General features: G+C 40.8%; 1 long non-coding RNA gene and 2 pseudogenes across 1 annotated transcript; 2 read left to right on the forward strand and 1 right to left on the reverse strand.

The window, feature by feature from the left end:
* Window positions 1–4,917: 4,917 nt before the first annotated feature.
* LOC142426501 (uncharacterized) lies at window positions 4,918–9,603 on the reverse strand. The gene is made up of 3 exons (XR_012779751.1): window positions 9,477–9,603; window positions 7,425–7,534; window positions 4,918–5,452 (listed from the first exon to the last, which is right to left on the reverse strand). It is a non-coding gene; the product is annotated as an uncharacterized LOC142426501 (long non-coding RNA).
* A 9,701-nt stretch (window positions 9,604–19,304) lies between these two features.
* LOC142426760 (elongation factor 1-beta pseudogene) lies at window positions 19,305–19,990 on the forward strand (annotated as a pseudogene).
* A 38,558-nt stretch (window positions 19,991–58,548) lies between these two features.
* LOC142426829 (fatty acid-binding protein 5 pseudogene) lies at window positions 58,549–58,960 on the forward strand (annotated as a pseudogene).
* The last annotated feature ends 13,129 nt before the right edge of the window (window positions 58,961–72,089 follow it).

A 72,089-nucleotide genomic window follows, 5' to 3' on the forward strand; every position in this document is an offset into this window, starting at 1 on the left:
ACTCATGCATCACTCCCACCCTGCTCCCTTCCCCTGTCCAGCCCTACGCAAGCACCAATACACTATTTTCATAGTTTGCTTATTGTGTATATTTATATGAATGAAATAATATTAAATAATGACTAGCTTTATTCCACTTAGCATACTCTTTCCAAAATTAATCAATGTTGCAGCATGTGTCAGTGATTGCTGAATAATATTCCATTATATGGTTATTTTAAAAAACAAAAACCTCGTTGCCATTGAGTCAAGGTCAACTCATAGTGACCCTTCAAACTGTACTTCTTGATGGATGTAGAATGTCTCATCTTTCTCCCAAGGAGTGGATGGTGATTTTGAACTACTGACCTTGCAGGTAGCAACCCAGGGCATAACCCATGAAATCAGCACATTTTTTTCATTCATTGATTAATTTCTGACCATTTAAGCTCTTTCTACTTTGGGCCATTATCACTTCCATTTTCTAGCTCAGTACTAAAATGTGAAGTCACTAAAAGTCAGGCAAGAAGAAAAGAAGTATTGAATTCTGGATACATTTTCAGTTAGGCAAAAGACCACTGGATATCTGAGTTATCAGAACACAATATTCTATCTGGTCATGAGTCCTAATAATTTCAATAGCCACAGCTAATAAAATAATGCCTTTTAAGATCTCTCTATTGGAAGCGTTTGTGCCTGCCAGCGTATGTTTATGGGGTAAGAAATTGAAATGACTGTCTTGGCAGCACCATACCAGTTGCATAAGCCAAAGGATTAAGAGTACTTTTGAGAAGGAGTAACAATGAGTTCTTGTTGGCACTGGAAAATGATCCTAAATTTTATACATAATGTATGGCTAGTTATACCATATGATGAAGATGTCAATCAAAATGGCATCTCTGTCAAGAAATAGTTTCCAATTCAGAGTGTATTTTTTATTTTTCATTACAATACTTGCTGGGCTCAGATCAAATTGAAACATTTCTCTGTCACCTATTTTTGTAAAAACCCATTTATAAAAATGCAATGAATGAATAATTCTGAATTTGAGCAGCATCTCTCCACATTAGCCTTCTACCAAGAAGTTCAAGTTCAATTCTCACACCGCTCTTCATATAACAGAAGCACTTAAGATCATGAAAATCACAAGGTGTACCCTTTGTAATTATCCTTAAACTCGTCAGGGTGACCAGTATTGCTTCATAGATATAAATAGAATAGTAACTCAGTGCCCACAGAGCAGAGGTATGCTCTAGAAAAAAACAGTGCAATCAACTGAACTTAGTGCGAAATGCAGGGCTTCAAAATTACTTAAAATAAGGAAGGAAAGCTGGTATACCTGCACTTTGTGTTTTGTGTTTTTGTTTTTGTGTTACCACTTTCTCATTAGGAAGTGCTTGTCTACTAAACTTTAGGCGTGGTTTGCCTATGAATATGCTTCCATCTAATAATGTGAGTTGCCATTTGATTAGTATAAATCCACCTCCATCTAATTGTTTAGTAGATAATGTTTATCTTGGATTTTACTTAATTTTTGTTTACTTTGTTTCCCTTTCCAGTATCTCTGCTCTAAAATATAGTACTTTTAAAAGATGTGAGCTATACAAAGATGTAAATGACAACTTTCAAAGAAATGTAAGCATTTTAAAAGAGGCCATGGCAACACATAAGATTAAATGGTACTAGTGAAATTCCAAATAGTTAGCATAAATCTCCCTTTCCATAATGGAGAGGGTCCTGTGTAAGGCTCATTGCCATGAAATATTGATAAAATCTTCATAATGTGTTTAGCTGAACAAAGAGGAGTTCTTGGATCATAACCTTAATATCAATCAGGAACACCTGAAACTTGTGGGGAAATTTGGGCGATAGAAAATAAATGGATAGTTCTGATCCTATATTCAAGATAGGATGATGTTGTAGACAACATACACAGTTAGGAAAATACCAGTTCAGGCCTCCTTCCTGTTGTGTCCTCTGGTCATAATCTGCTTGATTATAATTATCAGCTGGTTCTTCTAGGATTGAACCCCCCACAACATTCCCCTAAAAACAACAACCGAACAAATTCTCTGCTATGGGATCGATTCTGATGTACAGCAACCCAATGGGACAGGGTAGAACTGCCCCCCTGTGGGTTTCCAAGACTGTATCTGTTACCAAGCAGAAGCCTCACCTTTCTCCACTGAGAGACTGGTGGATTAGAACTACTGGCCTGTGGTTAGCAGTCCAATGCATAACCCACTACACCACCAGGGCTCCTACAACATTCCCTAAAGGAGTTCTTTAACTTGGAGGTTTGTGCAAACAACACATGTGAGAAGTGCTTAGCCAAAACTATGGAAGAGGCAATAGATGTGTGTTTCCAGTTTGAAAATGGTGAAGTGAAATTAGCATTTCCTCTTTCTCTAGGAAATCACCCAAAAGCTATCAGAAGAATGAGAAATAGAAATGCAAGCTAGGATATATCTGAAACCCAAGCCACAAATAGGTAGAAGTAGTGAAGATCAGCAAGACGGAGGAGGAAGTAGAGGGGGGGGATGCTTATGAAGGCAAAGCCCTCAGAGAGCTGGCGCCACTCCAAGATAAGGAGCGTACTCAAGATGCCAAGTTCAAGTCTTCATGTGCCCTACAGGGAGCAGGTGTGTGGGCTACTGATGGAATGTCCATGAACTAGCTTGATTCCGAGTAGCAGAAGTAGCAGCACTGAACAAGGGCTCATGGGACAAACAATGTTTAACAGTTTGTTGGCGAGGCAGAGGATTGGGGGAAGCCTGTATAGTGTGAATCTTCTTGTGAACCATCTTCTGTCATCAATCCTTACACTGGGGTAAGGAAGAATACTCCTATCCCTGGACACATTTCCAATATGTGGTAGCTGATCAAGGAAAAATTCTTTCATCTAAAATGTAGATTTAATAATATACAATCCAAGATACACTTAAAAGAGCTAAAACAGAGGAAAAGAAGTGTTCCCAATATAGCAGACGAAAAATGTTGGTCAATGTTTTGCCATGGGTATTGAACGTTAATGAAGCAATCTATCTATAAAACAAGAGAACAAAGCAAGCAGAGCTACAAGACTCTGGAATCAGATGACAGGACAACAAAAGGAATAAAGCATGATCTGATAGATTTCTCATGGGAAAAGTGACTTAAAATATAGCTGAAGAGGAGCCAGCATTTAAAGTAACACAGGGAAGATTAGTTAGATACAGATGTTGAAAATTCAGAAAAGAATACAGAGGGTAGATGTATGAAAGCAAACACACCAAATGAAAAGAAATACAATTTATAATGAATGGGGATAAATTTATATCTAGGGGAGATGGATAAAGGATAGCTAACATACAAAATTACCTAAATCCTCAAATAAAAATCAGAACAAATATTTGAAATATGATTGAAGAAAATGCTTATTTTAAAAGGGCATGTTGGTCAAGAATAGATCTTTATAGGAAAAGAAACATTCCTTCCTTGATAGTGATGAAGGGCAGGAGTAACAGAGATGGAGGGGGGAGCCATAGAGTGGAATGCAGACAAGTATTTACTTGGGTTAAGAGGAAAGCAAAAAAAGAGGGGGCGCGTTAGGTCTTCGGAAATATCAACACAGAACAGTCAAACACTGAGACATAGCCTAATGTAATTCGGGTTCAAGAAAGAATGCTTTGGATAATCAGGCATAAAGAATGAATCAACTATGAAGGGTAAAAACAAAACAGACTGGTATCAGACTTCTCCACATCAATCAATGTTTAATGCCAAAAGACAGAAAAGAAATGCCTATAAAATCCCCAATGAAAGAAAATGTGATTCAGTAATTTTGTATTGTCTGAATTTTCATTCAACATAAAGGTAATTGACCATTTTTAATATTCAAGAACACACAATTCATATAATAGTGCCCATTTTACTTTTAATTCCATACAGGATCTTATAAAATTGCCATAAATAAACCAATAAGCCCGAATATAAATTATCAAAATACATGGAAAGTTTATATAAAAGAAAATATACCACCCCCCACTATCATGATCCCAATTCTACCTTACAAATCTGGCTACACCAGAAGATGTTCACTGGTACAGATAAGAACTGGAAACATAGGGAATCCAGGGCGGATGATCCCTTCAGGACCAGTGGTGAGAGTGGTGATACCGGGAGGCTGAAGCTAAGGTGGGGTGGAAAGGGGGAGCTGATTACCAGGATCTACATATAGCCTCCTCCCTGAGAGACAGACAACAGAAAAGTGGGTGAAGGGAGATGTCGGACAGGGCAAGATATGACAAAATAATAACTTATAAATTATCAAGGGTTCATTACGGAGGGGGGAGTGAGGAGTGAGGGGAAAATGAGGAGCTGATGCCAGGGACTTAAGTGGAGAGCAAATGTTTTGAGAATGATGGGGGCAATGAATGTACAGATGTGCTTTACACAACTGATGTACGTATGGATTGTGATAAGAGTTGTGTGATCCCCTAATAAAATGATTTTTTAAAAGAAAATATAGTGACTCTTAAATATGAAAATACATTCAACCTTATTCATCATAAGAAATGAAGATTAAAATTAAACTGCATTGATAAGCATATGTGAAAGGCACTTTAAGTATTACTGATAAGAACATACATTGGTACAAGCTTTATATAATTTGGCAAATTCATTAAAATTATAAACATGTTATTTGAATCAGTAATTCTACATCTAGGAATGTATTCAACAGATATATTTACACATATGTAAAAAGACAAACTTACATATGTGCAAAAAGACATATATACAACATGTCATTGAGCATTGACTAGAAAGAAAGAAATGATCATAAAACCCTTAAATAGAATATTATGTTGCTGAAGAAAAAGCAATTAATTTATTACTGATGTGGGATGATTTCCAAGATATGGTTTTAAATGTGAAAAAAAATCAGAGTATCTAAACTATGTTACCACTTGTGTAAAAGGAAGGGTTTGTACCTATCTGGTCAAATTGACTTGATTCTGCCTCCGAATGATCATATGTATTAAAGAATATGTAAAATATTGGTAAGATTTGTGTCTGATGAGAGGAACGATGATTAATTAATTATTAATTAAGCAAGCATGGTGCAAATCTCTTTTCATTGGGCAATTTGTGAAACTACTTAGTGGCTAAGAGAAATGCCCTTGCTCTGGGTACAGCCTTTAAAATGAAAAAATATCCAACTTTCTTAAAATGAAAAAAGTCTACACATCTTCTGATTTTTCACTTACATTCCCATGAGCGCCTGAGTCAGCTGGTACTTCCATGCAGAAAGGTTGTTAAGACTATTTTCACATAGCTGTCAGGTCCTCATACTTTAACCAGAGGTCTCCATAAAGCTTGATTAGATCGATTTTTAGTTGAGTTGAGTGTAGAAGTTCCTCTCTTTGTTGTAGGGTTTGCCGAATGAAGAATGCTTCCCCAATTGGGAATAAGCCACCTTTTGATTCTTTTACTACAATGAGACAGAAATTTGAGAAACAGAAAAACAAACTGATCAAAGGGGGTTAAAAGGGTCTTTTATTTGCTAGCAAATCCAGGACTCAAACACAAATTATATTTAGCCATAGCCTTTTCAGCTGTTTACTTGAAGGTGTAAAATATTAATTTTCCAAGCTATCCCTGGCCCTCAATTTATGTGGCTGTTCACAAGAAACTGGTAGTGAAGTGGCATGAGAGAACAACAGGCAAGTCTTACAGAATATTTCTAGGGTATTGCTGCTCCAGAAAATTGCAGGGTTATCCTGACCTCCTGCTTTTGTTTATTTATTTTTAATAAACTTTTCTGAAGTATAGATTGTAGCCTCCTCGTGAAATTTACTCATAATCTCTTCTTGTCCTATGAAGACTCACCAATGGCAAAGTCCCATCAGATCTGTCTGTGCTAAAGCCTATTTGATATTAAAACAAATGGAAAAGTCTCTCCCTAAGTAGATTAAAGAGGCATAAATCAAGCAAGTCAGATGTCTAAGCAAGGGAATTTTAAGCATGGAATTTGCATATCTGATTCATCCTTCCTCCATGCAAACATGCACATATTGCACAGTGAACTTTGGCCTACCACACTTAAGACTAGCGATTATAATATTAGTATTCCCTCTTTCCATGACTGTTGCCAGAGGAATTCAGGATTCATTTGGGTATTTTCACAGTAATTCCCCTGAAGCACACTCCAATAACTTTTCCCTAAAATGCCACTTAGAATTTTGTAAGTGGAATGATTTCTTAGCTTCTGTGTGGCAAATTTCTGCTCTGCACATTCCATATCTGCTACTCTCTTTGGAAATTTCCCTTGCAATCTCAGTGACTCTGAAAGAGGTTCAAAATTTATACTTTCAGGCTAAAAGAGTAATTTCAAGGTCAAATTTAATTTGCTAAAGGCTGAACACTAAAGAAGTAATGGGATCTATGCTGAGTGATGTGACTCAATCACAAAGGAGAAAATATTGTATGTGTCCACCACAATGAGGATAGCCACCACCCAGGTGAAGGTAGGCTCTGCTCCTAGGTCTTGTAATCTGCCAATCCAGTCTCCCGAGCAATGAGGTAGAGAGCCTGCCTACCATTCATATATCACCACCTCTATATGTACGTCTTAAAACCACTTCCATAGAGGAGACCTCACCTCAATTGGGGTTTTTAAAGATGTGAGGAGAGGGCGAAGACCGGTTGCTGCCATACGAAAGTGTGCTAAATTCACCCCAACTAAATGGACACTCCTACCAGAGTGATAAGTGAGCCTTACTGGAAATTCAAGTCAAGATGTGGGGAGCGGGACACGTATGCCTTGTAGAAGGCAATTCCATTTCTGTTGACTGGTAAATGTGGAGGAGCAACCTCCCTTCGGGAAAAATTGCTTAACGATATTTATACAGAACCCAAGCAGATATGAGGGAAAAAAGCTCCCCTGGACGGAACTTTCCTAGGATGCATTTTTCCCTCTTGGCGAGCATCTGGCTACTCGCTCCAAGTTAGTGCATCGAGTGGCATCACCTGGGAAGGAGCTCTTTGGTCACAGTGAATTTTTTCCATAAAAGTAGTTTCACTCAAACCTCATTTTTTGTGATGACCAATTTAGGAGACCGGCATACAGCTGCTTTGGAAAAATGCTGCAGAAACTGTCGTAAAGTTGAACAGTTTACAAGGACAACACTATGGGGAAAATTCAAGTGTTTGAGTGGTTTTCACATTTCAAAAAAGGTGAAATGTCAATTGATGACAAACCTCATTCTGGATGTCTGTCAGCTTCCCAAACAGACTAAAATCGCAACCCATAGTGCATTTGGAGTTTGTTCCACCAGTCAGACTGTTGATCAAGCTTTAAATTTAGAGGTTCTGAAAACATTGTGTAACAGTGTGCAACAAAACAGACCTGATTTGTGACAGACCGGGGGGGGGGGGGGGGGTTTGCTACCACCACCATGTACCTGCTTACACAGCCATCTCAGTGTGCCAGTGTTTGGCAAAAAACAGCATGTCTCTCTTGCTCCATGCACCTTACTCATCTGACCTCGTTCCATGTGACTTCTTTTTGTTTCTGCAAATGAAGAGGGACATGAAAGGGCAGCGATTTGACTATGTAGAAGACTTGAAGAAAAAAAATTAGGGAGGTGCTGTCAGCCATCCAAACAGATGAGTTTAAAAAAATGTTTCCAGTAATGGAATTTTCAGATTTGGCAAATGTATTAAGTGTAATGGAGAGTACTTTGGAGGTGATACAGTTGTTTTGTAACAAAATTTAAATACATAGCTTTGGAATATATGTATAATCCGGGTTTGGGGGAGTACCCTTTCATATGCCTGATACTGTGTTCCTAAGTGGATAGTTTTGACCTAGTTTCTAGCCAGTCCTTGGTGCTCTAGGTTACTGGGACTGTAGACTCTGTTCTTTCAAGGCACACAACATCCTTCATAAACCACATTAGAAGGATTTGATGTGGAAATCCCACTAAGTGAACTGGGGTTTAACTGGGGTTTAACTCAGCCTTGGATTTAAGGCTGAAACTCCCCAGAGTGAGAAGCAGATGGCTGGGAGCCCAAGGTTATAGAACTGACAGTCACTTGGCCTTGGTTCAGCTCTCTTGCCTTGGGGGTACCCAATGAATGATGGCCTGGGCCTACCATATATTTACTATTCTCATGCCCTCCGTGATTTATTATGACATGTATTAAACTGGTAGGCATGATTCTGCCTTTGTGAGGGAAAATTCTTGAAGGTTTTATCCTACTAAAGAAGGAGTAATGGGATCTATCTTGTACCCAGTGTAACACTATCACCCATTGCTATTGAGTTAATTCCAACTCATAGTGGCTGAGTAGAACTGTTCCATAGGGTTTCCAAGGTTATAAATCTTTATGGGAGCAGACAACCTTATCTCTCTCCCTTGGCGAAAGAAATTTATTAACCACCAACCTTGCTTGACCCACTGCACCACCAGTAATCCCTGTATTCCATATGGCAGAATCCCAAGGTGGTACAAATTGTTAAACACCAGTCACTGACAGAGAGACTTGACAATATGGTTTCCACAGGTCATAGCTTTGAAAACCCTATAGAATGTCATCCTACTCTGTGCTCTTTGGCTCACCATGAATCAGAGTCAACTCAATGGCAACTAACGGCACTGATTAGGTCTGCCGGTATTTACAAAAGGTTGCCTCTTGTTTCACACATATCACTGCCCACCTTGATATAACCCACTTGCACTTTCATCCCCACGTCTGCATTTTGTCTTACACAAAACTGCATGTAACTTTACTATTGGTCATCATTATTCTTACAGGTCTACTCAGTGGAGATGAGGTGGCATGCATGGTGTTCTAATCTCTAAGTGAACACTTGGACAGGTGTGATCACTTCGCTTCACATTCTAAGGTATTGAAAAGCCCTATGTCCTTATATGGTCTCGCTTCAGAAATTTGAAGACCTACTTGCATGAATAATCACAGGTCTGGGCTGAAATTAATGCCCATATCTGCTTTTGATATAGGGTAAGAGATACACATGTTTTACTTTGCTATTGCTACTGTCACAAATTGTTACAATTTAGTGGTTTAAAACAACACAGATTTATTATCTGACCTTTGGTCTAAAGTCAAACATCTGTCTCACTGGGCTAAAATCAAGATATTGGCAGAAAATTCTTAGGGAAGAATGTGTTTATGTCTCTTCTGCTCCTAGAGACTTTGAACATTCCTTGGCTTGTGGCCCTCTCCTTTCATCTTCAAAGTCAGCAATATCATCTATCTGGCATTTACCCATCATCACATCTTTCTTTGAGCACAGATGGGAAAGGTTCTCTGATACAAGGATTCTGATAAGTGCATAAGGCCCACTGAGTCGAAATAGACTCCAGGGAAGTCGGGGTGAGGTAGTAATCCAGGATACTTTCCCCATCTCAAGGACTGTAACTTTAATCACATCTGCAAAGTTCTACTTCTCATCCAAGACAGAATCATCTCTCAGATCTGTACCTTACCTGTATTATGACAGTATCCTTCTATCTGATCATTTACTGTTCCACTCCTTGGAATAATAAATAATTTCCTTGAAGAAAAGTAAAGTTTGATTTGGCAGCTTTTAAGTTTGAGGTACTTGTTAGACAAGCAAGACAACTTCAAGCCCAGTTTTTGCATATCTGTGAGGGGATTGAAAATATGGTGGTTTGAGGCAGGAGCATGTTAACCCTCAAAATAACATCTGCCGCATGCCCACCCCCTCACACACACACACGTCCCCTCCACCTCCACACAATGTTTATCGCGTGTATAATTTGGGTGTGAGTTTACAGAGCAAATTAATTTTTTATTCAACAGTTTATACATGGTTTCACGACTTTCGTTGCAATCCCCTCAATGTAACAACATGTTCCCCACTTTGTCCCTGGGTTCTCTGCTTCCATTCGTCCCCTTTTTTGGTTTGTTTGTTTTTCCTGGCCCCTTCCTGCCTCTGAGATTTGTTTGGGGACAAATACTGAACTTTGATCACGTATGCTTTGATTATGTCTCTCCAGAGTGTTATTATTCACTTTGTAGACCTGTCCATTGTTTGGTTGACAGTTAACCCACGAGGGTAAGGGTAGTTCCAGGCATGAAGATGTCTAAGGGCCACAGTCTCAGGAGTTCCAACACTATCATACCAGTAAGTTTGATCTGCTTTATGATTTTGAATATAGTTCTGTATTCTCTCCTGATCTCTGCCCAGAACAGTCTATTGAGATCCTGATCTGAGCAGTTGGTGGTGGTAGCAGGTACTAGATGCAGTTCTTCTGCTCTCAGGGTAGTGGACACTTATGTGGTCCTTTAGTCCTCAAAGTGACATCTGTGAATTTTTTAACACTTTAAAGATATATTGTACAGCATATTGCCCAACACAATCTGTTGTTGGATTATTAATGCTACTTCCATCAATGTTGGTTTATAGTTTCATGTCAAATGAAACACTTGGTATTAAACTTTTCTATCTTCTCTTTCCACAAATATGGTCAGTTCAATTCCTTTATATACCAAGATGAGGTACACAATGTATAGTTGCTGTTTATGTTGTTGAAAAATATATTTGCAATGGATAGGTCATTGGTTTTGGAAAATGCTATCGTACAATCTCTGATATTATTTCTATCACCAAGGTCATATTTTCCAACTATTGATCTTTCTTTTTTTGTTTCCAACTTTTACATTCCAATCAACAGCAATTATCAATGCAGCTTGATTGCTTGTTTGATATCTGTTTCAGACTTCAGAAATTGGTAAACGCTTTCATTTCTTCAACTTGGGTCCTTGTGGTTGAGACATAAATTGGAATACCATTCACATCAATTCGTCTTCCTTGTAAGGGTGTGACCATTAGCCTCTCACTAACCATGTTATGTTTCAGGATAGGCCTTTAAAAGTTCCATTTTATAACAAATGTGACTGTACTCCTCTTCAACCCGTCTTTGCCATATTGTAGACCATGACTGTCTTACTCAAAATGGTCACCATCAGTCCATTTCAGCCCTCTCATGCCTAGAATATTGATCTTTAAACATTCCATTTCCTTGTTGACACCTTTTCATTTTCCTAGGTTCACACGTCTACTTCTACACTAAGGTTATTGAACGTTCGCAGCTCTCTCTTCTTGTTTTCAGTTGTACTACATCGATCAGTGAAGGTACAGAAGCTTCACTCCATGCACATAATTAATATAAACTCTAGTTTATATGAATAAACTGGAGTGGCGGCAGCACTACTCTAGTTGGTTGTTGAGTACCTCCTGCCCTGAGCAGTTTATCTTAGGTACTGCATCAGATAAGTAACCTCTACTTGGTTTGTGCTAAGATCAAGCTTACTCAGCTCACTCTCAGCCAATGATTCACAATGGTCGGATGTTAGTTCAAGTCCATTCCTCTCACTCATATTTGCATGCTCTAGAACAGCGGCTCTCAACCTTCCTAAGGCCACAACCCTTTAACACAGTTCCTCATGTTGTGGTGACCCCCAACCATAAAATTATTTTCATTGCTACTTCATCACTGTCATTTTGCTACTGTTATGAATCAGGTGAGCCCTGTGAAAGTGTCATTTGACCCCCAAAGGGGTCGCAACCCACAGGTTGAAAACCGCTGTTCTAGAATGTGACAGTTCCTTATTATTCTCAATACACTCAATCTTCCTTATAAAGGGTCTAGTTTAGCCATAAAGGTTATACAATGGAGAGCAAGAGAGGATAAACCTTAAGATGCTCCATAAAAAGGCAGAACCACCCCACTATCATGACCTCTATTCTACCTTACAAATCGGATTAGACCAGAACATGCACAATGATACAGATAAGAGCCCCAAACACAGGGAATCCAGGATAGATAAATCCCTCAGGGCCAACAATGAGAGTAGAGATACCAGGAAGATAAGGGGAAGGTGGGGGAGAAAGGGGAATCGATCACAAGAATCAACATATAACCCCCTCCCAGGGGGAATAACAACAGAAAGTGGGTGAAGGGTGACAGAGTACGATGTAAAATATGAAAATAATAATCTATAATTTATCAAGGATTCGTGAGGGAGGGAAGATGGGGGTGGGGAATGAGAAACTGAATCAAGGGTTCAAGTAGAAAGAAAATCCTTCGAAAATGATGATGGCAGATGCTTAACACACTGGATGAATGTATGGATTGTGATAAGAGGTGTAAGAGTCCCCAATAAAAGTATTCAATAAGCGTCGAACAGGGCAAGATATGACAAAATAATAATTTATAAATGATCAAGGGCTCATGGGGGAGGGGAGAGTGGGGAGGGAGGGGGAAAAAAAGAGGACCTGATGCAAAGGACTTAAGTGGAGAGCAAATGCTTTGAAAATGATGAGGGCAATGAATGTACAGATGTGCTTTACACAATTGATGTATGTATGGATTGTGATGAGAGTTGTATGAGTCCCTAATAAAATGTTTTTTTAAAGTATTTAAAATAAATAATAATAATAAAGCAGAACCACATTGACAATTATTGAAGGAAACTCTGGAAGAAAGCCGTAGGGTGTGACCTATAATTCTATTCCACTGGTGATCTATCTTTCAGTACCACGGTAGGATTTATGGAGGAAAAGCAAGAGTCAAGAGGGAGGAAGCCAAATAAATGGAATATTTATGAAAATAAGTATTTTTAAATTCAGATGGATTTTTAAAAGTATGCTACGACTGAGTTGATTCCAATTTATAGTGACCCCAAAGGTCAGGGTCAAACTGTTGTATAGGGTTCCGAGGCTGACAATTTTCATAGAAACTGGTAACCTCCTCTTTCTCCTATGGAGCAGCTATGGGTTCAAACCTCTGACTTTTGGATTAGTAGCTGAATGCTTAACCACTGCACCAACAGGGCCTGTTTGAAACCTGACCATTTAACTATTTCAACTACCCCAGACCTGGTTTCTGCTTTTCAAATAGTATTGAAGACCCCCTGCTCTCTGACAAAGCAGGAGCATTTCAATCCTGTAGACAGTTCCTACCCCTTGACACTGCATTTTGCTACTGCATTCATCTTAGGCTGCATTTAATTTAAACCTACTATCTTAATTTTTTCAGTACCAAATGAATAGCTTTTCAATCAACTCCACCTTGGTTGGATAAGCTCCTAGATGGTAGATGGATCGATAATTACGCTCCCTTATCTTCTGTTCTCCATGTGTTGATACTTTGCTTCAACCGATCCTTCTTTCATGAAACCATCTTGACGTCATTCTTCACGCACCCACTCGGGTTTCTTTGAGCCCTCCAAGACTTGATCTCAGGTCTTCCTCTTATCCCTCTTGTACTTTTGTTTTGACATCTTGTGTTTGTGCTTGCTTTGATCTTCTATATAGAGCGGGACCTTGTCTCATTCGTCTTTTTATCTCCTGTTGTACCTAGCACAGAGTTTACACACAGTTCGTGTCTTAGTTGCCCAATGCTGCTGGTACAGAAATCCTATGTGTTAGTAGCCTTAAATAAAGGAATTTATTTATTTTCTTACAGTGCTAGCAGCTAGAAGTTGCACTCAGGGCATGAACTCTAGGGCTTGGTTCTGGAAGGAGAGGCTTGTCTCAGCTTTTTATTTCTTTTCTTTTTAGTTCATCATTTTCTTCTTGATCTTCAAATAGCACTTACTTTTCCCTGTTTGTGTTTGCTTTTCTTTGAATTGGTGTTGCTCTTTTAACTAAGAAATGGTTAGATTTAGGACAAATCGTACACTGATAGGGTCTTGTTACCATTCAGAGAAAGCCTTATTTCCACAGTTATAGGAGTTAAGATTCCAACACACATCTTTGGGGCAAATCACAATTCAATCCCTAGCAATCAGTAATCTATAAATGCCTTTGAATGCAATTTAATTTAGTGTGATTAGATTCTCATAACTTCACTGTTATGTAGACAGAACTGGTATTTTTAAAAATCATTTTATTGTGGGCTCTTACAGCTCTTATCACAATCCATTGATCCATCCATTGTGTCAAGCACATTTGTATATATGTCACCATCATCATTTTCAAGACATTTTCTTTCTACTTGAGCTCAGCTCATTTTCCCCTTGGTATCAGCTCATTTTCCCCTCCTGCACCCTTTCTCCCTCATGAATCCTTGATAATTTATAATTTTTTTCATGTTTTACAATGACTGCTGTCTCCCTGCATCAGTTCCCTTTTCTCTCCCCACTTTCCCGATCCCCTCCTGGTATCGCTACTCTCATTATTGGTCATGAGGGGTTTATCTGTCCTGCATTCCCTGTATTTCAAGCTCTTATCTTGCCGGTGTACATGCTCTGGTCTAGCCAGATTTGTAAGGTAGGATTGGGGTCATGATAGTGGGGGAGGAGGGAAAGCATTAAAGAACTAGAGGAAAGTTGGATATTTCAATGTTGCTACACTGCACCCTGACTGGTCCTCCCACTTTGATTTATCTTTTAGCAGAGTATATGTTATATTTTCCCTTTTAACCAGTCTACCTCCATCACCATTTGTCATCTTAACCAATGTCTTCTGTATCTAATATTTGTTCTTATGTGTTAGTTTCACTTTGCCACTCTGGTTGGTGCCCCTCACAGCCTGAGAATTGCACTATTGCTGTATCCCTTTCATTGCTTCACCTGCATATGGTGCCTGTATCTTTCAGTTAAATGTCCACAACAGTACTAATAAATCTTCCCCAGATTCCACTGTTTATACACTTGTCAGCACTCTCACTAGTATTTTTAATGATTCTCTAATTGCAAAATAAAGTTAACCTCTTTAGCCTGAAATTCAGTCTTCTTACAGCCTTGTCACCAATATCAACTCCCACCTATTCTCATTCTACTGGAGAAAGAGCCTTCCATTCTTTAAAATCCGATTCTCCAAACATGACACATGTGATCTGTCTTATCTTAGTCATAGAATTTCTCTTCCATAGGATGTCTTCTACTCTCTTCACCTTGTATCTAAAGTATATTTTTCTTTAGAGCACAGCCCACACACTAACTGCACTCTCACGTTTTAGCATCTACCTCAACTTTCGGCAACCATTCTTTCCGTTGGCTTCCTTTAGCATGTAATACGTACTACGTACTACTTGCCTCTATTAAGATACATATAATCTCAGCCCTCAAATAAATATCTAACCCCACTTATGAATAAATTAGACCTACCAAATGTTTACAGTACCAGGGGTCCTCAAACTTTTTAAAAAGGGGCCAGTTCACTGTCCATCAGACCCATTGGAGGGTCGGGCTATAGTTTTAAAAAAAACTATGAACAAATTCCTATGCACACTGCACATATCTTATTTTGAAGTAAACAAACAAAACGGGCAAAAACACCCGGCGGGCCGGATAAATGTCTTCGGCAGGCCATAGTTTGAGGACGCCTGGTTTACGCCCTAAGTTCTGTTGATAATTGTGATTTTATCATTTTCTTTCATACATTATTTAATTCACAAACCTTTTTTGGGTGCCCCCTATGAGGAGAATATGAGAAACATTATAGTGCTTAAGCAGGAATCCCTTTCCCATATGAATTTTTCACCACTCTGTCAGTCTATGTTTATCTCAATTGTTCTGAAAAAGCCCCCGAAAACAGTGGATTGCCTACCCTTTGACTGGAATCAACGAAAGGGCTCGAGGGTGGTGGCTCTCAACCCTAGCTTCACATTAGTATTGACACAAATTAAGAAACCAAACCCACTGCCACCAAGTCATGTTTTACTCATAGTGATGGTAGAGGCTCTCAGGGACTGTAAATCTTAGTGAGAGCAGACAGCCTCGTCTCTCTCCTGAGGAGCAACTGGTAAGTTTGAACTACTAACATTTCGTTTTCCAGTCCAACAGTGCCCCCCGGGCTTTTTAGTATCAATACAAGAAACCAGTATATGAACCTTACCCTAAAAAATGTTTATTAAATTGATTTGGAGTGGCACTTATGCTCAGCTTACTGAAATTGAGTGAATACTGCTCCATAAAAACCGCCTTTGGGTTTCTGAGACTGTAATTGTCTCACACGGAGCTGCTGGTGGTTTTGAACTCCTGACCATGTGGGTTGCAACCCAGCGGATAACTACTATACCACCACGTCTCCACAGAGTGGCGCCTAATTAGGTACTGCTATTTTAAAAATCAGATTATACCAGGGCTAGAGCATCTGATTGGCACAGGCTAGTGCACCCTGTTAGTCTCACCCCTTATAGCACTGAGGCTGAGAAATAGCTGTTGACTGCATTGTGCAAAGGTGCTGACATCCTCTGGTACTCTGGCAGCAGGTTTTCCCAAACACTTCAGTGGGGCATTTGACCTAGTAGCTGGCTTCTTCCTCTTCAAGTTTCTGAGGCTACCCAAGTCTCCATCTCAATCTTTTTTTTTCATCTTTTATGTTAAGGGAGGGAGCCCTGGTGGCGTCATGGTTATGTGTCGGGCTGCAATCCGCATGGTCTGCAGTTCGAAACCACCAGCAGCTCCTCAGGAGAAAGACTGTAAACTGTTAAGTCTTGGAAACCCACAGAGGATGGCAATGAGTTCGCGTTGATTCAGTGGCAGTGAGTTTTGAGTTTAGGTTACCTGAAGGGAGGAGCTCAGGCTCTGGTTTTCAAATGCCTCTTTGGAGCTTGTCCCTTATTCCTAGGGTTTGGTCTCTCTGCCGGCTTAGGCTTACTTTTTTTTTTTTTCCACATGTTTTGGAGTGACCTAGATTTGCATCTTCATGGTCACTATATCAAGGGCAGTTCTCTCTGCAGAGGCACATGGAGCATAATCTGTGTTAGTCGTTCTTCATAATTTATTGGCTACAATATGCAAAGAAGCCATTATGAACTTAAAGAAAGGTGTGTGGGGCTGAGCGTTTTGGAAGGTACTACATTTCTCATAGGAAAAGTGTTGAACAACTCTGAAGTTTCCTGTTTCAGGATGTTGCAACTAAAGCTATTAATTTTAGCTACTGAAAAACTTAAAACACATGGTTTTATTCACTGTTTTTCTAACATATAACTTGATAGATGAAAATAGATGAAGTAGACTTATTTGAAAATGAGAAACTTCAATGCTGAAGTTGTAAGCCTACTTTTACTCTGATTTTAGGCATATTTCTTAATAATTATATTCCACTTATTTTTTATTGAATCACTATTCCATTAGAAGGGATTGATACTTATAATAATTTTCCCAACAGTGTTTTAAATTCTATACCATTTTCTAAACTAATGACACTATCATTGTGTAGTGGTTACTTATTGGGCTGATAACTACAAGGTTAGCAATTCAAAACCACCAGCCAGCTCTGCAGGGGCTGGATGAAACTTTCTACTTGGGTGAAGATCTGCAGTCCTGGAGACCCACAGGGCCAGTTCTACTCTTCCATATAAAGTTGCTATGAGTCAGCATTGACTTAATGGCGGTGGAAGTGATACCCCAGTAGGGGTCCCAAGGATGTATTAAAAGTGAATCAGAGACATATATAAATAGATGAATGACATGAATGGATTTGGGGCTTGCACTTAATTCTAGCCCCAATCTAAGAACAATTAGTTCTTATGACGTGACCCTGCTTGATGATCACCCTCATGAAGATATCGCTGAGATATGGATGCGACAGCAAAGTGTGGTGAAGAACTAGATGGTGCCTGAAAGAATAGTATCTGGGATCTTAAAAAGTTCTTTTCAAACAAGCAACATCTAAATGAGGAGTCAACTAAGTCCACATGAAAGAAGCACACGTGCTCTAAGGATTGTAAATAATATCCAAATCTAGAGAAGGGAATGGCATCAGAGCTTACATTGTGAACACCTGGTTCGCAGAAGACTGTGGATGGCAGTGGAACCCAAATCCCTACGCAGGGTCCACATTGGGATTAAGCCTCTGGTGAATGGCCTCTGATCATAATTGAGGGGTGTGAGTACCCTTATCGGACAGAGAGCACTGTAAAGTCGATTATGGCAGACATAGTTAGGTCAAAATGTAATAGCTTATTATTTGATCTCCCTTTTAACCCATTTTAAAGCTGTTTCAGTTTGTTTGTTTTTTAAGTGAAGGGGAAATTTGCATGGATTAAGCCCTTGGTGAATCCCCTCTGACCATGAACCAGGGCTGTGAGTAGCCTTGCTCATATGCAGAATACATTGAAAAGTGGATTGTTACAGATGCCATTAGGTTAAAATTTAGCACCCTATCATTTGAACTCTCTTATGATCCATTTAAATATGGATCATATTTAATATTTTATCCTTTATTTTTGATTGAGGTTTGTATCTATTTCACTTGTTAGTTTTTAGTTTCTTTCTTGTTTGTTTTCTTTTGTTTTATTTTAATGTGTTTCCGTATATGAAGTCCAGGATAGGTTAACTTTTAGAAACAATAACCGTATTAATGGTTCCTTGGGGGTGTGGCAGGAGAAGCTGGGGGGAAATGGGGAGCCAATAATGATGAGATAGTTAGTTTATTGTGTCAGCCTGGCTGATAAACACAAGTGGGATTAATTAAACGGTGGAGAGATAAATGGCTCGGTGAGCCTCGCCTTTCTTGTCTCTCGCTCTTTGATCATCAGACCAGTGTGCGGCTGCCTTGTTTGTTCTGTGCCTCAATTTACAGGCTACACTACCTGTGGGACGCCTAGCCTATGGACTGTGTCACTGTAAGTTGAGGTCCCTTTAAGACCACACGATTGGAATGTACATCTCTGGAGCTGGGAACTGACGGTTGGTGACCTGCCTTGCTGTTTGCTGCCTGCGCTGATATAGCCTAGCTCTCTCTACAGAGGACTACCTGGCAGCCCTCAAGACTTGAAGGACTGCTAGTGTCTCACAACTCTCTCACGGGAGTGAGTTGCACTGAGCCATTTGTACAGTTTTATAATTTAACTGTTCATTTCTTGTATTATATATCTTCCTATCTGTATATAACTTAACAGTTCATTTCTTATGTTATATATCTAACTATCTTTATAAATATATATATATAAAATTATCAGCAATCTGGTTTTATCTCTCTAGAGAACACTGTCTATTACAAATGATGAGTACATGAACGAATAAAATATTATAAAACTGATTGTGGTGAAGATTGTACAACTCTTCTTGATGTGAATGAACTTATGAATTGTATGATATGTGAACCATATGTCAATAAAACTGTTGAAAAAAGAGGGGGGTTGATACTTATAGGGTTACTTTGTAAGACAGAATGCTAACAGTGAAGGACAACTCAAAGATTTTCCAATAAAACAAGTAATAGAAAAGTAGTATTTTGGCTTTTTTGTCCCATCAATTAGTGCTCATCCCTGACTGCCTGTGCCACTCCTTTCCTCTGCAGCAGCTGCCCAGCTACGGATGCAGCTGACACCATGGGTTTCAGAGACCTGAACCCCCTTCCCCGCTGGCCTCCAGGTGCTTAGTGATTGCCTGGCCACCAAGTGCTACATCATGGGGTATGTGCCATCACAAGCACATGTGGCAGGGTTTGAAGCCATCTCCAGCCTCCACCTGCTGACGTGTTCATGTCCTACGTTGGTACAGGATAATAGCACCAAGTCTTATGAAAAGGACCAGGCCAGTTTGCCAGGAGCAAAGAAAGCTCTGGGCAAGTGTGGCCCTACTCACGTGGAAGACACCAGAGGAAGAGGCGCTGCAGACAGTGAGGATGATGCCGACGGTTATCTCTTTGGATCTGTGAAGAAGCAAAAAGGCTAAGAGAAGAACGCCTTCACATGACAAGTCAGAGAAAACCAAAAAACCTGCGCTTGTTGCTAAGTTTTCCATCTTCCTAGATGTGACACCGTGGGACGACAAGACCAACATGGCCACATTGGAATCGTGTGTTAGCAGCCTTCAAGCAGACAACTTGGTCTAGGACTCGTCTAAGCTCATTCCAACGGGGTATGGAATGTTACAACTTCAAGTACAGTGTGCAGGTGAAGACGATAAAGTTGGCACAGATATACTGGAGAAGCAAATAAGTGCTTTGAAAGACTAAGTGCAACCATGGACATGGTTGATCGAGACATCATCCTGGATGGTTGCACTTAAATAAGTAATTAAAAAAGAGAAGTAGTATTTTGTCAAAAGCAAAACAAAAAAACTTGTGAAACCTAGCAAAATATAGCTGTTGTATCAAGTTCTAGCTCTCATAGGTTTCACTGTACAAGTCCAGAACAAAATGATTAACACACAATAGATGATCAATAAATGTTTCCCTCCTTTTCTGCATCATTTGGACTTTAAAGGTGCTTATTTCAAATGCTGTCTGTTAATATAGCTGGAATTAGTGAAAATCCTCTGTAGCTCATTTCAGTATTTCAGGTGATGCTGAAATCGATGACAAGGCAAAATTGCATCACATTTGCATTTCAGGGCATAAATTTGCAATCAGAAAATTAACAGATACTTTGCGTTCTCCAGAGAGTCTGAGTTTATTTAACCAATGTTTATTGATACCCTATTTGAGTTTTTGACTGTGCATAAAAATATAAAAGTAAGATGGGCTGGATGAACTATCTGGAAGAAAACAACGGGACCAACAGTTCCAGGGGGACTTCGGATAGAGGGAGGTGGGGGGTAAGGAAGTGGTGTTAACAAACCCAGGGACAAGGTTAACAACAAGGGATCCAAATTGGTGGTGAGGTGGGAGTGGCAGGCCTGGTAGAGAATGATCAAGGGTAAGGTAACAAAGAGGTATAGCTGTAACCCAGGTGGGGATGGAGCATGATAGTGGGACAGGAGGAAAGTCAAGGGAAATAGAGGAAAGAGCTAGGAGGCAAAGGGCATTTATAGAGGTCTAGACAAAGACATGTACATATGCAAATATATATATGAGGATGGGGAAATAGATCTATGTGTCTATATTTATAGGTTTAGTATTAAGGTGGTGGAAGGACCTTGGGCCTCTACTCAAGCACTCCCTCAATGCATGAATACTTTCTTCTATTAAATTGGCATTCTATGATGCTCACCTTCCCGACACAACCGCTAAAGCCAAAGCAGGTGAACAAGCAAATGTGAAGAAAGATGATGGTGTCCGGCTATCAAAAGATATAGCATCTGGTATCTTAAAGGCTTGAAGGTGAACAAGTGGCCATCTAGCTCAGAAGCAACAAAGCCCACATGGAAGAAGCACACCAGCCTGTGTGATCACGAGGTGTTGAAGGAATCAGGTATAAGGCATCAACAGAAGAAAAAAAAAATCTTACCATAGTGAATGAAGGGGGAAGTGCAGAGTGGAGACCCAAAGCCCATTTGTCGGCCACTGGAGATCGCCCTCACAGAGAGTTCTAAGGGAGGAGATGAGTCAGTCAGGGTGCGATGTAGCACCGATGAAGAATACAGCTTTCCTCCAGTTCCTAAATGCTCCCTCCCCCCGAACTACCATGATGCGAATTCTACCTTGCAAGTCTGGATAGAGCAGAGGATGTACACTGGTTCAGATAGGAGCTGGAGTCACAGGGAATCTAGGGAGGATGATACTTTCAGGACCAGGGGTGTGAGAGGTGATACTGGGAGGGTAGAGGGTGAGTGGATTGGAAAGAGGGAACCGATTACAAGGCTCTACATGTGACCTCCTCCCTCAGGGATGGATAACAGAAAAGTGAGTGAAGGGAGACGCTGGACAGGGCAATATATGACAAAATAATAATTTATAAATTATCAAGGGCTCATGAGGGAGGGGTGAGCAGGGATGGAGGGTGCAAAAAAGAGGACCTGATGCAAAGGGCTTAAGTGGAGAGCAAATGCTTTGAAAATGATGAGAGCAAAGAATGTACAGATGTGCTTTATACAACTGATATATGTATGGATTGTGATGAGAGTTGCATGAATCCCTAATAAAATGTGATATACACAACCCTGTCTGCTTTTGAGGAGTTCAAAATCAAGTGTCAGAGATATATAAAAATACAGGTAATCAAATGGGTTTATGATAAGTGTTAGGCAGAGGTTTATAGAAAATATTATGGGAACACAAAAGAATGAGTAGTTAACTGAATTTTCAAAAGTAAGAGAAAGCTTTCCAAGGAAGCAATACCTTTAAGATGATTTTCACAAAGCAATGAAATACCCAGGGAATACCAAAAATAGACTTTGGGATCAGGGCTTGGCAGCCCATCAGACTCAACCATAAAACACTCCTAAAGGTCAACAAACCGAACTTGAACTATTTATTGGCTTTTCCTTTTTTGTCATTGGTTGGTTGATGTTGTTCAATTTTGTTTAGCTTTATTTTGTGCTTATTATTGTCTCTTCATGTCTAGTTAGATAAGACAGGTGGGATCAACAATCGGAGGAGAAAACAACGGACTGATGGTTCTGGGGGGAGGTGGGGGAAAGGAAGTGGGTGTTAACAAACAAGGGAACAACAAGTGATCTAAACTCCATGACTAGGAGGGTGTAGGATTCCTGGTAGGGCTTGATCAAGGGCAATGTAGCTGAGGAATCATTGAAACACAAATGAAGGCTGAGCATGATAGTGGGACAAGAGTAAAGGAAAAGGAAATAGAGGAAAGAACTAGGAAGCAAAGATTATTTATAGAGGTCTAAATACAGCATGTACATATGTAAATATATTTATATATAACAATATGGAAATAGGTCTATGTACATGTACTTATAAGTTTAGTATTAAGGTAGCCGATAGACATCGGGCCTCTACTCAAGTACTGCCTCAACGCAAGAACACTGTTCTAATAACCTGACATTCCGTGATGTTCACCTTCCCTACATGATCACTGAAGAAAATTGGGTACATAAGAAAATATGGTGAAGAAAGCTGACAGTGTCCAGCTATCATAAGATGTAGCATCTTGGGTCTTAAAGACTTGAAGATAAACAGGCAGCTATCTAGCTGTGAAGCAACAAAGTCCACATGGAAGAAGCACACCAGCCTGTGTGATCATGAGGTGTCGATAGAATCAGGTATCAGGCATCAAAGACCCAGAACAAAGACTCCAAGCCCATCTATAGACAATTGAACATCCCCTTACAGAAGGGTCACAAGGAAGAGACAAGCCAGGTCAGGGTGCAGTATAGCACCGATAAAACATCCGATTTTCCTCTAGTTCTTTAATGCTTCCTCCCCACCCACCCCATCACCACCACTATCATGATCCCAATTCTATCTTACAAATCTGGCTAGACCAGAGCATGTACACAGGTACAGATAAGAGCGGGAAACACAGGGAATCCAGGACAGATAAACCCCTCAGGATCAATATTGAGAGTTGCAGATACCAGGAGGGGAAGGGGAAGGTGGGGGAGAAAGAGGGAACTAATAATAATGATCTACATATAGCCTCCTCCCAGGAGGGACGGACAACAGAAAAGTGAGTGAAGGGAGACATCGGTCAGTGTAAGACATGAAATAATAATAATTTTTAAATTATCAAGGGTTTCATGAGGAAGGAAGGGTGGGGGAGGGAGGGGGAAAATGAGGAGCTGATACCAAGGGCTCAAATAGAAAATGTTTTGAAAATGATGATGGCAACGAATGTACAAATGTGCCTGACACAATAGATGGATGGGTGGATGGGTTGTGATAAGAGTTGTACGAGTCCCCAATAAAATGATTTAAAAAAGCAAAGATGATTTTCAAAGTATTATTTGGATTTCAGCTACTGCATAAGATGAAGGAAGAATATAACAAATGGGGAAAGTAGTGTGTAAAAATATAAAGAAAGAAGAGATTACATTCAGTTACATCAATACAAGTAATGGTAGTTAAACAAAATTGGAGATTACTTTCCCATGTAGTAGGAAATCTAGGCGTAGGTAGTTGGCATTGGTTTAGTGTAGGAGGGTACATTCAACTTGAGGTGCTTGGCATGATTGAAGATGACTGACCTAGATATGAATCAAAGTTCCATTTTAAAAATTAAACTTTTGCTTGTCCCAAATCTCCTTTCTACCTAACTAAAAATAGAACCTGTGATTTACAACACAGTGACATGCTACTTCTTGTAACATTTTGATCACCCTCAGCAAATGTTAGGGGAAGCAAGGATGAGGTTTATGAATAAATGTTTACCAGGAAACGTCAGGATGGTCCTGAGAGAATGCTTAAGCAGCATGCCCCAGGAAGAATGCATACGTATATATTTCCAAGAAGTACATGCTAAGTTAACTCTAGGAAATCTATAGAAAAGATATTAGCTAATCCTACAACATTTTAAGCCGCCATTGTCTTGTAACCGTATGTAATCTAAGCCCTCATGTCTATGATCACATGCTCCCTCTTATTTTTCTGTATGTAAAGTTCATACCTCTTTCAAAATGTTGAAACAGTTTTGTATTTCACATTGTCCAGCTCGAGCTGTCCCAACCCACCGATAGGACTCTCTGTTTGCACTTGTAACAGAGTATCCTTTCTGTTCCGTGTTGCAACCACCAGTGTCAGCTTCTAGGTCTTTTGGGTGCCTTTCTCCTAGTCCTCACTGCTTCAAGGTGACTACTTCGACTCTTAATGTCAAATTTCACATTTTCAGGAAGAAGGAAGTTCTAATGTCCATCTCAGGAGAGCAAACTTTCCTAGAAATCCCCACCAGAATGCTGTTTATATTTCATTCAAGGTTGTGTCATTCTTTTTTCCAAATAAGGCTGGAAAATAAAGGTATTTCCTCTTTATTCGTTTTTGAGCTGGGGGCAAAAATCACCCCAATAGAATAAGATTCTATTAAAAATAAAGAAAGGGAAACTAGATTGGGGGCAGGTAACTAACCTCCTGTGTTGTTATTGTTGGGTGCCATTCAGCAGCATAGGATAAACAAAATGCCACGGGACTGGCACCAATCCTCATCATTGTTATGCTGAAGTCCCCTGTTGAAACCAATCTATCAATCCATCCTGTTGACCGGCTTCATCTTTTTCACGGATCCTATGCTTTTCCACGCTTGCTTCTAAGAAGCATTCTGACGGTTCGGTTGTACTTCTGTGGCTCCATGATATATTCCATATTTTCCACCAACGTGATCAGTCCATATGCATCAGTTGTTCTGTCTTCATCTGGTAGCTTATTTGTCTGCCTTCTTAGAAGATTCCAAGTTGTCAGTGTAGCTAGATGACGAAATTTCAGAGTATGGGTAGATTTAAAGGTTGACCATGTTATCAGACTAAGTCAACAAAGGATCTAAAGGCGTATTTACCTTTTTTCACAGGAAAATATATTTAAAGTTCTAAGATGAGACCTTAGGAACACATTTGCCTAATTACAGCAGTAGGAAAAGAAAGGAGAGTTATTCCCATCATATTTGGGTCAGTGATTAATGAGAAACTTCCCAAGTCCTAGAAATTAGTTAAAGGTAGAGTTCCCACAGAATAAACTGATTATTTTTCATGCTGTTATTGTTGTTGTTGTTGTTGTTAGGGCACTGTCAAGTCAGTGTCACCCTCCATGTACAACCGAGCAAAACCCTGCCCAGTCCTGCTCCACCCTCACAACTGTTGCCAGGCTTGGACCCATTGCTGTAGCCACTGGGCAAATCCATCTGCTTGAGAGTCTTCCTCTTTTCTGCTGCTCCTCAACTTTATCAAGCATGGTGTCCTTCCCCAGGGACTGGTCTCACCTGACAACACATCCAAAGTACAAAGTCTCACCATTTTTGCTTCTAAGGAGTATTCTGGCTGTACTTCTTCCACAGACCTGTTCTTTTGGCAGTCCAATATTCTTTGGCAGCAACATAATTGAAATGCATCGGTTCTTCTTCACTCTTCTTTATTCAGTACCCAACTTTCACATGCAGATGAGGCACTTCAGAATATCTTAGTGTACCTTAGTCCTCAATGTAGACGAAGAGGCACCTTAGTCCTCAATGTAACATTCTTAGTCCTCAATGTAACAATACTTTGAAGAGGTCTTGTGCCACAGATTGACCCAATGCAATGCATTATCTGATCTCTTGACTACTGCTTCCAAGAATATTGATTGTGGATCCTCTCTGTCCAGTAGGGCTGCCGTGGGTTGGAATTGGCTTGACAGCACACAACAACAAGTGCCCCACCAAGCTGTTTCTTTTCCTCGTAGTACTGCTTTCAACCAGATTCCACAGCCGTGACAGAAAGCTGATATAGTGGTTTCCACGCTCCAAGGCTTCTGAGAAATATCTATTTTCTATTTTTCAAAATGTTCTCATTCTGTCATGTTGTTGTGACCTTTTGCTTTCTACTCCTGGGTGATTTCAATAATTACTTGTAATAAATAAACGCTTTGTGCAGCCTCTGTTCTCCCCTTTGGCGCTTTTTTATCCCCTGCACTCTTACCCTCTATTGCATAAGGAAACACCAAATGTTGAATTGCCTTAAGTGCTATCTTTGGTTCAAGAAAAACAGCATTGGTGGCAGAATGGGTCAAGCAAGCTCAGCACGTTGAAACCACCAGTCACCCCACAGGAGAAAGCTGTAGCTTTCTGCTCCCATGAAGAGTTACAGTCATGGAAAACCATAGGGGCAGTGCGATCTACCTTGTCCTATAGGGTCGCTAAGAGTTGGAAGTGACTTGATGGCAATTACTTTGGAGTATTTTTCTGGTCCCAAACCAAAACTAGTAACCGTAGAATGATGTTGACTCTAATTCACGCAGAGTCTGCTTGCCTGTCAGAGTCGAATTGTTCTCCACAGGATTGACAGTAAATTATCAAGACTTTCTTCTAAGTTGTGTCTGGGTATACTGGGAACGCCAACCTTTTTTTTTTTCTTTCTGTGTTATTGATCCATAAATATTTCTTCTTTTCTAAATTTTTTCCTACTGGAGGGTTTCATTTATTATTTTTAATTTTATTTTATTGGGGGTTCTTATAGCTCTTACTACAATCCACACATATATCCATTGTATCAAACACATCTGTACATATGTTGTCATCATCTATTCCAAAACATTTTCTTTCTACTTGAGCTCTTGGCATCAGCTTCTCATTATCCCACCCTCTCCCATGTCCCCTTGATCTTTTATAAATTCTCTTTTTTTTTCATGTCTTCCATCGACCACTTTCTCACTTTACTCACTTTTCTGCTGTCCATGCCGATGGGAGGGTGCCACATGTAAATCATTCTAATTGGTTCCCTTTACTCCCCTCTCCCCCACCTCCTAGTATCACTGCTATCCTTATTCGTCCTGAGGGATTTATTTGCTCTGTATTCCCTGTGTTGTGAGCTCTTACCTGTACCAGTGTACATGTTCTGATCTAGTCAGATTTGTAAGATAGAATTGGGATCATGGCAGTGGGGAGAGAGGAAGCATTAAAGAACTAGAGCAGCGGTTCTCCACCTGTGGGTTGTGACCTCTTTGGCGGTGGAACAACCCTTTCACAGGGTCGCACAACTCATAACAGTAGCAAAATTACAGTTATGAAGTCGCAACAAAGATAATTTTATGGTTGGGGGGGGTCACCACAACATGAAGAACTGTATTAAGGGTCACGGCATTAGGAAGGTTGAGAACCACTGAACTAAAAGAAGGTTATGTGTTTCATTGATGCTATACTGCACCCTGACTGGCTTTTCTCTTCTTTGAGGCCCTTCTGACAGGGGGTGTCCAATTGACTACTGATGGACTTTGCATCTCTATTCTTCCCGCTCCCTCATTCCCACTGATATGTTTGTTGGTTTGTTTGTTTTGTTTGGGGTCTTTGATGCCTGATACCTGATCCCATCAACACCTCATGATCACACAGGCTGGTGTGCTTCTCCCATGTGGGGTTTGTTGCTTCTGAGCTAGATGGCATTTGTTTATCTTCAACTTTGAAGACCCCAGATGCTATATCTTTGGGCACCATCAGCTCGCTCACCACACTTGCTTATGCACCCATTTTGTCTTCGGCAGTCATGTCAGGGAAGGTGAACATCACAAAGTCTGGTATTAGAAGAACAAATTGTTCTTGAGTTGAGGGAGTACTTGAGTGGATACCCAGTGTCCATCTGCTACCGTAAATATAAATAAATATATGTACATAGACCTATTCCCCTGTCATTATATATAAATGTATTTACATATATACATGCCTGTATTTAGACCTCTATAAATGTCCTTTTCCTCCCAGTTCTTTCCTCTATTTCCTTTTACTTTCTTCTTGTACCATTATCACATTCAGCCTTCATTCGGGTTGGCAATTCCTCTCGGCTACATTGCCCTTGATTGAGTCCCCCCACCCACAAGCATCCTATGCCCTCCTCACCATCAATTTTAGATCACTTATTCTTCCCTTGTCCCTGGATGTGTTGACACCCCCTTCTTTTCCCCCCATTTCCCCTTCTCCTGTGTCCCTCCAGAACTCGGTTTCTAATGAAGACTATATATATATTCTTCATTATAAAATCTTCTTATATATATGCTGTATATATAGAGATCTTTGACATCTGTATTTTATGCCTTCTGTATTTTACGGTATTTAGAAAAGCCCTTCTTACTTCAAAACAATATAAAAATATTCACCTGTCCTTGTCAAGTGTTTTGTAGTGGTATTCTATTATGTGGAGTCACCATAATTTATTTAAATAATCAGCTCCTATTGAACTTTTGTGATATTTTCTTTTGTGGCAATTTCTTGTCGATAGACTCTCTTTATACAAAGTACAAGTGTTTTTTTCTAGAGCTTAAACAATCCCCACCACTTTAACCACTTCTCATTTTCTTTTTTGGTTCAGTTTTGTTACTCTACAATCTTCTCCGTTCTTTTGTGTGTGCTTTAAAATGCCAGTGCCCAGATTTGGCACAATATTTCAAGGGTGTGACCAATTATAAGTTTAGCAGAGGAATTCTTTCCTAGTTCTTGGATGTCATAGACCTATTAATATATTCCATGATCACAGTTAGCTTAGTAAAAACAGCCACAGTGTACTGGTGACTCATATCAAATTCATTAAACTAGAAATAGTGTCTAATACATTCGATGGCAGGAAAAGGCATTAAAAAAGATCCAGAGATTCTGGAACATGAGACCAGTAGATATGCACCACAGAGTAAGTGAACATTTTGCATTGATGTAAAACATGCACATACATATACATAGAACTACTCGAGTAAAGGGCAGAGATGAATTCATCTAATATCCATACACTGAATTATTTAACTTTGCTATAAAGCAAATGTCAGCAACATGTCAAATAACTGCTAACAAATGTAATGCATTTTTGATAGGAAAAAATAATGTTTGAATGTTCATAACTTCTCCCTCAATAAAAGAAAATTCTTTGTTGGCAAAGTCACTTTGTTGGACTTGTTAAAAGTCTAGGTGATTGGTTACAAAGAAAAAGATTTGATTGCTCCATTAAAAAAGTTGGCGATTTTCAAAGGAAAAAAAGATCCTGAAGATGACAGAGTATTCAGAATGTGAAAAAACAGTAAAGTCTGGCTAAGAGAGGATTTAGGAGGCTTATAAAAGAGTGAAAAGAGAAGGAACTTGGATTTGTTCACTGTGTACTGACCAGGGAGACTTGTTTAATGAGGTGTAGTCTAAGGAATCACTTTTCTATGGCCTTTTAATGCCCACAAAATGATTGACTGGAGCTAGGCAAATTGACTAATGTGTGTTCTACCAAGGGCATCAGTTCCTGCTGCTGGTGGGAAAACCATAACTGAAATTGGCAAGGAGGCTGCTTGTATAAAGGCCAGTCTCACAGAGGTTCAGGGAGTCTCACTACCATCAAGAAAAGTCTAGAGCACAGCATATTCTTTGGACCAATGACCTAGGTTTCCTATGCTAAGAACCTCCTAGACCCAGAAGAAAGAGCTGTAACATTGAATATGTCATGAGACAGCAAGGGACAGAAATGGGGCTGACTCACAGAACAAGAGGTGAGCACCTTCGTGCAGGTGGTGTGACAACAAAGCTATAGGATAGATCTAACATGTGCTGTGCCAGACAAGAGAGGCCTGAGTGTGCCTTGTGCAGAGGTCACACATCTCCCCTCCTGACCATGTGGGGCGCCAGGTAGCAGGCAAAGAGAGAGAGAGTCCTCATAGGCTTGGGTAGAATGACAAGAGGCGGGGGGCAGAGCTGCAGTTAAGGTGGATGCATGAGACATATAATGTTGGCCACGTGAAAGCCATTATCATTATTTAATCAACCCCAAATCCAACTCACTGCCATCGAGTCGATTCTGACTCATAGATGCCCCACTGGACAGGGCAGAATGGCATCTCTTGGAATTCTGGGACTGGAACTCTACTGGAGCAGAAAGTCGCTTCACTCTCCCATGTAAGGAGCAGCTAGGGGTTTAGAACTGCCATTCATTTCATGTCTCTGCTCAGCTACTTAGAAAATGCAGTGGTTGTTTGTTTTCGGTTTTCATTCCCTTTGCTTACTTTACAGTTAGTTGCAGAATTATTATTTTTTAGTTATTGCTAGTTCATTGCAGAAACAAGAACATTTTAACCAGCATTAACTGATTGCCCATATATTTGGACAGAGACTAAACTTCTGCAGCAAACAGATAGACATCTGACTATGACAGACTTCCATGTACTACCGAAGTTCACCTTTGACATCATGTTAAATCACTTTAGCATGGATATTTTTTAAGCGAGCCATATTCTGAGGATGGGGAAGAGTAACACTGGATTTTCTCTTTTTTTAGTTCAAAAGGTGCTTTGAATAAGGAAAGTGTATATTGTGTGCAGCATTATTAACATGTTCCGTTTGGGACAATGACAGTTTTACTTATGGTGAAACCATCAATGGCACCACTACAGGGTTGGTGTCCCTCAGTGGGCAATGCATAGGATCATTTACTCCTGGGCTGGGCTGGTTTTGATGCCCTCCCCGCTGTGGACAGAATAGATTCTGTGCAGATTGGCTCAGCCTTGGCCCATCCTCAGGACCAAGGCCCAGCACCTGCAACCACTCCTCAAGAATCTTTCTGCAGGCCCTCCCCTCTGCCACTGGCCAAGGCCGAGACCACACTCTCAGTGCACTGACAGGATCCATGACTCGTACCCTGACTGGTGGAGTGATAGGGATTGCATGGGGGGTATGGTGGCGGGGGCTGAGTGGGAGTAGGGGTTTGGTATGTTACCACACTGGGTGATGAGTTCCACCAGTCCAAGTGATGCCACTGCCTTGGCTGCCCCTCCTGTGCAGTGCCAGGCCGCCAGCCCCGTCTCCTGTGGTCCTGGGTTCCTTTTATCAAAGCCTCTTTGAGCCTCAGCTAGGAAATCATATAATCACTGCAGCATAATCTATTGGGTAAAGTCAGAGGGCTGGCCCAGGTTCAAAACATAGGGAAGTAGACACAACCTCTGGTTGGGAGACCTGCAAAGAATTTGTGACCATTTGAAATATTCTTAGAAACAAAGGTGGTGAGATTTTGTCTTGTTTACTTTGGACATGTTTCCATGAGGGGGCCAATGTCCAGAGAAAGCCATCATGTTTGGTAGAGAGCTCACTGGCATCAAGTCCATTCTGGCTCACAGGGAGTTCATTAATGAGTTGAGTTGGCATTGTGGCTGCAACAGTAGACTCCAACATAGTAACCGTCGTGAGGATGGCTTAGGCCATCTGCTATACATGCAGGGCCAGTTTAGGGCAGTGATGACCCAAACAAAATCCTATGTGGTGCCCATTGGTTGCTTACTCACACATTTAAATGGGATATGTGAGTATATGGGTGTGCATGTATATTAGTGTCTTAGCTCTCCATGACCCGAATTCTTTAAAATGTGACAATCATACTAGAGTTTGAACACAAAAGTGTCATGTGCCATTTTATTTTTTAAAATCATTTTATTGGGGGCTCATACAACTCTTATCACAATCCATCCATCCATCCATTGTGTCAAGCATATGTGTACATTTGTTGCTATCATCATTCTTAAAGCATTTGCTTTCTACTTGAGCCATTTTTCCTCTCCCTCCCCGCTCCCCCTGTCCGATGTCTCCCTTCACCCACTTTTCTGTTGTCCATCCCCCAGGGAGAAGGTTATATGTAGATCCTTGTAATCGGTTCCCCCTTTCTACCCCACCCTCCCTCCACCCTTCCGGTATCACCATTCTCAGGGCTGGTCCTGAAGGATCATCTGTCCCGGAGTCCCTGCTTCCAGTTGCTGTCTGGACCACTGCACATGGGCACTTTATCCATATTTTATGCAATCCAACAGTTCAATCACATCAGGAAGAGTTGTACGATCTTTACCACAATCAACTTTAGAACATTTTCTTCTTTCCTGTTGTTTTAATCTGGGTAGACTAGAGAAACAAATCCAGGGAAACTCATATGTGTTTAAGAGAGAGTTTTATAAACAAGAGCAATTGACTATTGAGAAAACATCCCAATCCAGTTCAGATCAAGTCCATAAGTCTGATAGTAGCTCAAATGTCTGATACCAATCTATAAAGTCATCTTCAGATTCACAAACCACATGCAATGATGCCAAATGCAGGATGATCACAGGTCAGTGGTAGAAAGTATTTGGATCCAGAAGTATTGTAAACATCTCAGTGCTGGCAGGGGTCTCTATGTGGCTTCTCCAGCTTCAGAGATCTGGTTGCCTCAGGGCAGGTTCATGTGGCTTCTCCAGCTCAGGGCACTAGCGTAGTTCCATGTGTCTTGTCAGCTGCAATGTCTCCCAGGGAGTGAGTAAAGAGAGAGGTGTCTCCAGCCTCCAAGGAGGTAAAATACAGGATTTCCCAGAATTCTCAGGAGAAGGCCATGCCCACACCGAGGCCTCATTGGCTATAAAATGAATGACAAGTTAGACTCCACCCCTTCACTCCCAATCCTCCAATTGACACCAGATCACATAACTACCACGCTTGTACTCATGGTTATTTATTCATGTAATTCTTTTTCAAATATGGGAAAGATATACACAAAACATTCTCTAATTCAACAACTTCTACATATATAATCCAGTGCCATTGAATATATTCTTCATGGTGTACGACCATTATTGTTTCACAAACATTAAAATAAACCCAATGGCCCTAAGCAAAAACTTTCCTACTTCACCCATAGTAACCATAGGGCAAGTTTGGTATCTTTCTTCCTTTTAGTAGTTTTCTTGATATAATATTCACATATCATACACTTCCATAGTTAGATCACTTTTAAAAAGAGTTGTATTTATGTAATGGGAATCAATTCTAGTGCTCCCTCTCTGCTTCCACATCCATTGATTGCTCCCTAACAACTCCCTCACTCCTTACCCCTCCTGATAAGCCATTGCATCACTTATTGTCTCTATGCACCCCCTCCATGTGTACTTCCTACCTCAGAAACCTCACAGAAACAGTAAAAAACAAAAATAAAACAGAAAGAAGAAAACAATATTAATATGAAGATAAAAATAAAGAGTAAGAAAGGAAAAAACACCAACAATATTTTAAAAGCCAGAGAAGAAATTTCTGGCATGAAACAATTGAGAAATATTGAGCATAAAGCAAATTCAGGTTGGGTCAAGAGACCAAGTATATTATACCATTGACTGACCAAATATATTATGCCATGGTTCGATCCATCATAATCAAGTTCACAATAATCTGTCTGATAGTAAAGCTGTTTAAGTTCTTTGCTTGTGACTAGAGTGGATCTGAAGAGGCTCAATCTGACCAGACACTCTGAAGATGGATATTATGTACCCACCTTCCTCCATATACTTCTACAAATTCGGAGTTCACCATTTAAGCTCTGATACTTTTCCGTTCATTATATTTGGATTTTGTTATCATCGCCTTTTAATCACACAGGCTCGTGTGCTTCTTCGATGTGGACTTAGCTCACTGCTTATTTGAAAACAAGCCTTTTAGACCCTAAACACCATTCCAATTGATAGCTGGACACTATCTGCTTTCTTCACCACACTTTGCTATAACACTCGTATCTTCAGTGATCTCTTCCTGTCATGTGCCATCTTGTTCAAAGTCTTCCTTTTTGTCCCTGCCACGCTACTTTACCAACGATGATCTCTTTTCTCTGGGGACTGGTCTCTCCTGACATGTCCAAAGTAACAAGACAGTCTTGCCCCTAAGGAGTATAAACTTCTTCCAAGATGTCTTTGTTATTTTGACATGCCATGATACTTTCAGTATTATTCTCCAGAACCACAATTTAAATGCACTAATTCTTCTTAAGTTTTCCTTATTCGGTGTCCAACTTTCACATACACATGAGGCAATTGAAAATACCATGGCTTGGGTCAGGCGCACCTTAGTCCTCAAAGTAACCTACCTGATTTTCAACTCTCTAATGAGTGTTGTACAGCAGATGTACCCAATGCAATGAGTTATTAGATCTCTTGACTCCTGTTTCCATGAGCATTTTGTCAAGACAAAAATCTTGACAACATCAAGCTTTTCTCCATTTATCATGATGTTACCTACTGATCCAGTTGTGAGGCTTTTGTTTTGTTTGTTTTACACTGAGTTGTTATTTATACTGAAGGCTGCAATCCTCGTCTTCATCAGCAAGAGCTTCAAGTCCCCCTCTTTCAGCAATCAAGGTTGTATCATCTGCACATTGAAGGTTGTTAATAAGCCTTCCTCCAATCCTAATGCAGCATTCTTCTTCATATAATCCAGCTTCTCTTATGATTTTCTCAACATACAGATTTGTTAAGTATGGTGAAAGGATACAATCTTGATAAACACCTTTTCTGACTTTAAGCCATGCAATATTCCCTCGTTCTAGTCTCACAACTGCCTCTTCTTCCGTGGACAAATTCTTCATGAGCACAATGTACTGTTCTGGGATTCCCAGTCTTCTCAAGGCCAGGCATAGTTATGATCCACACAGTCAAATGCCTTGGTATAGTCAATAAAACATCTCTTTGGTATTCTCTGTTTTCAGTCAAGATACATTTGACATCAGCAATATCCCTTAATCCAGGACCTCTTCTGAATCTAGTCTGAACTTCTGACAGTTTCCCGTCAATGTACTGCTTCAACTGTTGTTTAATGATCTTCAGCAAAATTTTGCTTGCATGTGATATCAACAATATATTTCTATAATTTGAGCATTCTGTTAGATCACTTATCTTTGGAATGAGTACAAATATGGATCGCTCCCAATCAGCTGGCCAAGAATCTGTCTTCCAAATTTCCTGGCATAGGCGAGTAAGTGTGTGTAGTAGTTCATCAGCTTATTGAGACATTTCAATTTGTATTTCATCAATTCCTGGAGCCTTGTTTTGGCTAATGCTTTCAGCGCATATGAACTTCTTCCTTTAGCAGCATAACTCATATGCTACTGTGTGAAATAGTGGAATAGAGACTAGTTCTTTGGTACAGTGACTGTATTCTCTCCATCTTCTTTGGATACTTCCTGCATCGTTCAGTGTTTGGCCCATAGACTCTTTCAATATTGTAACTCGAGGCTTGAAGTATTTCTTTTTGTGTGTATATATATATATATACGCATATATACACACACACACACATATATATATATATATTTATATATACAATGGAACACCAAAAAAAACCAGATTTTTTTCCCAAGGCTATGTATTTAAATTTTTTTACAAAACAACTTTATCACTTCAAAGTACTCTCCATTACACTTAATAAATTTGTCAAATCTATGATTCCATTCTTGGAAACATTTTTCAAACTCATCTTTTCAGATGGTGGATAGCATCTCCCTCATTTTTTTCTTCGCCTCTTCCGCATCTCAAATCACTGTCCTGTCATGTCCTTCTTCATTCACAGAAACAAAAAGAAGTCACACATAGTGAGGTCAGGTGAGTAATATGCGTGGGGCAAGAAAGGCATGCTGGGTTTTGCCTAAAACTAGCTCACACTGAGCTGGCCGCGTAAGCAGGTGCATTGTTTTGGTGGCAAAACCAGTCCCGTGTCTGCCACAAATCAGGTCTTTTTTGTTGCACATAGTTATGCAATGTTTTCAGAACCTCTAAATAGAAAGCTTGATTAACAGTCTGACCTGGTGGAATGAACTCCAAATGCACTATCCCCCTCACATCAAAAACAAACAAAAAAACCCACAAATGAGTATCAGATTTTTTTTGGTACCCCTTGTATATATCATCTTATATAGCAAAAAAGATTACTAATTAGTACACATAGCAGTACAGAGGGCTCAATTCAACTCACTCTCCTTGGACAGTTAGTAAACTGAAGGTCCTTCAACTTACTGGCTGCTTGCTGGTCCAAGGTCAAGGAAGCAGACTGAGGAATCTACCCTCAGGCAAGAAGAGCCAACAGCCTGCAGGCAGCAGACAAGGTAGAGTGGGGCTGAATTTTTTCTTGAGATCTTTCCGTTTAAGACATACTGAGTATGCTCTTCCTTTTTGTTTTTCTGATTCTAGGTCTTTACTCATTTCAATATAATATTTTACTTTGTCTTCTAAAGCTGCCCTTTGAAACTTTCTGTTCAGCTTTTTTACCTCATTTCTTCCATTTTTCTTAGTTACTCTAGGTTAAGAGCAAGTTTGAGTCTCTTCTGACATACACTTTGATCTTTTCTTTCTTTTTAATGAACTTTTGCTTTCTTCATAAAGGATGTCCTTGATGTCTTTCCGTAGCTCCTCAGGTCTTCGTCATGCATGTTCAATCCTAAAAATCTGTTCTTGGGATGTGCTCAAAATTCAGATAGGATATATTAGTTCATATTTTGGTTCTTGTGGACTTGTTTTAATTGTCTTCAGCTTCAACTTGAACTTACATACAAGCAATTAATGATCTGTTCTGCAGTAAACCCCTGCCCGGGTTTTAACTGCTGATCCTGAGCTTCTCCATAGTATCATCCTATAGATATAGTCAATTTGATTTCTGTGTCTGGAGTAGTCCATGTGCATAGTTGTTGGTTATGTTATTGAAAAATGTATTTGTTATGAACAAGTCGTTGCCCTTCAAAATTCTATCATGCAGCCTTCAGCTTCATTTTCTCACCAAATCGTATTTTCCTATTAGTACTCCTTCCTCCTTGTTTCCAACTTTTGCATTCCAATTTCCAATAACTATCGATGTATTTTGGACGCATGTTGATCAATTTCAGGCTGAAGACATTGGTAGAATTCTTTAATTTCTGCATCACTAGCATTAGTGATTGGAGTAGAAATTGGAATAATAGTTTTATTGATTGGATATCGCTTAATGTGTATCTATATACTCCTATCACAGACAGTATTGTACTTCAAGCTAAATCTTTAAATGTCCTTCTTAAAGATGAATGTAAAGCCATTCCTCTTGATTGTGTCATTGCCTTGAAATCCAAATGGTCTTCTGATTCAAAATGGTCAATGCCAGTTCATTTCATATCACTAACAGCTAGGATCGCTTGTTACGCATTCCAGTTTATTTTTGACAACTTTCAACTTCCCTAGATTCAGACTTCATAAATTTCAAGTTCTAATTATTAGTAGATTTTGGCAGCTGTTTCTTCCCATTTAAAGTCATGCCTCATCAGCAAATGAAGGTGCTGATGGCTTTATTCTCACAGGTTTTTCTCTATTTACATCATAAGGATCACCTTTACTTCACGAAGGCAGCTCATCCTCAGTCAGATGTTGAGAGCCTTGTGAGCTGAGGGGTTCATCCTCCGGCCCTGTCTCTGACAATGTTCTGCATCTAGTTACAAGGCTTCAGCATCTGACAATGTTTCAGTGTTACGCATAAACTTTTCAGTGGCGAATTTCTCAGCAGTGGACAGCAAATTCTTACTTTGTAGTCCGTTCTTAATCTGGAAGCTCTGCTGAAACCTGTTCGCTTTGGGTGACCCTGCTGGCGTTGGAAACACCAGTGAGTTAGCTTCCAGCATCACAGTCATACACAAGTAGAACACTCACCCACAGTACAATAGCAACATACAACCACAGTACGACAAACAGATAAGTGGTGGACAAATTTTTGCATTTATTGACTTTAATTTTTTCTCCAAATTATTTAATGATTGCCAAATAATGACTTTCTAATTCCATCTTCATCTGTATTTATTTATTAGTTGCAAGCATAACCTTTCTCCTCTCTACATTTACTTATTGATATTGGTACGGATTGGTAAATTCCTGTTTTATTCCGTTTTCTAAGTTATGTTTTTATTTACTTTGATGACTAAATTGCCCCAGAATTCACCGATAGGAGCTTCGGGACGCTAGCTTTTCTCTTCCTTCACTACCTCGATATTCTCTGGGTACTTTCTTATTTCTGAAATAATGAGATGTCTCTGAGTCCTTTTGGCCTTTCCTTGGCCCCTCCCTGAAAAGAACTTTCCTCCTTTCTTCTCTCCCTCCTCCCTTCCTCCCTCTGAAAGCCCTCCTTCCTTTTAATCTTCATCATTCTCTTTTTAATCATCCTTTTATAACAGTTATTTTGTATGGATACTATGGTGCTTAGATGTCCAGATAAAGAACCTGCTACTTGGAGAATCTTCATTACCTCCTCTTTGTGCTAGACATGCTTCTGCCATGCCCACAGCTCTCCCTGAGAAAGCAGCCCATTAAGCGGTTTAATATCATATCACAATTATCCATTTGAAGGGAATAGAGACCCTTGTTGCTCACGCTCAGGGATTCCTTTTAGTAGTTATCGGTAGAAAATTTTTACACTTATTTGTGAAATTATTTCCTAAGTGTCAGCCTCTTTCAGGTAACTCTAAGCTCTCTATGATAAACCCTCTCTTTTGGCTCACTAGTAATAGTGACTGACATATGTAAGTGCTTAATTTTTAATATTATTATTTGTAGCATGAATTAATAAATGAAAGGAGTGAAGAGAAGAAGGCATTCTCTTAACATAATAAGTTTTGATTAACATCACACTTGATCAAATAACAGCTTGAGTTACATTTATGAGGAAGCAGAAAATCACAGTGCTGTCACTGGTTCATGTACAAAATGGAAATAGAAGATTCAAGTGTATTCTAAAACCATGATAGAAGGCATTTTCTGGTCACCCCCAAGCAATTTAAATAAATGGAAAAAAATTTTAGATGAATGTATCAGAAACACATATAATTTTTATCTGGAAATAACTGTAGCTAAATTAATATCCTTTTAGAGAAAAGTTGATAGGGTAAATTTGGTTTTGTATGTAGCTCAGTCAAAACTGTAGAATATGAGGAAATTAAATTAGTAATCTTAATGCTTTAATTTGAGCTTATAACACAAAGGTAAGTAAAAGAAAACATCGTTCTACTATCCTAGATACCTTTATTATTAAAAATTATGAAAATGCAAAGCTATTATTTCTCTACACACTTTCCATCAAAGTCTGCACACTTCTGACATGAGTGTTTCCACCTCTCTAACCCTTCCGTGAGGGGCCCTGGTAGCATCGTGGTTTTGCCTCGGGCTGCAATCTGCACGTTAAGCAGTTCAACAGCTCTGCGGAAGAAAGACCAGGAGTTCTACTCCTGTAAACAGTTACAGTCTTGGAAACCCACACACAGGTCACTAAGAGTCAGCATGGACTCGATGGCAGACAAGCATTTTTTAAATTAAAAAGTAGAACAAATTTAATATAGATCAAAAGAGGTATCCAATGATAGGTCATTTACATTTTTCTTTATTTTTGTCCTTTTATTTAATTATTTTAATAATTTTATTGGGGGCTCATACAACTCTTATCACAATCCATACATACATCCATTGTATCGAGCACATTTGTACATTCGTTGCCCCTATCATTCTCAAAACATTTGCTCTCCACTTAAGGCCCTGGCATGAGTTCATTTTCCCCCCTCCCTTCCCGCTCCCCACTCCCTCATGAACTCTTGCTAATAAATTATTGTTTTTGTCATATCTTACACTGTCCAATGTCGCCCTTCACCCACTTTTCTGTTGTCCGCCCCCCAGGGAGGAGGTTATATGTAGATCACTGTAATCAGTTCCCCCTTTCTGCCCCACCCTCCCACCATCCTCCTGGTATCACCACTTTCATCACTGGTCCTGAAGGGATCATCTGTCCTGGATTCCCTGTACAGTTCCTATCTGTACCAGTAGACATCCTCTGGTCTAGCCAGATTTGTAAGGTAGAATTGGGATCATGATAGTGGGAGGGGGAGGAAGCATTTAGGAACTAGAGGAAAGTTGTATGTTTCATCGTTGTTACACTGCACCCTGACTGGCTCATCTCCTTCCCGAGACCCTTTTGTAAGGGGATGTCCAGTTGCCTACAGATGGGCTTTGGGTCCCCACTCTGTATTCCCCCTCATTCACAATGATATGAATTTTCTGTTTTTTTGTACCTGATACCTGATTCCTTTGACACCTCATGATCACAGAGGCTGGTGTGCTTCTTCCATGTGGGCTTTGTTGCTTCTGAGATAGATGACCGCTTGTTTACCTTCAAGCCTTTCAGGCCCCAGATGCTATATCTTTTGATAGCCGGCCACCATCAGCTTTCTTCACCACATTTGCTTATGCACCCATTTGTCTTCAGCGATTGTGTCAGGAAGGTGAGCATCATGGAATGCCAGTTTAACAGAACAAAGTGTTCTTGCATTGAGGGAGTACTTGAGTGGAGGCCCAATGTCCAATTGCTACCTTAATATTAAACCTATAAATATATGCACATAGATCTATTTCCCCATCCTCATATATAAATATATTTACATATGTACATGCCTTTATTTAGACCTCTATAAATGACCTTTGTCTCCTAGCTCGTTCCTCTATTTTCTTTGACTTTCCTCTTGTCCCACTATCATGCTCAGTCTTCATTTGGGTTTCAGTGATTCCTCTAGGTTACATTACCCTTGGTCACACCCGACCAGGCCTCACAAACTCTCCTCACTACTGATTTGGGTCACTTGTTGTTCCCTTGTCCCTGGGTTTGATACCACCACTTCTTTCCCCCCACCTCCTGCTCTCCCATGTCCCCTCCAGAACTGTGGGTCCCGTTGTTTCCTTCTCCAGATTGTTCATCCAGCCTGTCTTATTTAGACAGACCTGCGGAGATAATAACATGCACAAAAACAAGACAGAGCAAAACCAAGCAACAAAAGAAAACAAAACAACAACAACAAAAAGCCAATGACAAAAAAACACAACAACAACAAAAAATAAAAGCTTGTAGTTAGTTCAAGGACTGTTTGTTGGCCGTTAGGAGTGTTTTCTGATCAAGTCTGATGGGGTGCCACGCCCTGGCCCCAAAATCTATTTTTGGTATTCTCTGGGGACTTCGTTGCTCTGTTCCCCTGCTGTTCTGTTCCACACCCTTAGTGTTATGCCACCGTATGGTGGGGTCAGATTTGGTGAAATTCCCACACTGGATCTCCAGTGTTGTCCCCTGTAGGCCTATGGATCAGTGAGGGATGTCGTGTCTCAGAGTGGAGCCGGACATATGGCCTTCTCTGTGGATTGGCTGCTCTGAGTGGGAATATCATCCTCAAGGCTTGGTGGGCCAGGATGTGCTCCACTCTCTCTTCCTCCCCCTTCATTTGCTCCCATGCGGGCAGGGAGGCTTTTAAAAAACCCTTTCCCTGAAGAAATCTGTGCTCTTCTTTTGATGCCACTCCAAAAGGGAAGTTTGAACATCCTGGAGGGACCCAAATACTATTCCTTTGAGTTCTTTTGAACATAGAGAACAAAAATACGTTCTGAAAGAACAAGACAGGGCTGCTGCATGGATGGGGTAAGGATTCCCAACAAAATTCTTATAAGACACCCTGTGCTCCTCAAAGAATGAACAGGTCTTGTGATGGGTAGGGGAAACCTCCTGGGTACAACTTGCCTGGCTTGTTTTTCAGTGATGTAGTTGCACATTTTCTTACTATGTCATTTTACACTAAGACCCCGTAATTGTCTTGTGTCCCTTGAGAAAAACACATCAATATTACACCTTTGGAATCATACACACACAAATAGCAAAACTTTCTGAGCCAGCCCCTTGGTCTCTAATATCACTGGCCCAGCAGATTCCCTTAGAAGCCCCTGTTTAGATTGGACTTTTTTTTTGAAGGTACCCTAATAAGACTAACACAAATGTATTACTGACCTGTCTGCAGCCATCCAGTACTTGAGTAGAGGCCTGTGTTGGATAGGGTTCTCTAGAGAGACAAACCAGATTGCTAGTAATTATATATAAATATATTTATAAAGATAGATATATAATACAAGAAATGAACCATTAAATTATATACAGATAGATAATACAAGAAATTAACAGTTAAATTATAAAGCAGTGAGACACTAGCAGTCCTTCAAGGCTTGAGAGCTGCCAGTTGCCAGTCCCCTTCTGTAGAGAGAGATGGGCTATATATACCCAGGCAGCAAACAGCAAGGCAGATCACCAACTGTCATCAACTGTCGGTCCCCAGCTCCAGAGATGACCATTCCAATCGTGTGGGCTTAAACGGACCTCAACTTACAGCGAACAGTCCACAGGCTAGGCATCCCACAGGTAGTGTACCCCTTTAAATTGAGGCACAGAACAAGCAAGGTGAGGCTCACCGAGCCATTTATCCCTCTGCCCTTCAGTTAATCCTACTTGTGTTTATCGGCCAGGCTGGCACAATAAACTATCGCAAGGCCCAAGGTCCTTCCGCCACCTTAATACTATACCTATAAATATATGCACATAGATCTAGTTCCCCATCCTCATATGTAAATATATTTGCATATGTACATGTCTTTGTCTAGACCTCTATAAATGCCCTTTGCCTCCTAGCTCTTTCCTCCATTTCCCTTGACTTTCCTCCTGTCCCACTATCATGCTCCATCCCCACCTAGGTTTCAGCTATACTTCTTCGTTACCTTACCTTTGATCATTCCCTACCAAGCCTGCCACACCCACCTCACCACAATTTGGATCCCTTGTTGTTCCCTTGCCCCTGGGCTTGTTAACACCACTTCCTTACCCCCCACCTCCCCCTATCCCATGTGCCCCGGAACTGTCGGTCCCATTGTTTTTACTCCGATAGTTCATCCAGCCTATCTTATTTAGACAGACCTGTGGAGATAACGTGCACTAAAACAAGACAGAGCAAAACCAAGCAACAGTATACAACAAAACAACACAAATCACTGACAAAGAACAAAACAAAACACATCAAGAAAGAAAAGCTTACAGTTAGTTCAAGGATCATTTGTTGGCCTTTAGGAGTGTTTTCCAGTCCAGTCTGTTGGGGCACCACGCCCTGGCCCCAAAGTCCACTTTCAGCATTCCCTGGGGACCTTGCCACTCCATTCCCTTGCTGTTCTGCTGCACTCCCCCAGTGCTTTGCCTTGGTGTGGTAGGATCAGGTCGGGCATCGCCCTTACTTTTAGCGAACCATATTCTCCTGTCTATAATATTGCATTTGAAAAAACTAGTTTTGTTGGTTGTGACAAAAGGCCCAGGTTCACAGTGGATTTAACACTCAAAACCTTGTTTAATCTTTTAAACATCTATTTGTCAGGGCCCCTGGTTCCTTAACAACTCTAAAGAAGGGTTCTGCAGTTATGGTCTAAAGCGGCTGCTGAATAACCGGCCATTGTATTCCTTCCAGCAAGAAGGAGAAAATATAACAAAAGGGGAATAACCCTCGCTTTTGGCATATTCTTTGTAAGCGATATCCCATTGGCATCAATTCAGCCACATGACCACCCGGCTGTCACGGAAGCTGGGAACTGTTGCCTTTATTCTTGGCAGTGAGGTGCCTCACTAAAATGTAAGGGTAGTCTTACTAAAAAAAAAAAAAGTGAATGTTGAAGTTGCACTATCAAGCTCTGCCACAATTCCTTGCTCAGGAGGTCTTGAACCCTTTGAAATACTCTCAAAAATGTAGCATTAACAAGAGCTTCTTAGGCCAAGATAAAAGGAGCTTTACCTCCTGAGGACTTGACTCTTGAACAGCCAGCCTCCAACTAATTCGGAGAGCCGCAGAGGAGGAGCGAGCATTTGTTCTTGAAATTGTCTACCAGCAAGCATTCTAGGTTTTGCAGGTGATAGGGCTTCTGTCTCAGCCACTTAATTTTGCAGGGATAGCATGCAAATAGACATAGAAAGAATGTAAATAAGTGCATTTGGCTGCTTTCCAATAAAGCTCTATTTGAAAGAAAAACAACATTTTATTTACAACAATTTTTAAAAAGCGATAGACTAGATTTGGCCTATGGACCATAGACTGCCAATCTCTGCTTTTCCCATGCCCCCCAATATAAAGCCCTTAAAAGAAGTTAGTAAATAACCTATTTTACATTTTGTCATTCAAATCGGCTAGTTATCAAAGCCAGAAAGAATGACTCAGAACTCTAAGGAATGTAGGGTCTTTTCTTACCGTAGTTTGATCATTGGGGCAAACAGCGGGCATGGAAACATTAGAATAGATTGTATCAGAATGGTTGTGGAGGGCCAGTTGCAGCAGGTTATTTTTCTGTTTGGGGGGGTTATCTTTGGACTTTTTTGGTAGTGTTCTACAAAATACGTTTTTGTTATTTGTTAATTTTATCCACATATCTGAACTTTTCCTCCCCTTTGGTTGTTTGTACTTTTGGTGCTGTACCCAAGAAACCATTGCCTAATATGGAGTTACAAATAATTACACCTGTGTTTCTTTTAAGAAGTTCTTGTGGTACTGTGGGTTAAGCATTGGACTGTTACCTGCATCAGCCAATTTGTAGGAGAACGAGGAGGCTTGCTATGTTAGTCTGGGTACTTTAGAGAAACAAATCCACAGAAACTCATATATAAGAGAGAGTTTTATATAAAGGGTAAGTGCACACCCAGAAAACATCCCAACCCAGTGCTGCCCAAGCCCACAAGTCCAACATTAACCCTTATGTCCAACACCAATTCACAAAGACCTCCTCCATCTCACAAAACAGACACAATGATGCCAACTGCAGGAGGGAAATCGAGTCAGTGAATGTGGAAGCATCTCAGCGCTGGCAGGGGTCTCCACATGGCTGCTCCAGCACCCAGGGCTGCATCGGGGTAGGTCCATGTGGCTTCTCCTCAGGGATGTCTTGCAGGAAGTGAGCCTTGCAAGCTGAAGCAGGGAACTGGCTAAGGCAGCTGCACCCTGGTCCAACCATCACAAAACAAGAGACCCGAGAACTAGAAAGGCAAGGCTTAACGAGCCATTTACCCCTCCACCCTTCATTTAATCCCACATGTTTTTATCGGCCAGGTTGGCACAATAAACTAACTACCTCACTTGCGAACCTTATCGAGCAGTTGTAGTATGTCCTATATTGCCCCAATGAGTCTGTTTCAACTCACTAACAGTGGGTATGTTTCTTCAAAAAGAAGTTATCATGGCACAATGGCTACACACTTGACTGCTAACTGAAAGGTTGGTGGTTCAAACCCCAGCTGCTCTTCAGGAGAAAAGATCTAGTAACGTGCTCCTTTAAAATGTGTTTCTTAAATCTCACGGAGGAGCCTTTATGCCTCATTCATTGTCCAACTTTCACATGCACATCAGGCATTTGAAAATATCATGGCTTGAACCAGGTAATTTAGTCCTCAAAGTGACATCTGTGACAGAAGGATTGGTGCATTTGAGTTATCCATTTGAATTGGTGAAGAATATTGAAATTACTGTATGCTGCCAGAAGAACAAACAAATCTGTCTTGGAAGAACAGCCAGAATGCTCTTTAGAATCAATAACATAGATACTTCATCTCATGTAATTTGGACATATCAGGAAAGACCAGTCCTTAGAAAAGGCCATCATGCTTGATAAAGTAGAGGGATGTGAAAAAGAGGCAGACTGTCAAGGCGATGGCTCAACACAGTGGCTGCAACAATGGGCTCAAACATAACAATTGTGAGGATAGTACAGGATCAGACAGTGTTTCATTCTGTGGTACATAAAGTCACCGAGTCGGAATCCACTCAATGGTCCCTAACATGGGGAGTCCTACTCTGTCCAACAGGGTTCTTCTATGAGTCAGAATTTAACAATTCCACAACACAAAGTGGATGGCTTGGGCCTGGTTAATGTGTATCAGAGCACAGAACAAGATGTTTTTCCTAAAAGTTTTTATAGTTTCAGCTACATATGTATTTTATCTTAATTTTACATATGGTTTGAGCTAAGAAGACAACTTTATAATTTTCCATTTGGCTATTTGTTTCTCCCACACTGTTTATTGAAGTTGTTCTTTTCCCTTTGACTTGATTTGACACCCTTGTCAAAAATTAATTGCCCAAAATATAAGTGGGGTTATACTGACTCTTAATTCTATTTCATTGATCTATATGTTTACCCTTAAGCCAACCCATAATCCTTCTCACTAAACAGGATGCCTATTTTTCAAGTATTATGGATAGCATGTTTTTCTTTCTTTATATAATCTGTTATTTTCAGAGATCATCTATGTGCCAGGCAGTCACTGTTCCTGTTATGTAGACATTCAGAGTAGGTGTAACGGACATTTGTCTGGAGCCCAGCAACTTGTCACTCTTTTTTTTCATTAGGGAATTTCCTGCTGTACCGAGCTAGATGCCAGGAATCATGTTTCCCTAACTTCCTTAACATCCCAGCTAGGATGAAGACATGTGACCCAACTCCTGCCAACTGGACACCTTTGTGAGCCTTCCTTTGAGAAGAGAGCAATGGTGTGAAAGGACAGCCACTCAGAGCCCGTGTTGGCCAGTGGTACAACTCATCTTGCAGTGGTGGTGTTGTTGAATTCGTGGTAACAGAATAGCAGGAGCCCCAATAAAGTTAAGTGCCTACTGGCCACGCAGAATGGAACATTGAGGGTTTGGAGGTGACAAAAGCAGCAGTTTCCTCATTCAGCCAGTTGTGATGCCTCTTTCAGGTGGTTCATCCTGCAAGTTCATCCTTGAGCTGGCTCTCTAGCACTCCCTGCAATTCTGTAACATGTTGTTGTTGTTAGGTGCCGTGCAGTTGGTTCAGATTTATAGGGACCCTCTGTGCAGTAGAACAAAATACCACCTGGTCCTATCCCATCCTCAGGAGTGTTCATATGTTTGAGCCCATTGTTGCAGCTACTGTGTCAATCAATCCATCTAATTGAGGGCCTTCCTCTTTTTCACAACCCTTCCACTTTACAAAGAAAGATGTCCTTCTCCAGGGACTAGTCTCTCCTTTAACCTGTCCAAATTAGTGAGACGAAGTCTCACCATCCTTGCCTCTAAGGAGCATTCTGGCTGTATTTCTTCCAAGACAAAATGTTTGTTCTTTTGGCACTCCATGGTACTTTCAATATTCTTTGCCAGCACTGTAGTTCAAATGCATAGAGTTTTCTTCATTCTTCCTTATTCCATGTCCAGCTTTCACATATAAGGTGATGGAAAATATCATGCCTTGACTCAGACAGACCTTAACCCTCAAAGTAACATCCTTGCTTTTCAACACTTTAAAGAGAACTTGTGCAGCAGATTTACTTAATGCAATCTGTTTACATATACACAAGCCTGGTGGCACTGTCGGATAAGCATTGCTCTGCTGACCCATCAACCGTTACATGGGGAAAAAGAAGCTGTTTTGCTCCTGAAAACGTTACAAAGCCTTGGAAACCCTCTGATGGCAGTAGATTACACACACACACACACATACACACATAACATTAATGTATACATCAACTTTATAGAACAATATTATATATACACACACACACATCAGTGTGATGGTGTATGTGTGTGGATATATATATCAGTAGTGTGGGAGTTACAGAATTTCCTGTCAACTTGAGAAGTGGTGGAGTCTAGCCTGTCAATCAAGTCATAGCCAATGAGACCTCTGTGTGAACATGGCCATCTCCTGAGGGTTCTGTGAATGTCTGTGTTCCTCCTGGGTGGGGGGACATAAACTAGCTCTGCTTGATCTTCCTGTTGACCAGCCACATGGAGCTACACTTATGGAGCCAAAGCCCTGGTGCTGGAGGAGCCATGTGGAGACCCCTGCCTGCACTGAGATGCTTCCACTGCCACTGGATTCATAAGACTTTTGACCCGCTGGCCTGTGATCTTCCTGCATTCTGTGTCATTGCATGTGTTCTGTGAGTCTGAAGTGGAATGTATAGACTGGTATGTGACATATGGACTTGATCTGGACTTGGCTGGGATGCTTTCTTAATATACAATTACTCTTTCTATAAAGCTCTTTCTTATACACATATGAGTATCTATGAATTTGTTTCTTTAGTCAACCTAGACTAACACAACCAGTTAGATTCCTATCACTTTCAACTAAAAGTCCTGCATTAATGTAAAAATCAGGGGGAAAATTGTTATATTGATGGGGTGGTGGGAGTGGATGAATGAATGACAGTTCTCTGAGGTAGGAATTATTATGAACATTGTACAGAGAAATATATAAAAACTCACTGCTGTCGAGTAGATGTTGACTCATAGCAACCCTATGGGGCAGGGTAGAACTGCCCCTGTGAGTTTCTGAGACAATAACTCTTTATGGGAGTAGGAAACCTGATCCATCTCCAGCAGAGCAGTTGGTGGTTTTGAACTGCTGACTCCTTGGTTAACAGCCCGACATGTAACCAGTATGCCACCATGGGTGTAACACTATCAAAAAATATTTAAGTCTTGTCTTTTTGAAAATTTCTTAACCTCCCTGGAGGTAATCGCAAGTGTGGCTCAGGGTAAATGTTAACTGTCAGAAGCAGTGACCCCGAGCCACACTCGGGATTACACTGCAGAGAAGTCCCTTATCTGCTCCCTGGTCCAGTGGTGTCCTTGCTGTCATTGCAGAGCAATCTGACTTCCTCATTCCTGGAATGTCTACTAGAGAGAATAAAATGAGCAATTTCTTAAGAATTACAGGCCTACAATAGAAAACAACACATTTTATACAAAATAATGTACCACTTTGGGTACAAAATTACTGACATAATTAGACCCCCAGGGAGGTTCTAAACACAGATTTTTCGAGTATATCATTTGAGACATGCTTTCAGAAATATTCTTGTAGCAGGTAGGGTGGGTTGACTTACATAGAATTAAGTCTCATCTCCTTTTCGGATGCCTTCCGAAACTGTGGAGGCTGGTAAGCTGAAAGTGATATTTTTTTAAACTCACTTGCAACTAGAAATGTTATTTAGACTACACTGACGAGATAGACTTGTGTAAACATTAAATTGAGAGCTGAGTTAAGTAGGGAGGGAGCCAGCACATTCATTTTGATGGTACCAATTACAGCAGGACCAGCATGGCCTGCTGAGACTAGAACGTCCTGATTTCTGAATTGTAGACAAGGTGCTATGATCCTGGAATTGGCAGTTGGTACAGTTGCTTCCTAATTCCCCAACTTCTAAATTTTACAGAGATAAAGATAAAATTCTTTTTATTCACTATAGCAATGTTCTATAAAGTTGGTATATACACCAATGTTCATTGTAGCACTGTTTACGATAGTTCAGAAGTGGAAATAACCAACATGTCCAGAAATACATCAATAGGTAAATGAAATGTGGTATATGCATGCAATGAAATCTTACTCAATCATGAAGAAAACAAAGTCCTGTTTGTTTTTTAATTAGACTCACACAGCCATGCAATAATGTTGAATGCAGGAAGATCACAGGCCAGTGGGTGGAAGGTCTTATGGATCCAGTGGTGGTGGAAGCATCTCAGTGCTGGCACGGGTCGTCTCCACGTGGCTCCTCCAGCTCCAGGGTTCTGGCTCTATTAATATAGCTCCATGTGGCTTATCAACAGGAATGTTTCACAGGTAGTGAGCATATATCTGGCCCCCAGTAAACTATTTATCTCTGTTTCCCCCTCTCAAATGAGGGCATCAACTATGACCTGATTGACAGGCTAGACTGTTCATCTTTGCAAATTGACAGATTATGTAACCATCACACCACCAATCCAAAGAGATTAGCATATGATTAGCAATGGTTCTGAAGGAAAAAATCTAGCTGAATTGAAGGCATTAGTGAAAAATTAGACTCTAGGAATTGATGGAATACTATCAGTTTCAGCAAGCCGATAAAGCACCAGAAATACTCACTCATCTATGCAAAAAATTTAGAAGAAAGCTACTTGGCTAATTGGCTGGAGGAAATCCATATTTATATTTAAATCCAAAGAAAAGTAACCCAACAGAATGCGGAAATTATCAAACAATATCCATATGTAAGTAAAATTTTGGTGAAGGTAATTAAAAAAAGATTACAACAATACATCAACAGGGAAATTCAAGGGATGTGGCATGAGGAATATCGTTGCTGATGTCATATAGGTCTTGGCAGAAAGCAAAGAATACCAGAAAGATGATTATTTGTGCTTTATTGACAGTGAAAAGTCATTTTTCACAGTGTGGCTCATGACGAACTATGATAATGTCGAGAAGAATGGAAACTCCAGAACACTTTATTTTGCTCATGGACCAAATAGAACAAAGGAACACTGTGGGGTTTAAAATCAGGACACGTTTGTGCCGGTGTTGCAATGGTCTATCTGCACATGAAGCAAATCATCTGAGAAACTGGACTAAATGAAGCACAGGGATTGGAGGCTGGTTTATTAACAACTTGTGATATACAGAGGACATAACTTTGCTTGCTGAAAATGAAGAATACTTAACACACGTACTGATGGAAATCGAGCACTGCAGCCTTTAGAGTGAAATGCAAGTCAATGTAAAGAAAACCAAAATCTTCACAACTGGACCAATAGACAACACCATGACCAAAGCCATGGCCTCTTTAATGGCCTCATTTACATATGAAAGCTATACAATGAATAAGGAAGACTAAAGAAGAATGGGGCATTTGAATTATGGTGTTGTTAAAGAATATTGGAAGTATTGTTGACTGACAAAGGAACAAACAAAAAAGTTTTGAAAGAAGTACAGCCAGAATATTACTTAGAAATGGAGATAAAGAGACTTCATCTCATGTATTTTGGACACGTTGTCAGGAGACACCAGTCCGTGGAGAAGACCATCATGTTTGGTATAGTAGAAGGTCGAAGGCAAAAGCCTGGCTTGAACAGTTAAAAGTTGTTAGCAGATTCCCCCTAGGATGCATGCTGGATCTGATCTGGTTAACAAAATCTTATGTTGTTGTTTTTTTTTGTGGGGGGTTGTATTGTTTTGTTTGGGTTTTGATTCTACACATTAGGTCATATCTCGGGAGTGTTGTGTCATTGGAGGTCACCCTCTTGAAGATGCAGTATATGTTTTTTCATTTGGGGGGGGTATGAAAATCAAAACTGATGAGCTTATAGAGTCAGCAACTCAAATAAGGGTTTTCGGGCCAGAGACACACTGAGGTGGTGGTGGGGTGACGTCAAGGGGTTCTGTATAGAAAAAGAGTGTTTTGAAACTGATTGTGGTAGCAAATGTACCATTCTTCTGGACGTGATTGGAATATGGAATTGTTTGGTAAATGAGGGGTACCCCCCAAAAAAACTGATGCTCTTTCATTTTATTAATGTGAGGGGGATAGTGCATTTGGACTTCATTTCACTAGGTCAGCCTGTCAATCAAACATTCTATTTAGAGGTTCTGAAAAGATTGTGTAACCGTGTGCAACAAAAAAGGCTTGATTTGTGGCAGACAGGGGACTGGTTTTACCACCATGACAATGCACCTGCTCACATACCCATCTCAGCCCGCCACTTTTTGGCAAAACACAGCATGCTTCTCTTGCCCCACACACCTTAATCACCAGAGCTCACTCTGTGCAACTTCTTTTTGTTTCTGTGAATGAAGAGTAACATGAAAGGACAGCAATTTGATGACATAGAAGAGGTGAAGAAAAAAATGAGGGAGGTGCTATTATTCATCCATACAGAGGAGTTTTCAAGAATGGAATGGAATCGCAGATTTGACAAATGTATTAAGTGTAATGGAGCGTTCTTTGAAGGTGATAAGGTTGTTTTGCAAAAAAAAATTAAATACATAACTTAGGGGGGAAAATTCCAGTTTGTTTGGGTGCCCCCCTGTATGTATTAATCCCAATTAATAAAACAAAAAAAATAAAAAGACCCTCAACAAGATTATTGATACAGCAACTTCAACAATGGGCTCAAACATAGCAACAATTGTGAGGATGGTGCCGGGCTGGGCGGTGTTTTGTTCTGTTTTACGTAGGGTTGCTATGAGTTGGAACAACGTAGGTTGGTAATAAGACATCTTGCTTAGGAGTCCATGTGGTGGAATGATTTGGAAGACAATAGTGGAAATAGTCTTGGAGAATGTAATCAGAGCTACTGAAGTTCGCATGTAGAATTTGTTGAAATGGAGTAGGTTTTGTTGTGTATGTTTTTAACACACACACACACCAGAGTCATTGCTAACACTGAATTTTTTTGATCCGTTAACATTGAACTCACAATCAACCACACTGTAACTCTTGTCTGGAGGAAGCTTATCCAGCACGCATATTTTCTCTACAAACTTACATTTAGTAACATTAACTTCATGTTAGCCCAATGCTTGGAGACCATTTTCAATAGCAAAAAGAAAAACATATGTATTTTTTAATGTGACACTCACGGGACCCCAAAAAGCACATGTGTGTGCTGGATGAGAGCGCACACATCTTGTCTGACCTCAGCTGGGAATGTGTGCTTTGAGACAACTCATCGTTTTTGCCATCCTGTGCATCCTCGTGTCCATGAGTGACCACAAAAGCATTACTTTGGGCTTTACAAGTAAATGTTAGCGATGAAGCAAATTTGCAGATAAAAAATCCTGAATAAGGAGGATGAGCTCTAGTTCTCCAGGCAGCAGTCGGCTCTGGAGTGGCGGTATGGGAGCCCCTGCTGGAGGCCCGCTCCTTCAGCTTCTCTGTGAGCTTGAGTCTTCCAACCACGTCTCTTCAGTTTAAACGACTCGAATGCTTTCTGTCGATGCCTCTGAACCCTGTCTAATACAGACTGAGTAAAGGCCAGATACTGTTTAACCAATTGGGGGGTGGGGAAGTATGCATATGTTCAGTTTTCTAGAGCTACTGTAAGAAAGAGGCTGAAGCCATAAAATAATTGGCTTGAGCCACAGAAAGTTAACGGTCACCGTTCTGGAGGCTTGAAGTGTGAACTCAAGTTGTTGGCTGGATGATATCCTCCCTGGAGACTCAAGGAAAAGATAGTCCCTTAGCTCTCCCAAGCTTATACTGGCTTCTGGCCATCTTGGAGTTCTTTGGTACACCCCAATCTCTGTCCCCATCTTCATGTGGCCAAATTCTTTCAGCACCTATATCTCTTCTCCTCTTCTCAAAAGGACCCCACCTGTTAGATTTGGACCTCCCTACGCCAATATGACCGTAGGGTAACAGATAATATCCTCAAAGACCTTGTTTCCAAACAAAGTCACCTTCACAGACACTGAGGGTTATCATGCAGCATATCTTTTTAGGAGACACAATTTAATTTGGAACAGTGTTCAATGTAAATTTATGTATTTGAGATATAACCACTCTGGTCTTTTCAGGTTTACCACCCCTGTATTTCAAAACAGTCAAGGTACTAGCAGTCAGCTAATCAGTCAAGGTACTAGCAAGAAACAAATGGCTTTTTCAAACTAGATAATTGGAGGTGCTGAATGAAGATTACATCAAAGATAAAAAGGGCATTAAAAAAAGGAGCCCCGATGACTCAGTAGTTAAGCACTGGACTGCTAACTAGAGAGTTTGCATGATTTGAGCCTTTGAACCCACCAGCTGTGCCCCAATAGATGTGTCAGTCTGAATCTGAATCTTAATACATTAGGAACCCCATGGAATGGTTCTACTCTGTTCCTTAAGGTTGCTATGAGTCAGAAACAACCTAATGGTCCATGTATTAATCCGGGTTGACTAGATAAACACATCCAGAGATACTCATGTATAAGAGAGAGCTTTATATCACAGAGCAATTGCATATTGAGAGCACATCCAAGACCAGTCCAGATAAAATCCGTAAGTCTGATATTAGCCCAGATTCCAAAAACTAGTCTTCAGACTCGTGCATACATGCAATGATGGCAAATTCAGGAAGATCACGTGCCGGTGGGTAAAAAGTCTTGTGGGTTCAATGACAGCTGAAGCATCACAGGGCTGTCTCCACAGGTCTCCACCGCATGGCTTGCTCAGGTCTCAGCATAGCTTCCACGTGGCTTATCCACAGGAAAACAGAGGCAGAGAGAGTGGAAGTTCCCAGAATCCTCCTGAGAAGGCCACACCCACAAGGCGGCATCATCAGGCTGTGACCTGATTGACTAGACTCCACCCCTTCACTCTTCATATCCACAAGTTGACACAAGATTATGTAACTACCACAGCACACAACAACAAAACCACACTGGTGGAAATAATCCCACTTAGGAACATGATCTTTCTTTGTTATGGTGTTGTTGTTAGGTGCTATTTATTTGATTCAGATTCACAACAACCCTACACAGAACAGAAAGAAACACGTCCTGATTCCGGGCCTTCTGCACAATCATTGCTATGTTTGAGTCCATTACTACTGCCACTGTGTCAAGCCACTTGGTTGTGGGTCTTCCTCTCTTTTCCATTGACCTCTATTTTACCAAGTATGATAATCTTCTCCAGATATGGCTCCCTCTAAATAATAGGTCCAAAGTAAATGTCTTTACAGGACAGCCTCCCAGGGTACAAAAAGATGGAGTGTAGATCTGAGGAAGCAAATGGGAGACATGTTGCACCCCAAGTGAAAGACTCCGGTGTAGTGAGATCATACGGAATGTCAGTTGGTGTGTTGTAGAGTGACTGAGTTTTTCAAAGCTCTGAAATGGAGATAATGCATTCTCTAGAGACAGTCAATACAAGTACCTTCTATTCGCTGAAGCCAGAGGGCATTTTACTCATTTTGGAGCTGCCGTGTGCCTTCAGAATGGACGGCAATTCAATGTCAAAAAAGCGGAAATGCTTACAACTGACTCAGTAGACAACATCATCATAAGCGAAGAAAACAACCAAGTTGTCAAGGATTTGACCTTGCTCGGATCCACAATAAGTGCTCATAGAAGCAGCAGTCAAGAGATCAAGCGATACATTTCATTGGGGAAATCTGTACAAGACCTCTTTAAAGTGTTAAAGAGCAAGGAGGTCACTTTGAGGCCTGGGGTGTACCTGATCCAAGATGTCTGTGAGAGCTGGACAAGGAATAAGGAGGGCCAAAGAAAACTCGATGCATTTGAATTAGGGTTGACTGAAAATATCCAAAGTGCCATGGGCTGCCAGAAGGACAAGCAAATCTCTCTGGGAAGTATAGTCAGCATGCTCCTTAGAACTGAAGAGGGCAAGACTTTGTCTCATGTACTTTGGACATGTTATCGGGAGACACCAAAAAACAAAACTTCACTGCCATCCAGTCAATTCCAACTCAGGAGAGATCAGTCTCTGGTAACGAGCAGCACGCTTGATAAAGTGCGGGGCAACGAGAACGAGGAAGGCCCTCGATGTGGCAGAGTGGCACCAGGTCGGCAACAATGGCCCCATGCGCGACAACAATTGTGAGGATGGCACCGATGGGTTTGTTTCTGTCGTGCTTAGGGTCACGATGAGCCAGAACCAACTTGATGCCACGTAACAACAACAGCAGTGTGAACTGTTAACATACTCAGTTGCTAAACAAAAGGCTTGAGGTTCAAGTTCACCCAAGAGGCACCTTGAAAGAAAGTCCTGGTGATCTCCGTCTCCAAAATCAACAACTGAAAGCTGCAGCACACAGTTCTGTCTGACACCACGGGGTCACAATGGGTTGGAATCAATTCAGTGGCAAGTGGTTTTATTAGAGAATATGAGCAGTGGATGGAACCCCAGCGACCTCATTGAGCACTCTCACTTTATAGAATAAGAAACTAAGGTTTGTGCCAGTAAACAAAGTATTCTCCAGTGATGGATCCAAAAGGTCCCAGAACCGGGATGTACACACCAGTCTGAGGATGCTTCTTTCCAGGTCCCAGGGATTCTTCCACTGTCTGCAGCGAAGAGCTGTGCTGGGCCGGAATTCTTCTCATGACAAAGCATCAGACTGTCGTGTGACTGCAGTCTGAGTCTTGAGTACCCTTCTACTTCTGCTTTATTTTCCTCTTCATTTTGAACTTTTACCTGAAAAGCTGAATTTCCATGTCCTAAAAATAACTCAAAGATATACAGGAGGAAATTAGCATAATGTATTTTTTCTCTAATTTGCGGTGTGTAATCTAAAAATGGGCGCCCAAGCGATGTGAGAAGTGCAGAGAATACTCCCCTGGGATAGTTGGTTCCATTTTAAAATACCTCCGTATGGGGGGACGAGGGAGCAGCAGACTGTGACACATTCCCATCAGGGCAAAATGTTATTCCAGTGACTCACAGCAGAAGCCTGACAAGCGCTTTGAGTCGTTGTAAAGGTTCTTGCCACGGGGATAAAATGAGATTGCAGTGGGTGGCCCCATTCTAGCCTCATGTCTCCTTCTACTTCGGTCCTGGCTTAGGTGGTTGCCCTGGAAACAGTGGGGTGGCAAACAAACCCGTTAGGAACAACTTTTAGGAAGCCTTATGCAGGAAGGTCTAATTTTTATTTGCAGCTGCCTCCCCCACCTCTCCCTCTCCCTCTTCACCTCCCCTTAAAGGGTGGCTTCTTCAAAGGTTCCTGAGCGAGGGTAGGATCCTTGAACCACCTGGAAAGCTGGTTCATTGTAAAGTCATTGGCAAGGTCCAGTTGGAGGGCTGGCCAGAGTTTGGCAGCTAGCAGGGGAAAGGGTTATGCTGATCGTTATTCAGCTTTGGATTCCCACACAGATGGTACTGAGCGCCTCCTCCCCCACCTAAGAATTTTTCTAAAATGACACCCAAGTTTTTCTTGGCAGAAGTTATAATTCCTGGCAAACAGTTCGCTGCAGCTCTAATTATGATGACAGCTTTAATGGAGAAGATAATCATATTAAATGGTTCTTATTCAGTTCCATGTGATGAATTAGTGATTACCGTGAAATGCATTAAGCAGCCAAAAGTAAGGGGAAAGGATAACGCACTGAGCTACAAGTTATAGTTTGAAGAATTCCAGAACTGGGTGGGAGATGGGGCAAAATGACCTTTAAAAGGGGGACTGCTGATTCTGAGATATCTGTTGACTGATTAGTGCCTGCAAGAAATCTTTTCCTGTTGCAGCCAGCACCAATACAGACACTGATCCTTTTGAATAGGGTGGCGCAGATATAAAAGGTACAAATAGAAAGGAACAAAATGAAGAAAAATCAGAAGAGATAGAGAAAAGAAGGAAAGAGAAGACATAGGTGTAAAACTGCCTTTTAAACTCTATTTGAAAACATTTCCTATAAACGCTATGAGCTGCTGCATAATTGGTTTGGAGGGGGGGGGATTTGATATTTTGAAATAGCCAAGAAGACATTTAGGGCCAACTCTTAAAGATAAAGAGTGTCTCAAACTGAGTATCACTGTCGCTGTTATAAAACAGTGCACTGGCTCTTCTTCTGTGCTTTGTAAATAGAGTGACCAACTCAACCCCCTGTTGCCTATAACTTTCCTAGATTGCAGACTGAAAGGCTCACCCCGTACCAGGTAAATTGGCAAGGTTTGCCCAACAGTGGTCCAATTTAAAACTGTAAATCTCGCATCTGGAGCTCAGTCCTGGGCAAACTGGAATGGTTGCTCACTCATAATATTTGTAAAACCAATTTAAATACAGAGTTTTGAAAAAAAATCCGGGTTTTTTTGGTACCCATATATATATAAAATAACACATATATAGTACCTATATAGACATGAGGGGGTACACCAGAAAACCGGGTCTTTTCAAAGCACAACGTTACCACCTTCAAAGTACTCTCCATTACACTTAATACATTTGTCAAATCTGTGATTACATTCTTGAAAACATTTTCAAACTCATCTGTTTGGGTGGCTGACAGCATCTCCCTCATTTTTTTCCTTCACCTCTTCTACGGCATCAAATCACTGTCCTTTCCTGTCCTTCTTTATTCGAGGGAACAAAAAGAAGTTGGACAGAGCAAGGTCGGGTGACGAAGGTGAGTGGGGCAAGAGAGGCATGCTGTTTTTTGCCAAAAACTGGCACACTGAGATGGCTGTGTGGGCAGGTGCATTGTTGTGGTGGCAAAACCAGTCCCCTGTCTGCCACAAATCAGGCATTTTTTTGTCGCACACTGTTATACAATCTTTTCAGAACCTCTAAATAGAATATTTGATTAGCAGTCTGACCTGGTGGAATGAAGTCCAAATGCACTACAAGTTGACATTTTCATCCATTCGGGAAGTTGACATCTGTCCTAGAACGAGGTTTCTTATCAATCGACATTTCACCTATTTTGAAACAGGAAAACCAATCGTATACTTGAGTCGTTCCCACAGCGCTGTCCTTGGAAGCTGTGTTCAACACCACCACGGTTTCTGTGGCATTTTTCCCAAGCAGGAAACAAATTTCACAGCCACATAATCTTCTGTTAAATCAGCCATCACTTAAAATGAGGTTCAAGCGAAACTGCTTTTATGAAAAAATTCACTGTGACCAGAGAGCCTTCCCAAGAGACACCACAGGGTGCACTAACTCAAAACGAGTTGCTCCATGCTCGCAGAGAGGGAAAAATGCGTACTACAAAAGCTCCATATATATATATATATCCAGTCTGATAATAGATTCTAACCAGACATAGCTTCACATCTCCCCATCCACTAGACTGTGTTGTTCTATTTGGATGCTGTGATACGTAGGTTTATTGTGCCAACCTGACCAGTAAACACATGTGGGATTAATAAGTTAAGGTTTGGCACACCGCGCTCGCCGGCCACACTCTCCTCTACCTTCTCCGCTCACCTGCCGGTCCTCGCCCACTATGGCCACCATTGAGCAGTTCGTGGGAAGATGGCGCCTGGTGGACAGCAAAGGCTTTGATGAATACATGAAGGAACTAGGAGTGGGAATGGCTCTTCGAAAAATGGGGGCAATGGCCAAGCCTGACTGTGTCATCACTTGTGATGGCAAAGCCCTCACCATGAAAACGGAGAGCACTTTGAAAACCACACAGTTTTCTTGTAACCTGGGAGAGAAGTTTGAAGAAACCACAGCTGATGGCAGAAAAACTCAGACTGTCTGCAACTTCACAGATGGTGTTTTGGTTCAACACCAGGATTGGGATGGGAAGGAGAGCACAATAACCAGAAAATTGGAAAATGGAAAATTAGTGGTGGAATGCGTTATGAACAATGTCACCTGTACCCGGACCTATGAAAAAGTAGAATAAAAATTCCATCATCACTTGGACAAAAATTAGCTGTGAGAAGGAACAAGCTCAGTTCAATGAGCAAATCTCCATACTGCTTTGTTGTTGTTGTTGTTGTTATATTCCATTACTTCGATCACACACGTTTTACATGCAACTCTTTCCAAGTGTTGACTTGATTAAGATCAACCCTCTGATGAATAAATGAATGTGTTTGTGCTAAAAAAAAATAAGTTAAGGTTTAATTGATGGGCAAAGAGATAAATGGCCTGGTGAGCCTGGCCTTTCTGTCTCTTGCTCTCTGATGATCAGATCAGTGTGTGGCTACCTTATCTAGTTCCCTGCCTCAACTTGTGAGCTATACTACTGTGGAACACCCAAACCGTGAACTGTGTTGCTCCAGTTTGAGGTTCCTTCGAGATCTGCTTTGCCACACTGGTGTATACATCACTTGAGCTGGGGACTGTCAGACCCTGTCATCTGGCTGACGATTGGTGACCTGTCCTGCTATTTTCTGCCTGTGACCAGGCTGCCTGTATTGCTCCACAGAACACTCAGCTGTCTACTTCCTTGACTTGCACCCAGCAGCCCTCGTGAGTTGAAGGACTTCCAGTGTATTAACTGTCTCACAGAAGTGAGTTGAACTGAGCCCTCTGTACTGCTCTGTGGACTAATTAGCTGTTTATGTTTAGATCTATATATATATAAACACACAGATATAAAATCATAAGTGTCCTGGTTTTGTTTCTCTAGGAATCCTGTGTAACACAGATGCTCAGGCAGGTTAGGGGAATTTCATGTTTGTTTCTCAGGTTGCAACTTCCTAATGGACAGAACTGGCAGTGACACTAGAAATCTAGAACCTACTTGCAATTTCATTGTCAGGGTACATTGTTCGGGTCTTGGTTTAAGGACTGGTCTCAAAGAACAAGCTAGCAAGACGTGGTGGAAACAGACCACACTTCTCCATTCACTGAGAAGGTAGAACCAGCTAGCAGAAACCTATATCAATATCCTATCATATTTATGAATATGTTGCCTCCACTTCCTTTAAGATGGAAGAACAGCCCTAGAGTCTAAAACTAATTCCACGACTTAAGCACTGAATTTCCTGCTCTCACCCATCCAAAGGCTTTACTCCTGCCATCACCCATTCTCCTCACCATTGCACATCTTCTCCATTGGATCATTCGCATGAGTGTCTAAGAATGGCTTATCTCCTATCTTAAGATAAATCTCTTCTCCTTAGAATCCATGGCCTTATCCAGATACCCCCTCCTCATGCTTCACTTAAAAGCGGTTTTCAGGATGTCTTACAGCATCATTTCTGAAAACAAGTTGTCAGGACCCAGGGCTTCTGTGTCTCTTTCTGGTCCTATCCTATCATGTCTTCCTCTCTACAACTCCACTGAAGCCACGGTTCTCAGGAGCGTCAATTTACTCCTTCTTTCCAAACTCTCTGAACAACTCCCAGTCTTCTGCCTACTGTACCTTTCAGCAACATTTTCTCAGTCTGAGTTAATGCGCTTTTTCAAGATTTCCCTTCACGATTGACTTCTCAGTCTGCTGGCTTCTTCCTCTAGTTCCAAGTATGAAATTTTTTCAAATCTCTTTTCTTCTTTAAACACACTTATTCACTTTGTAGGTGACCTCATCCAGTCCTGATGATTTAATTCCATCTCCCTGTTAACAGTTCTCCCAAGTCTATATTATGCAACTCTGACATTTCGCCTGAGCTTCAGCCTTAACTTTCCTGCTACGGGAGCAATATCTTCACTTAGATGTCGAATAAGCTTTTCTTACTGAAAATTTCCAAAATGGAAGCTATTTTTGTCTTATCTCCCAAATCAATTTTTTTCTCACAGTTTTCTGCACTGTAGCTATTTGCATTACTGTTGACCCATTAGTTTAGGACTTAAATTGAAGACTCGTTCTCCATAGCTACTACTCTCCTTCTGTGTGAAGCAATGAAGAGTGAAGGAAAAACCCCTAAAGCACACGTGAAACTAATTAGTCCAACGGCCTAATGGACTACGAGAGCCTCAGCCTTCATGACTCTGAGACCAGAACGAGATGGTCGCTTGCTGTTACCGCCATCACTTTGAAAGGGATCACAGTTGGAAGGTCAGAATAGATTGGGAGAAAAATGCGGAACAAAACTCACAGTCATAACAATACCAGGTCTGAGAGAGACTGCTGGGACCCCCTTTAGTCGCTCTTCAGTTCTGGAACTGAATTTACCCCCTTGCCTCAACGTTCAGCCAAGCAATAGGCATATATGATGAACAACAACACCAGGAAGGTGGGCACCCCTTAGAAGAGTCAACCATGCAAAATCAAAAGAGGGCATTTGTCTAGGGGAAAAGTTCAGAAGGTCGGAGGAATTGAAAAGAACGAACAGAAATGGTAACTACGGGGAGGAAATGGGAAGAGTGCTGTTACATTAGGAAGCTAGCAATCAATGTCATGAAATAAAATGTGCATGAATTGTTGGATAGAGAAACAATTTGCTAGGCAAACTTCACCAAAATCACAAATTAAAAAATTTTAAAAGAAGAAAACTCATTCTTGACTCCTATATTCCGCTTACACCTCTAACTCATAAGAATCCAACTGTGTGGGCCCCTACATGTCCCTGGTTCCCCCAATGACTGATATCTATGATGAGAGGTTCTCAGAATTCCCAGATAGATGATATCTAGGATTTAGGATTCCCATCTTCTCTCAAGTTCTATTGTGGCCAAGACTGGGTATAAATGGAAAGCCCACAGTGTTTGAAGAAAATGACCCAGTGCAAACTGAGGTGTTTTTTTATTGGTTTTATGTCGAGCTTAGCCACTCTAGCTTCTGTGATGAGTGGTTCTTATTTGGAAACAAGTGATTCACTTTTTCCAAAAGCCAGTTTCTTGGAGAAGGAAAAACAAGAGTAGAGTTAGCAGGTTTGGATCCTTCTGGGGTCCCATGTTTCAGGTCTCAATTGTTGGAGACAGTTATTGGGGGCTGGCCTGAATCAGGTAATTTAGAGTTAGGCTGAAAGGAGTTTTAAAAGCCGTATGCAGAGATGAGCCAGTCAGGGTGCAGTATAGCACCGATGAAACATACAACTTTCCTCTAATTCTTTAATGCTTACCCTCCCCCCCACTATCATGATCCCAATTCTACCTTACAAATCCACCTAGACCAGAGCATGTACACTGGGACAGATAAGAATTGTAGACACAGGGAATCCAGGACAGATAAACTCCTCAGGATTAATAATGAGAAGCGATACCAGGGAGGGGAAGGGGAAGGTGGGGAGAGAAAGGGGGAGCCCATCACAATGATCTACCTATAACTCCCTCCCAGGGGAATGGACAACAGAAAAGTCGATGAAGGGAGACATCAATCAGTGTAAGACATGAAAAAAGTTTTTTATAAATTATCAAGGGTTCATGAGGGAGGGAGGGTGGGGGAGGGGTGAATATGAGCTGATACCAAGGGCTGAAGCAGAAAGAAAATGTTTTGAGAATGATTATGACAACAAATGTACAAATGTGCTTGACACAATGGATGTGTGTATTGATTGTGATAAGAGCTGTATGAGCCCCCAATAAATGATTTTTAAAAAGACGTATACAAAGGTGGCATCTCCCTCTGTAAATCCCTCCCAAAAAAACCCTTCATGCCCTTTAAAAATGTCAGTTTTTATAGGAGAAGAAATGTATAATGAATTGTCTAATAAATTCCATAGCTTGCTAAGCATCTTTCTGGACCATGTGTCTTTTTATTCTAGAATTATGAATACACATTCACAGGACAGAACACCATCCCGGAGTTCCTCTTCCCAGTTTTTTGGCCCTGTACTTTCAGGGCTGGCCTGCAGGTGGTAGTGTAGCCCACAAAGGACTATAAAAAGCAAAAGGTTAATGGGATGTAGTTAGATCCAGGTCCCAGTAGACCTTGCCTCTTTGATTCGAGATGTGATGCATTAAGTCCAATAACATGATTATGGAACAGCATGGGCAAAATGACATCAAGTCTGTCAAACTGCCACCTCGCAGCTCAGAGTTCTTGGACCAGTAGTTCTTCAACCTCCTCCATGTCCAGGCAGGTCAGAAGAGAAAAAGTTGCTTTCCAGAAAATCCCAAAATGTCCTTGGAGCAAAAAGCACCCATGGGTTAAGCGGCCAATTCTGTCATGACACTGGTACCTCAATATAGCCAGTTAGAATTCTACAACCCTCAGTCCCTATCTTACCGTGTGAGAATTGCTACTCATAAGTCACTAAGCAAGAGATCAATCATATCTAAAGTAGAATCACAAATTATCTCTCTGTTCATGTAGATAGACAATTCATTTCTCCAAACTCATCTGCTCACCCACCAGAATTTGGACATAAGAGCCCTGATTAAAAATTTTTCCCTTTCAGTTAAATTTATATAAATTCAAGAATTCAAATGGCCGCTCTCTGCAAATGTTCAGTCCATTTAAGCCTCTCATTTAAGCCTCTCTCTCTCTCTCTCTCTCTCTCTCTCTCTCCTTATTCTCCTCCAAGATGGTATCTGTATGTATTGGTGTCTGTGGAGCTTAAAGTGCCCAAGGTAGCAAAGATGTCTAACTCTTCAATAGTCTACCATGGAGTGACTGGCTTTTCTGTTCAGAAAGGTGTAGTAGCCCAAGTCTGGTTTGTTGAGTTGACGGAGTAGCTATGTCTGGAATTCGTGGCTCTAACGTCTCAAAATTCCTTCTTCAGCTATCTTTTTTCCCCCCAGAGCCCTCTGAATACCTCTGTCCTCTCAAAACCGCTGTTTCTCACCAAACCCATGGGCCACACCCAGGTCACGTGGGCCCTGAAGTGATGGCTGAAGCATTATCTATCAACACACTTCCCCCTACCACCTCCTCACCGTCACTCCTGGCCTAGGTCCTGGACGTTGGCCTTCTCGCCTCTTTGACTTCCTTCCTTATTTTCCACAATGTCTTGGAACTGGAATGCCAGTCTTTGCCATTGATTCCTCTCTATGACATCTCCCTGTGGGCTAGTGTACTCAACCCCACGGCCCAACCCTCATCGGTGAAAAGAAAGTCTTCTCTACATTTAAGAAAGAAAAAAGATACACTATAGTCAGACTTCCCCCTACCATATCTTAATTTTTGATGTACTTGAATTCACAAAACCTCTGGACAAAGTCTTACTTGGGAATCAGTGCAGAATCTAAGCAAAGGACCAGTGACCAGAAATGTGTTTGCTGTCCTAGAGCTACGTGTTCAATATGGTAGCCACTCCTCCCTCCCATATGAAAAGCACTGGTGGCTCTGTGAGTTAGACATTGGGCTGATAACGGAAACGTCAGGAGTTCAAACCCACTAGATGGCAATGCTCTCCCCACGGACACACCAAAGGAAGAAACCTGAGGCTCTCGGCATCCCTAAGGAGCTACAGCCTCAGGTGGTACTGGGTTTGGTTTAGACTAGTCCTGTGTGGCTATTTAATTTTTTTTTAAGTGAAAACTAGCATTTGCTGATTTGGTTCCTCAGTCACAATTGTGACTTTCGAGGTTTTCAATAGCTGTGTGTGGCTATTCGCGGAGACTGTATTAGCTATGAGCAAGGGTTGGAAAAAGTCAATCATTTGTTTCAGTTCTATATCATTATAGAACTCTAAACTTTTCTCCTTTTCCTGAAGCACTAACATGCTTTCTTTAAATGTGTGGAAAGCTTCCCACAGGAATATATCTTATAGGAGATGGACTATACCCACTACATCTGAAAGTATTTTTTTCTTTTAAAAAAAATAATTTTACTGGGGGCTCATACAACTCTTATCACAACCCATACATACATCAATTGTGTAAAGCACATCTGTACATTCATTGCCCTCATCATTCTCAAAACATTTGCTCTCCACCTAAGCCCCTGGCATCAGCTCCTCATTTTTCCCCTCCCTCCTGCTTCCCCCTCCCTGAAAGTATTTTTTAAAGCGATTTTTCCTAGTTGTTTCTCTAGATCCCTCCTTGCCGCCCCGCCCTCCCCCCAAGCTAAATTAGTCAATAACCCTCACGTACTTATAATATTTTCTGTTTACCTAAATATAGGACAGACTACATATCTTTCAGGACCCAGTGCAAAATGAAAATTTTGAAATTTTATTGAAAAATATTAATAATCTTAACAACACAGGGCTCTTCTAAATGTGGGTGCCTATGTGATTACACAACTCTCACATCCTGAAGCTAGCCCTGTTCTACGATAATTGTATCTGGAAGAGAAATCAGGCAGCTCCATGGACTCGATGTAGAATTTACGCAAGGCTGGCAATGTCAGCACATGGCTACACCGGTGCTGGCCAAGCCAGAGGCTATCTCAGAGAGCTGCTCAGGACATGCTTGCAGCCGGTGGGAGCCACCCACCCCCAAAAGAAGGGACAGCAATAAGAAGCGTACCATGTCTTGGAAGGTCCCATGCTCCAAGTGCTAGGTACGTCTCTCCTATCAGTTGCTTCCAAAGGGGTGTGTTTCCATCACAGCCAAGGAAGGCTGACACTTCTCAAGGCCCTCGTTTTAGCCACAGCTGGGGGAGAGGGGAAAGGCAACACACCCAGGAGCTTCAGTGTGGAAAGCTATTTGGGTTTCTTCCCTGGACTCTAGATGTGAGCAGAGACTGGTGGCTAAGAGCCCATACTCCGGGCGGGTCTAACCTGCCGCAAGAAATTTTGAGCAAAGACCAGAGCAAAAGGCACTCAGAGTTCAAAATGAATCACCAATGCAGAGGAGCAAGACGGAGAAGAGGAATCTGTGTGCAAGTGAACTAAATAGAAACTAAAGAAGCCAGACAGATAAGAGTGGAAAGATGAGTCTTGGCACCTGTAACTCTTCTGTTAGATAAGCAAATGAACTCCCTCAGCTTGTGAGAGGAAAAGGAGCCCATTGGGGCAGCGGTTACACACTGTTTGAGAACCAAAAGCTTGGTGATTGGAACCCACCCAGAGTCTCTGTAGGAGTAAAGATCAGGCTGATTTATCCTGTAAACATTAACAGCCTAGAAAACCCTATAGGCCATTCCACCGTACCCTATAAGGTCATTTTGAGTTGAAATGGGGTTTGGTTTGGGTTTTATAGCTTAAGACAAAACAAAACAAAACAAAAAACACTTTATTGCTATTGAGTTGAGCCTACTTCTATCAACCCTGTAGGACAAGGTAGAATTGCCTCTGGGGGCTCTGAGACTGTACCTCTTTAAAGGAGTAGAAAACCCTGTCTTTCTCTCCAGGGGGGGCAAGTGGCTTCGAAAGCACGGACCTTGAAGTTAGCAGCCCCAACTAGTCTTGCAGAATTTGATCTTCTAAACGTAATTTGGTCCTCTAAATATTATCCTCAAAACATGAAGTTGAGGGGTTTAATATTTCATTTTACAAATAAAAAGAGTGATGAATTTGACGAACTTGCTAAACGTCACAATGCTTTTGGACTCGCCAGAATCAGAAGTTAATGTCTTTATTTTGGAGCTAATTGTCTTTCTAGAACAGTGGTTCTCAAGCTTCCTAATACTGTGACCCTTTAATACAGTTCCTCATGTTGTAGTGACCCCCCAACCATAAAATTATTTTCATTGCTACTTCAAAACTGTAATTTTGCTACTGTCATGAATCGGGCAACCCTTGTGAAAGGGTCGTTCGACCCCAAAAGGGTCACGACCCACAGGTTTTGAACCACTGCTCTAGAGCCTCCTTCCATTAACTCATAAGCAATGAGAAATGAATTGGCAAGAAGGTTGGGCTCATCATTTCCTTTTAAAAATTGTCCACACCCTAATTTAGCACTTAAAACATCAATCAACCAATATTCTAGCGAACTTTATCCATAGCTTCTCAATGTCCTATTATTTTCCAAAAGCTATTGGGAAGTATGAATTATTTTCAAGACTCACTTTAAGCATGAAAGCTGAACTTTGACTACTATCCTTATGCCAAAACAAATCCCAGTTGGGTTGAAGATTTAAACATAAATAAAATGAAACCATAAAAGCACCAGAAGAAAATGAAAGAGAATTATTTTTATTATTATGTTGGCATGAGAAGAAAAGAGTTAAAAAAAAAAAAGAAGCCAGCAGAGCCAGGATCATCAAAATTCTAAAAATTTCATGAAGTGTAAAAAAGATCATTAAAAGACAAATGACAAACTAGGAACAAAGTTTGCAAATGGAATAGTTTAAGAGCTCTTATTTTAAATTCATACACACACATCTATACATCACAAATCAAGGGGAAAAAGGTCAAAAATCCATTGAAGCCAACAGGTAGTTCACATAAAAGGAATTCAAATGTGCTCTCCACATTCATAATTTTAAAAGGCATATTTTCACAATTCCACAACAATTTTTGTAGTGATATAAAAATATAGCTCACATACATTGTCAAGGGGATAAAATTGCTCAAACACTATTGTAAAACAACTTGGAAAAAAAATCTATTAAAAATTTAAGCACATCCATCCATTGAGTCAGCAACTCACATCAGGAATTTATCCTTTGGATTTCCTGTCATCCAAAGGCAAAGCTCAAATGTACTGCATCTTAACAGCAACATCTTATGATAAACCAGGGCAAGAATGAACATATTTGTCCTACGATAGAGACAAGTGTCCTCCCATCCACTACAACTGTTTGGGTAAATGTTGATCAATCTATGCTGTGGACTGCTCTGCAGTCTCGAAGAAGCAGAGGTCGGTCTCTGAACGTCTGCCTGGAGTGATCTCTGTCCCTCCACTGGAAGATCAAGGCCTAGTACATGGTGGCCAGCTGTCACGTGAGTTCTGCTTCAGGGCAATCCCATGGGTGTCAAGTTAAAACTGCGCTTCATGAGCTTTGCTACAACTGATTTTTCAGGCGCACCTCACTAGGCTTTTCTTCTGGGGCGCCTCCACGTGGATTTGAATTTCCAAATTTTGTGTTAACAGCTGAGCATGTTATCCATTTGCACCTCCTGACATGTGATACATGCCAGCAAATATATTTGGAAGGAAAGTAGAAAGTCGGTAATCTATCCAAAAAAGGTAAGAGACAGAAAATGAGCATAATATATTTCCCACTGTGTTTGGGGGAGTTGGGAAGGAAACACTTGGGCAATATCACTAAGAGATGATTTAGATTCCAGGTTGGTTCCGACCCATAGCAATGCTAACTAAAATGCATTCAAAAACATTTTCTAAGTAAACATCTAAATTCAAAAGAAAGGAAAGGTTTTAGAAATGAAGAGAAAAAATAAAGCCAGCAGAGTGGATTAAGTTTGGCTGACCTCGTAATTCATTTGCTAGTCTCAGTGATTCCCGTTCATATTTTTCTTCAGTTGTTTGTCTCTCACGGTGAGCCCTGGCTTGACACCTTCTCTGGTAAGGTTCAGAAGTTAGAGGGGGAAACAAGATTAGCTCCTTGAGATACAGATTCCGGAAACCCAAGGGCTATGCTTTGAGAATGATACCACCTGCCATGGAATGAGAAATTTAAAAATGCAACCCCCAAACTGGGAAGGCAGTCTGCAAGCCTGGGGTTTGATTTCTTTCAGGGGGCTTTTAATTTTAATGCTAACTCTAGATAGATAGCAAAACTCCAGTAGGGGGAAGGAGGAGAATAAAGAAAAACAAACTGCAAAACAAAACCATAGGGAAAAAAGCTCCGGGAACCTAACACAAAATAAAAGGACAAAAAAAGAAGCAATGGAAACGATAAATAGAAAGCATGGCATAAAATGGAAGAAGTAAATGCATATACCAATAACCGAGGAACCCATAAATATTAGACTACTGAGTTTGCCTGATATTTAAAAATCTTAGAAAGATTTTTAAAAATTCAGTCACATACTAGTTATAAGACACACTTAAAACACTATGGCACAAGAAAATTAGGTCTACAAATAGATGTGTGTAGTAAAGGGTAGAACATTTTAAATGAAAATATAACTCCTCTTCATGATTTATTTATTTATGTTAAATAAACATTAAAATATAGCAATATGAATATTAAGATAAAAGATTTTAAGGTAAAAATATATGGGATAAAGTGGGCCATTATATAATGATAAATGGATAGAAAGAACAGTTCGTTTTGAAGAAAGGTCATTTAGAATCCCAAATATGTGTGTGTGGTGTATTCACATGTCAGAATTACAAACAGATATAATAAAGTTTTACTGCAGATAATACCGTTATTGTAGAAAATATAAATAAGTAACACTGCACCTCAAGATTTAAAGGATGTATCATTTCTAGCACAACGGAGACATTCTAAAAACTGACTGTAGTAGGTCAAAACAAATAGTGTGCGGTTGCTATAGTTTATTGTGCCAGCCTGGCCGATAAACACAAGTAGTATTAACTGAAGGGCAGAGGGATAAATGGCTCGGTGAGCCTCACCTTGGTTGTTCTGTGCCTCAGTTTAAAGGGGTACACTACCTGTGGGATGCCTAGCCTATGGACTGTGTCGCTGTAAGTTGAGGTCCCTTTAAGCCCACACGATTGGAATGTTCATCTCTGAAGCTGGGAACCGACAGTTGATGACAGTTGGGGACCTGCCTTGCTGTTTGCTGCCTGGGTATATATAGCCCAGCTCTCTCTACAGAAGGGGACTGGCACCTGGAAGCTCTCAAGCCTTGAAGGACTGCTAGTGTCTCACTGCTTTATAATTTAACTGTTAATTTCTTGTATTATCTATCTGTATATAATTTAATGGTTTATTTCTTGAATTATATATCTATCTTTATAAATATATTTATATATAATTACTAGCAATCTAGTTTGTCTCTCTAGAGAACCCTGTCCAACACAGCGGTTAAGGCAGGATTTAGAAAGGAATTCTGAACTTTGAATACATGTAATAAAAGCAAAGGAAATACGTACCACAAAAGTTTTAAAACATTTTGAAGAAAGAAATGATTTAAATATATATAAAGGAAATGATTGAAATATATATTAAAGGGAAAAATCAATAATCAATCAACAGATTCAAAAGTTAGTTCTAAGGAAAGAAGAAACTATAGAAAGCCTGGCAAGAGAACACTAATAAGATAGCAGAAATACGGGAAAAAGAACATAAGTACAAATAACCCTGAAACGACGATGGCGCGACGTCAGTGCTGGTGGGAAGCCGCGAAAAGCAAGGAGCCTTCAGAATAATGAGGCTTGACGTAGACTGAAGGAAAGCTGTTGTCGGTGGACGAATCACAGCATTCTCACGCACAACAGAACGAAGGACTGATACCCGCACACTATCTGCTGGAGGGGAGCCCTCTGAATGCCTTCTTTGGTAAACTGTTCATGTCCTCTGTCCCTTTTTAAAATTGTGTCACTCATCTTTTTCTTGTTGGAGTGTTGAGGTTTTCTGGAGTCTTTAGAGATAAGTCCTTTGTTCCATATGTCCTTACCTGTCTCCCCCCCCCCCCCGCCAATCTGTGGGTTTTCTTTTTACTCTTTTGATGAGATCTTTGGTAGTGCATAATGTCTTAATTTAGAGAAGTCCCAGTCTCTCTTGTCTTCTGCTTTGTGTGTGTCTATCATTTTGTTTATGCCAGGTACTGGGGGCCCCTCAATTTTCCCCTACTTTTCCGCTGGTGGTCTGTATAGTTCCTAGGGTTACATTTCGATCCCGAGTTAGTTTTGGTATATGAAGTGAGGTATGGATCCTGCTATCACAGATTCTTAATGAATCTTCTTCCAGTCTTCATGCCATGTTCTTCTTAATAGATTTCAACTACAAATTATTTGCTTACCAAAAAATACAGATTAAGTATAGTGAAATAAAACAACTCAGACCCACACTTTCCCTGATTTTAAACATCGTTCAGTTCTGTGCAAACAACTCCCTCTTGGCCTGTGTCCAGTTTCACACCAGTGAAATGATTTCCAAGATACATTGTTCAGGGGGAAAGTAAATTGAGTAAGATTGTGTAGACTAGATTCTGCTCCTATTGGTGTTGTGGGGTCCATTCTGATTCATGTCGAGGCCACGTGACACAGTGGGATTGTCCCATGTGTTTTCTGGGCTGGAATCTTCATGGGAATTCCAGAACACTTGGTAGTGCTCATGTGGAACCTGAGCACGGATCAAGAGGCAGTTGTGTGAACAGAACAAGGATATATTGCATGGTTCAAAATGAGGAAAGATGTGCATCAGGCTTATACCCTCTCACCCTACTTGTTCAATCTATCTGCTGAGCAAATCATCAGAGAAGCTGAATTATATGTTGAATGTTCTACATAAGGTCGCAATGGGTCAGAACTGACAAGCTTTATGGGAAGATCTGCCGGATCCTTCCCTTGTGGAGCAGCTGGTGGGATCCAGCTGTCAACATTGGCTCAATAGCCAGGGGCTTAGACCTTTGTGTCTGCAGGTCTCTTTGTAGACTAGGCTCATATCTGTTCTTAAAATGCAGAGGGTGGCGGGCCCGGTTTTAGTTTAATATTTCTGAACGATGATGCAAAATAAATGAATCAAAGTGATAGCTTCTGGATGGAGTAGGGGCCGGGGAGTGGACCAGCAAAGGGAAGAGACCTATGTTTCTTCAGGTCCCTTTTCCTACTATTGCGCTGTGCTTTTCACTTACATGTATTTTCTCAAAAGTAAAAAATCAAAGCGGAAAAATGTTACAACGATTCATATGCCAGCAATGTGCGTAAAGCCAAAATTACTGTTTTGACGAATATTCAGCATAAAATATAAGTGCATTCTTAGGCTTTCCATCTTCTCAAATGACTGACTTTTCCAAGAGTCCATGATAATAAATTCCTTATGATCAGCCACACAGAAACATACACCCTACCCTCTGCATCTGCTTTGACTGTGCATCTGTTTATATGGGATGACGGGTCCTTTCCCTGTTAAATCTTACCATTTCCCCTGGGAAGGAACTGAGCACTGGCTAAATGGTTGATGACACATGGGAGTTATTCCTACACTTTTCCCACACTGTAAGACAAATCAAAGCAATACCAGATTCTCCTGTAAACACTACCAGCTTTGAGGTGTGTCAGAAAGTGGCGGGGGTGGGGGGGCGGTAGCACACAGGTTCGTAGCCTCTGGACTATCCCACCAGAGAGAATCTGAAGGCAATTTGAAAACTAAGGCAAGATTCGGAGTTTCTAACCTCGATTTTATTTCCATGAGCTAATTCTCAATCAACAGA

Source organism: Tenrec ecaudatus, chromosome 14, assembly GCF_050624435.1.
Source record: "Tenrec ecaudatus isolate mTenEca1 chromosome 14, mTenEca1.hap1, whole genome shotgun sequence".
Classification (NCBI taxonomy): Eukaryota; Metazoa; Chordata; class Mammalia; order Afrosoricida; family Tenrecidae; genus Tenrec; species Tenrec ecaudatus.